Raw genomic sequence first — 72,089 nt, 5'->3', positions numbered from 1 at the left:
CAACTCCTTCTAAATTTCTGAAAGAATGATTGAAAAATGAGATTTGCTCAAGAAATAAAGTAAACCTGAATTTCTAGCTTAAAATAGGAAAAGAATAGAAATGTCAGCAATAATGAAATCAGAAAAATAGCTCCTGATCCTTATCCACTGAAAAGAAAAGAACACGTTGCTTTCCCCTCATCTCTTTCTTTGGAAGCTGCTGAAATCATAGACTTTATGACTTTTTATTGAATTTCCTTACTAAAAAAGACAACACAAAAAGGACATTTTAAAAAAGAAAGGCATAAAAAGTAGAGAAAAGATTGATATGGGAAAATGTCTTCTTCTGGTGTACTTAAAAAGCCTGAGATAGAATCATCTCTATCCCAGACTTTCACTGAAGTTAGTGTTCCAGATACAGTCAAACAGCATGAGAGTCACCTTTGCCACCCACCTTTGTGTGACAAAGGAGCTGCAGTATTCTGCAATACATCCAGCAATGACGCCCTAATTAAATATGGATGCAGGGATTTCATTTTAATGGGACCATCTGTCATAATCAACAGGTGTACTGGAGAGGTTTCTGTTGTAGGAAATGTGTTATTATACATATTATCCTTAAATAGACCAAACAAAAACAAATTAATAAAAATAAATCCCACGTTGTGGCTAAGAAAAGGTGAAAGCAGTTAGGATTGCTTTGTAGTTATGTCTTTCAGTCTGGTCTCATGTAAAGACAGAGGCCATATAGGCAACATTCTCCCTCTTTTGTTCTGAAAAGTACCAAAAATTTGTTTATGTCCTTGGCAACAACTGATGACTTGTGCCAAGAAGTCTCGCGTTAAGTCAGATGATGTCTTCCCCTGGAGGTCCCAGGAAAGGAAAGGTGCATGGTGTTGGCATGACTTGGCCTTTTCTCTCTGTCCTTTCCTTTATGTGTCAGTAGCATTTGTCCTAGATTCTGCTTCCCAAGCAAAGAGTCTCTTACATTGGTGTCAATTTAATTTTTATTAACTACCATTTTGAGTCTATGTAGGAGTTGTTCACAGAGATTATTAGTGGTATGTAAAGCGGTTTATTCCTTTTTTAAAAACTATTTTGTGCTGTCCCTCAACTAATTGTATCTTATTGGAGTCTCGGCTTGTGCATGGTTTGCCCTGTGAGTGTGTTTGGTGCAGAATCTCTATTCTGGTCTGTCTCTCGTAGCTGCCTGACTCTCCAAAAGTTCTGTCACCTTTAGCTTCTGTCTATGAACAATGGTGTTTGTTGACAACCATGTCAAAGAGAAGTTGCGGAAAATGTGCAAGGTATTTACAGAATACTTTGGTGTCTTGGAAGAGAGATGCAACGTAAATATAAGGGAGCATTAGTGTGAAACCAGCCTCTTAGCACTGCTAGGGTGTCACATATAATTTTATCTCTCCATCTGCGGATAGAGAGCGTGGCAGGCTGGTGAAAGATAGAGTTTCTGGATTGCATATTCCAGATCGTGTACGTGTGTGTGTCATTGTACAAAAGGGCGTGCCTTCAGTTATGGCCTCCTCATGCCTGAGTCATGGAAAACCTCATAGAGTAAGTGTAGTTTCAGGATGGCTTTTAAAGATGAGAAGGAGAAAGGTGTGCAGAGAATGCAAGACGGTAGAGAAACGCTGAGAATGTAAAGAGTGACTCTAACAACAGGGAGGGCAGAAATGGGAAGTATTATGCATTAAAGGAATATGAGTGAAATATATTAACTGAGAAAGATAAATTTTAAAATCTTTCCAGGAATCTGATCTGAGAGAAAGGCTTTTTTTTAACTTCCTAGCTGTAAAAATTAATGTTATTCTTCTGAATAACTCAGGTGGAAAACCTCAATTTAAAAATAAAGGAAGGTTTTATGGCAAGTTTATAATATATTCCAGACAGTTTTTTTTTTTTAACTTAGAAGATGATAATCAGTTACTACTTATGGGATATGAGTCATCATAAAATAAAAATGCAATTCTGACCTGTACAATCCTGAACATATTTAACTCTTAATAAGATTTTGATTAAACAAACAAATAAAAAACCTAACACGAAGGATGCTTATAGACTTGTTTTGTGAAAATGATTATGAAAAAAATTAAAGACAACAAAAACATCCAAAGTGGAATTGGCACTTTGCTTTAGGGCTGGTCCTGATGAATAAGTGATGAAAGAGAAAGGAGACAAAGAGGGATTAACAGAATATGACAAAGAGCCAACTTTGTCATGGATATGATGACGAATACCCTGACAGATAGCACAGTCTCCTCTCTGCTCTCATGCCAATTTGGTTAATTCTTGGACCCAAAGGTGTAGGTCTGTCCTAAGCAGGGAGTAGCCTGGCTCTGCACCATCTCCAGACCAGGAAAGCTAAGAAAAACTGAAGAATTTTCAATGAGAAGATGAAAATTGCTGTCTGGAATCAGAAGAGCTGTGTTTAAATTCCAAAGTCACCATTTATTTGCTAGGATAACTTTCTGTTTTTATTCCCGGTTAATTTTACACGCCTGCAGAAAGTAGTTTCTCGCCAAGGTTATAAGGATCAAACAACAAAATACATTTGAAAGGGCTTTAAAATCTATTCTTTTAAAAAAATAGAGAAACAAAACACAAATTTTTGTTTGACTTATTGGTTGGAGGAACAGGCCAATAGTATCATTGCTCTGAGTTTTTTAAGACAGGAAACCAGATGCTATGTGTTTAAGGTCTGGAAACTAGATATAATTATGAGTTCATAGAGAGAGGAATCTTAAAGAAGATAATACAACTATTTCATTGAATTTCTATAATTTTGGCAGAGTGTTGGGTTTTACTCCAGAAAGCCTCCTCCAGGTTTTCCCAAAGTCTTCTCAATTCCCAGCCATGGTGAAACTGGGCATAATCATTCCATTATGACACACGCTTCCCTATTACATTAAAGCAAAAATAAGTTTGCCAAGAAAAAGCAGCTTTTCACAGAGGGTGTAGCACATGTTGTGGGAAAACTAGTCCGGCTGGTTTCACCTCAGCTCAATCTTTTGAGTGTAATTTTTGCTGTCAGCCGTACCAACAAATATTATAGCAACCATCACCCTAATGCCAGTTCCTCATTTGGGAACACATACACACGCACATGCATACACACACACACACACACAGATGCAGAGTCACCGGAAAATTATAAATTGACATAACTTCCTAGATGGCCCGAGGACTTCAAAGAGTTAGAGAAGCATCAATCAGATAAAAACCTGTGTGTGTTGCCTATGTTTTAAAATGTTACAGTCATGTTTTAATAGCTGGCAGGTCAGTCTTTTTCTTTCTTTCTTTTTTTGAGTGTATAGAAAACAGGCTTCAACAGATTGAAAAATTTTAATTAATTTTTTTCATTTTTATTTATTTATTTATTTTTGGCTGCTTCTGTTCACCCTGGAGGTGGTCACAGTCTGGTTCCCACTGTATTCAGGGTGCTGGGCAGGAGAAGAAGCTGCAAGATGGAAGACTCCATCAATTCTGCCTAGGAAGGAAGAGCTGGGGCTGGAGGTAACGGCAGCAGGTTTTTCTCCCTGAACCCCTGCTCTGTGCCTGAATGCCGTGAACACGATCTTCAGCACACCTTGTCATCAGAGGAACTTTCTGGAAGCCAGCCAGCTGCAAGGCCCAAGGTCAAGCAACTACCATGACTATCAGCAACAAGGAGAACCTTGGGGAACCCAAGGAGGTGACGGCAGGTGGAGAGGCAGTTAGTAAATTCCACAGAGCTGCCTGCTCACTGCTGTGGCATCGTCGATGGCAGCGGCTGCTGTGACTGCTGGGAAGGTTTTATCTACTGATTAACACAGTGTGCCAGAGGGCTGATGGGATAGCCCGCTTTGGCAGAAGGTTCCAGTTGTAGCCTGCAACTAGACAGCAGAAAGAAAAGAAAAAAAAAAAATTCTAACAATAGACCAGCAGGATCAGTTCCGCAGAGCACAGACACCAGTTCCAGGCCTTGCTTGTTCCATCCCAGGCTCTCGCTGCCATGGCTGCTTGCTTACATTAATTACCTCTTGTTCCCAGCGCATTTTTCCAAACTACCTTTAGGGTTCAAAGTGCAGAAACAAAATGACTCAGGTTGAAGGCAATTAACAAACAGGTTACTTTAAATTAACAGACACTTTTACCAGCTGGTCCAAAAAGCTTGCTCATGTCATGGCAGAGTTAGCAATGACATATATCCAGTGAAAAGATGAATGGGTCACATTCTCGCCAGCGATGTACACTAAATTTTATCTTGAGATTTGAATATCTCATTGGGACACCTTTATCAGGGAGTTAAATCAAAAAAAGTAATAAAACTAAAACGTAAATTTTTCTCTAATATTTTTTTATCTTTTTTGTATATAAAATGAGTTAGAATTTCCGTAAATGCATTATCGATTAGTTGTCAGTTTTTTTCTATTTTGCATTCTCCTAATATCCCTATACTACTTTAGTTGTTATAGTTTTCAGAATATAGCTATTTCCCTTGTGTTACGTATGGCTTTTTTTCTCCTAGTTTGAAACTAAGCATTGTGTTCTATATTACCTTGTATATAGTGGGGATTTAACAATGCTGAATGCATAAATGAATTGTTTCACAGAATTAAAAATAGGTGACTACAGAAGAAAACCTGAAAATTTTAAACCAAATTTTTATAAGTTAATAATATTCTACCTATTGCTTCATAGAAGCATTCTGTATAGGATAGTGGGTTTCCTCACACCATTTAACATTATTTGGTTTATATGCAACTTTTCAGGAATACTTAACAACTTGAAGTGGGAGAATGCCCATTGTTTTATTGTGGGTGGTAATGACACCTGTGAAGTAGCTGTGTTTTAGTGTCATTTATAGCAGCAGTAAACACATATTGATTAAAATATATACGCACACATGCAACCTGTTCGTCAATCTATTATTTAGACAGTAGAGGTGGTGCTCTTTTGCTGTTTTGTGTAGTGACTAGAACACTGTTGACAGTCATTAAAAGTTAAAGTTAGTAATGTCTGGCTAACATGCAATGCAGATTTTCCATTTTATAAACCATTAAATAGAAACGGCAAAGCATAAAATGCCAGCTGACATGCACAGAGATATTTAAACTGACGAAGACAAGTTCAGTTTATTTGGTAGATTTTTTTATTGAACGTTTACCACTCAATACTGACCACTTATTATAGAGAACCAAGAAAAAAAGTTCACAAGGTCATATGTTAAAATAAATTAGACAAGCACCCATAAAAATATCCCAACAATTAAATTCAGGGGTCCAAATGGAAAAATTGAAATGTAGAAAATATGATGTGATAAGACATTAAGACTGGTTATAACCAAATTGTTAAATTGTCATATGAATTGACTATGAACCAATTTCACTGTTAATCAATTATAAATTGTGCTTTACCAGCTGGATTCTCACTGGGAGAAAGTTAGATTCTTTAGGAAATTCACTGATTCTTCCAGTACAAAAAATGGCATCCTGGAGGACAACCTTCTACGATCAAAGCTTGGAATAAGAAGATATAGGTTCTGGCTTGGCACTATTACTAATAACCTCTCTGACATTGAGAAAGTATTTTATTAGTTTGCTTTACTTTCTGTCCCTTTCTCTGTTGGTGAACAGCAATGAGACTCTCTCAGATCTAACAGTCTATGATTCTAAATAAACAACTTTCTATAGAGAAGTCATCTGTGTTCAACCAGCAGATTGCCACAATCACCAGGGAAATAGATGGACTGTCCAAAAATTAGCACAAAGAGCCTGGAGGATGAGTTAGTAGACCTGAGATGTGCTTCTGCCTTTACTTCTGCTTGCACTTTATTTTCCACTTTAAAATGCGAAGCAGACCATACCTTACCTGATTTTCCTAGTGCTGTGAAAAAATAATAGTTTCCTATAAAAAAAAACCCTTTAAGTTCTTTTGAGAAAATATAAAAATTAAATATATATAAATATATGCATATTTTTATATATACATACACACATTATACAAAAAAGATACCTAGGTTTTGGTCCTACAGGGCACTTGATGTTGTAGCTATTTGCTTCTAAAACACACCAAATCTTCTTTAGTTGTCCCATGTTTTCCAAAGCATAATATTTTTAAAACTTTAAATTTAGTAAAAAGAATGTCGCACAATCAGGCCTCGATTTTGATGTAACACGAATAAACTCCCAATCAGTAATACATGATTGTTTTTCCTTGTTTCAGATAAATAGAAAACAAGTACACTGATTGAAATACAGACAGAAATAAAATCCACTATTAATACAAAAACCTTTAATCAGATTTATTTCAATGTTCCCATTCATGTGGCAATGTTATTAAAAGGTGCCTCAATAACTTAAACATACAAGCTGGAATGGTTGCAATCCTATGACTTTTGAAAGGAAATTACATTCTTACAGGCAATTTTCTTTATCCCACATATGCAAGATACCAGCTAACTTCAGAGCTACCCTGTTTTACCTCTGCCAACAAAGTGGAAAGGAGAACAGAATCCACGGCAAGGAACAAAAGGAATAATTAAGTGAGCCAAGTATCCAGTATGATTAATGGAGAAACTGAGGCAGAAATTTTCACTTTCTCAAAGTCAAACAGCTAGTTCTGAGCTGAATCTTAGCTTACAAAGTCTGGACTCTTTCCACTGCACCTGCTGGTCTTGACGCAACAATGCTGACATTGGAAGAGAAAGATATGAATAGGGGAAAAGGTCAGTCAGCACTGGCTCTACCCTCCAGATAATCCATTTCCAGGCAGACTCTCTCACTGGGTCTCCGAGTTTTACCAGTTTGTTTTGCAAACTATGTGTTATTCCTTTTTGTTGTTCATCAGCTCCACTGTGACACACTTATCCTCACTCTCCAGGTACGATGTGACTTTGGGAAATCAAACAAATGACTTCATCCTGGGACACATTTGGAAATTTTTGCTCTACATATTTTCAGCCTTTCTTTCTATTCTGATCAAGCAGGAAACACAGCTTAATATCAGCAAAATCTATTCTAATTTTTACAAGTACCCCTTCCTCCTTCCAGACTCACCACTACTACTCACATCCGGGAAACCATTACTACAACTGGGCTTCCTCTCTTATTCAGTGCTTGTTCTTTAAACAACAATGTTCACTTTCTCTTGCTCTAAAGAGGTCACATGTATGGCAAGTTTCCTATGCTATCCACTGGACCAGATCCCTGGAGGGCTTCACATTCCAGTTTTTAGGGGACACCTGTCATGCTCCAGGACCCTGCATTTTCATAAAGACAACTTACTAGAAATCTACTCTGCTTAAGCAAATCAAGATTTGGAAAAGTAGAAATGCTGAGTTTCTCCCTCTACTACCTCAAGCAATAAGTTGTCCAATTCTATTTAGGATGTTTAACATGTATTTATTTACTTATCAATTAATTATTTGTTATACTTCAGAGGACTTTAAGAAGCAAAGAATTGTTAGAGCTTTAAAAGAATATAAAAAGAGGAAACCATGGAATAATTTTTTTAAAAAATTGAGTTACAAAGTTCTAGGTCATTGTTATTAGTATTTCTAAGCATTCTTCAGTATCAGTAGGTGGTGCTGGGATTAGAAACCACAGTACTTTGTTCTAGAAATGTCAACTATGAAATTAATTTAGATAGTATAAAAACTGTTGGTGCTAATTGTAGGTTCAGTAGGCATGATAAGTTTTATTAACACAGACTATTGTGTAATTATTATTTACTTGTAATCATGCTATCAATTTGCCAGAACTTTTTCCTCTGCAATTTTTTTTCTCTTACCCATCAATATCAGTATGGCAACCAAGTAGTAAGCAAATTAATATGTTTGAGAAGTATAAATGATTGATGAGGGGAAAATACATCTTAATTTTTAAATGTGGGAGTTTTGTGTTCTAGACTTAAAAAACTACTAGAAGCAGCAAAGTCCAAAGGCTACTAGCAGAAATTTAAAATTATAGAGTTTTGAAATTGATCTTGGAAAATAGTTGCTCTTAGGCCTTGACTAAAGGAGTCTGAGACTACAGCATATAAAATATAAAATGGCCTGAGCCATATTGTGTAGTGAACAACTTTCTAGGCTGGTTTCCCACCATCTGACAGGTTCAGACAGAGTGAGCTTCATAACTTTGTCCTCTAAACAAGCCTCTTATAGATTTGTCAGTATGGGTAGCAAGAAGCACTAAAATGAAGGAAGCCGCCAAGAGACAACGCAAAAGAGAATTGAATTCTAACTGGTACAAGGAGTTGGGTTAGAGATCTATTTCATAGGCTTGTTTTCAACAAAACACAGTGTTCAAGGATAGATAAGTTTAATAATCAATCTTGTTTGGTATTGCTGAGGACCCGATGGCATTTTATGAACCTCACCTGAAAGCAAATACCATGATGATTAGCACTAGAAGTATGGAGTCCCAGTATTTAGTCTGAGGACCCCTAATATCAAAAAGTGCCCGAGTGTTTGATTTCAGGACATAATAGAATTCAATGACATTGCTGATTTTGAACATTTTGTACCTCCTACAATGTGATAGGTTCTCTTGTTCAGGTGTGTATTGACTTGAAGACAAACAAAGAATGTTTTTCTAGAAGAGACTATAGTTTTAACTTTTAACCTGTGAGAGAGGCGGTTACTCTTTTCTGAGCTTGATAACTATGGGGAGGGGGGGTAAAATTGGAAGGAACCTTAAAAGTTGCTAATCTCTAATTCCTTTGTGTAATTAAGTGATGATGATTGTTCAATAAATGAATAATCTTTCAATAGTAGAGTTCTCAGAGTAAATAATTTTTATTTCGGTGACAAACAGATAAAAAGACAGACTATATACAACTATTTATATCATTTTTTATTTGCAAAGTTCTTCCTTTACCTTTCTCCCTCTCTTTCTTCCTTCATACCTATCTATGATTGGATATAAAGTCAGCTCTCATTTTTCCATGCAGAATGAATTGTTCATCTACTTTTAATTAACCATCCTTGTTCTCTTGCTTCTAACAAGTCAGCGAGAATATTAACTCCAACAGTAGGACTTAGAGATGAGGGTCAATGTTGGGCATAGAAAGGTTGCTTGCAGGCAAATATGGAACATGCCTCTGCAAGATGGAAAAGAAAAATATTCATTTGAAAAATGGACATCTATTATTTATACTTATTTCAAAGTTAATAGAATATTTCTTCATGTCTATCAGATATACATTTATATTATATGTTACATACACGCACACGCACACACACACACACACACACACACACACGAACCTAAGGCAACATTTCATTAAGGAGATTGGGAATTCCTTTTTTTTTTTTTTTTAATGCAGTAATATGTATATTGTCTAAATTGCTTAAATTCTACATTACTTTTACCAAGGCTAAAAATCAAGTCATGCCAACTTTATTTAGGTACTAAAATTTGCATTTTTCAATTTAGTTTTTTCTAGTGGGTCAAAGATCTTTTTTGGTTGAGAAAAAGGCATGGAAAGAGATAAGATACTCCTTATCAGATTGAACAAACTCTCTGAGTCAAGCTGGAAAATGCCTCAAGGTGCCGTCAGAATCAAATGGAAACATTTGTTACATAAAGCCTAAAAATATTTGAAAATTACTGCAACTTCCCCACTGCATTCTTAGATATAGATTGCTAAAACAGTCAAAATCCATAGATATGGGATAAAAGCTAAAACAGTCCATAAAATAAAATGGAATGTTTAAATATATAGGTAAAAATTTGAGGTACTAGTTGCACCCAGCTTTGGATAGTGACATCTAACCCATGAATTTCATGTTTAGAGGCTGGAAAAAAAGTTTTAAGTTTTTAAAATTTTAAAGGTTGAATTGTGTTTTTTTTTTTTTTGAAAATCTTTAAAAATCCATAATACTTTCAAGAGATACAAATGTATAATATCATGTTGGTTAATTTATATTTTGCAGTAGCTTAAATTTTAATGAGTGTATTTATTAAAATGCTCTATACTTCAATAAGGAAATTCTTTATATTCTAATTATTCCTTAAAAGTGGGAGTTTTGCGCGCACTCTCTCTCTTTTCCATCGTATTCCTTTGGTGAGTATATTTCTTAAACTAAGACAGTTATTGGTATATAATTTGAAAATTTTCTTTGCAAAACAAGTTGGGAAATTTTAAAACAGAACGATGTTACTTGCTAACCATTTTTTTTTTTTTAATTAAGACAAATGGAGGTGGAAATAGCCTAAAATACAGACACCCTACCTTTTGATGAACTGATATTTTTCACTATTATATGTTTTATATTCTCCCCAGCCAGGAATGTACATTGTAAGCTTACTTCATCAAGCCCATCCTTATTTAAATCCTCTCTTCTTTCTGAAATTACCTAACTCCATTGTGTGCTGGTGAAAATACCATGTACCAAAGGCCTCCTTCTTCAGGAGTAGGAGTGGAAGGTGTGGGTGGAAAGGAGGAGCCATGATTTCTTCATGAACTGTCTTCCTATATTCCCCTAGCATGTTCCTCTGTTACCACATTTGTCATTGCCTGTCTTGTACTGAGTTATTTATGTGTCTGTTTCTTCATCTGGGAAAGTTCTGTTGGACTGAAGTGAGATAAGTAGTCCTGGCTTAATCTTCTAACTTTTTTCTTTTTAATAGATGTCCCTGTGTTTATGAGCCTCATAGGCTCCTGTCTTCTCTAAAACAAGAATTTTCCTTGTCCAGGGTCACTTCCTAAAAGTTGATAAAAACATCCATTATCAAAATTTATTAGAGAGTCTTTGGGCCAATGGACCTGAGCTGAGAGTTAGAGAGATTTCTGATTTAGTTCAGAACAAATTTGCATCAGGACTAGGCCATACCCCTTTTCACATACAGGAACTCTATCCCTGTAGGCATCCTGATCTTACCTGGATTTCTCAAACTCAATTTAGATCAGGGTGTGAGTAGGTGAGAGTGTTCAAAAGAGAGGCCCCTGAGGCTTCTGGAAAATTTCTGTCTCTAGGATGTCAACTTGCTGTTTCCTGGTATCTTGAAGCTAGCCAGCCTTTAATCAGGAGCCAGTGTGGAATGGTGCAGAGTGGAGGCTCAAATCCCAGGTCTAGCAGTGACCAGTCATGTAACCTTGTTGTCTAACTTTGTGCCTCAGTTTTCTCATCTGATAAGTAGCTATAATAATAATTCCTGTCTCATAGGGTTGTCACAAAGATTCAATGAGTTAATACATGCCAAACATTTAAAACAATGACTGACATCTAGGAAGCATGTGATTTTAATCTAGTTGCATTTATTACATTATGGCTTATTTGTTTTCAAAGTTTTTTGACTTTTCTTCTAATTCCAAGACATTAATCAAATGCTGTAAATTATGCGCGCTTCTTTGTTTCTCAGGTGAAAGGATACTAACCAGTCACGAGGTACATATGAAGACAGAAAACAATAAGATCACTTTTTACAAAAGCATCTGTGGGTATCTCTGCTGTTGATGACATAAGGATACTGCAGTCTTTGCTTTTCTACTTTGAATTCCTACCAAAAGAAAACAAACAAACAAACAAACAAACAAACAAACAAACAGGCCTCCTCCCAAAAGCAAATTATCATGTGGCGTTATTTTGAATTCAGGCAGAAACTGAGTAGCTAGCTATAGAGGCAGCTCATGAAGTAAAACACCTCTTACATGGTCAGTTTAATGTCAATACTCAAAAATGTAAGAAAAGTAATATTTGTTTTTTACATACATCCACCTGAATTGGGTAGTTTAAACAGGAAAACAATATTTTATACACATAAATTGTGTATGTGTATACACATACCAATGCACACACACATACACACACACACACACAAACATACACACAGATAGTTTAGAATTGTAAAGCCATTGAGACAATTAGATGACAGAAGAAAACAAAGTTCCAAGGGCAAGTGAGTCACCAGAGTAGAGGAAGAAGCACATTTTGCTACTTTGATAAATGTCTCCGAATATATATCTTTCTTTTATAAAATCAAAAGAGGAATCACTATGAAAGACTCCAAGTACCTTTGTTTAACAGCCTAGCTTCCTAGGTGTTCTTTTACAGGCAGTGAGGTCACTGATTGTTCTCAGCAGGCTGGGGGTTACCTGCTGCAGGACTGGAGAACACAAGCAAGGTCTGCAGAAGGACAAGGACAACCAACATTGAACATGGAACCAGAGGACTAGAATCTATCCTCAACTGATTGTGTGATCTTGCGCCATCCAAACAGCCTCCCTCGGTGCCTCAGTTTACTCCCTGTAAAATCAAGGAATTGGGTTAAATAACCTTAAAATGTCCTTTCTGCCTCTGAGATAGAAATAGGAGAGGTAAGTTTTACCACGTAGACCTAGGCCAAATCCTACAGGCTGAGGTAATTGTACGTCCGATTCCGACTTTTACTTTTGCTAGTTTTTGCTTTTTTTAAAAAAATTATTTCATCCTCTGTTATTTCCTACTCTGCGAGATAGAACAGTCAAGCAGGAGAATAACTGAATATGTCAAGCTACCATTTTTATATTTATCCTTGAGCATATCTTTTGGATCATTCTTACAGGTGAGAGATTTTATCCCAGCGATTTGTTTATTTATGTATTTATTTCCTTTCCGATCCTTTCTCTATTAGCAATAATAAAGAATCACACACATTTCAAATTGTATGTGTGTTTTTATTACATAGATACACACATAATGAAAAGCATTAAAAATGCCAAGTTGTTTAAATGCATAATTTAAAAAGGGGACGGCATTTAGTATTTTCTTAAAGCGCCTTTTTTTTTTTTTTTCCTGTAGGGGAACATACAGTCCCCTCCCCTCATTTGCTAATGAATTGAAGCTGAAAAGCAAGTTGAAGGACGAAGTTGTCAGTAAATGATAAATAATTGACTCATGATGACACTCAGCTTCTCATCCTTAATGGCTATTATTGTTGCAGGAGGGGCTCATTAGTCCCTAGGTGTGGTTTTCACCAGGGCCAGATCAGTTTATCAGAGACCAAATAAGCACATGTGATATAATTAGAGATGTGTGAAGAGCATAGCACCTACTCTTCTCATTTAAAAGAAAAATACTCTCTTTTCCTTGGCAGCCACACCTTCTAATTACTTGCAAATGTTTAAGACTCATTATCTTCAAAGTTCGGAGAAAGGCAGAAAAAGAGGGAGGAGAAAGAACTGATAGTGGAAGCTCTGAGGATCAAAGGCCCTGGTTAACCAGTGGCTGGGCTTTATTTTGGCAATTCAGAAGCCCCACTGTAGGAAGGATGAGATGACAGCTATTTGGCAATCCAGGTGGTCTCAAGTGTTGTGTTCATTCTACTGCCTATTAGCTACCCTTTCCCTCATCTCCTTTGAAGCACTGTGTTGAGTAAGAGGTGGTGGTGGTGGTGGTAGTGGTGGAAAGAGAAAGGTGGTTTTCTCGAACTGCAGTGGTTAAATACTGCCACCTTCCTTTCCCTCCTCCATTCCTGGTCCAGCTCACCTCTCTGGAGGGTGAAACTATTTTCTTTACCTTCAGACCTTGGCATTCCTCTCTGTGAGTCCCTTTGGTTACTGAAGGTCTTTGTTACAGGATATCAAGTTCACCAAGGGAGGACTTACTGAGAAATTTTACTCCCACTTCTGGCAAGACCCAGGGCCTCATTATATATTTGTTTAGGCATTTCATGTAAATTCTGCAAGGGACATGAGCTACCTAGTTGCTCCCTTGTGAGTGCTCAGCAAATGACAGACAGATCGAGACTTAAAAAAGAGATAGTGTCCAAACAAGCATGATGAGAAATCACTGAAGCATGAGCTCAGTGAATTTCAGTGTGTCATCTCCGTGTGACATCAGAGTTTTGGTTTTAAAATGAGAGAGACATGATATATTGAGTCAAGTCTTTCTCAGCTGCACAATTGAGCCGCTGAGACATTAATATATATATATTTTTCTTATGCTTCCCATCATTCCTTCGTCTGGGAAGTTTATTTTCTTAAGAAGGAAAGCTTTTTACAGTCTTAGGGGTATGTGTACAAATAAACAAACATTCTTGTTGTTTATCTCTAAATGTTACTCTAAGTGTATATTATTAAATCTTAAAAGGATTTTGACCTTTGGACAAGGATACTAGAGAAGTTCCTTTGACTGTGGTGGCCCATTCAACTATGGAAATATCTTTGGAAATTTCACAAATGTATTAAACATACCAAAGATGAAGAAAGCATGTACTCTGGTCTGGAATTAATGCACAGATACAATGTTATTTTCTTTCCTTTTTGTTTCTTTGCTTCCCTCCCTCTCTCATTCCCTCCCTTCCTCCTTTCCTCCCTCTTTCCCTCCCTCCCTCCCTCCCTTCCTTCCTTCCTTCCTTCCTTCCTTCCTTCCTTCCTTCCTTCCTTCCTTCCTTCCTTCCTTCCTTCCTTCCTTCCTTCCTTCCTTCCTTCCTTCCTTCCTTCTTTCCTTCCTTCCGCTTAGTTCTACCCATAGCATGCACATTTTCCCACCTGTAAACTATTTAAGGAAATCTTTCTCAATGATTCAACTAAATTCTGGTGACTATCCTTTCCACCCTCTATTCTTTAGGAAGAATAATAAAGATTAGAGAATACTGCATAATTCTGAATTAACTTAAAAAGAAATATTTCCAAGTAGTTTCCTCTGTCTCAGGAATTTTCGTGTTTGGTATTCTCCTGTAAAAGCTGCCATTTTGCCACTTAACATTCAGTCAGCCATATCAAAGGTTTTACTAGAAGATGCTCTAATTAACCAAACAGTACCTCTATGCCTTTGAATTTTTATACTACTTTAAACCCTTTAAAATGGACTGGATTTTTAAACTTCTTCTCTCTTAAAGTTAAAAAACATTTTTAGTATCTGTTAAGTGTTCATGTTGTGCTCAGCACTTAACCAATGCTATAAATGTTGCACTATATGAGAACCATATGATACAGGCTCTGCTAGAGGTTTCGGCATTCTGAAGAAGAGCAAGGACCTCATTGTTTGTGTGTGTGCAACCCTATGTTTGAGTATATATAATATTTCACTTGTATATACATATATATGTATCTCAAGTTTATATACATATGTATATATACCTATGTGTTTTAAACCAACACTGTACACATGCATGCACACAACAATACACATACAGTAGTCCTACTAAATTCTGAAATCCTTAAGACCATAAGAAAAATATATGGTTGAGGAACTGAAGTCAAAAGCAACTATTAAAACTTTATGAATTTCATTAATATAAACAATAAATACCAACTGCAATGTTGTAATTTAAAATAAGAAATATATATCTATTTGGTCTTCATTCCTGTTCCTGGCACAGAGCTCCTAAAATCATTGGAATTTCCAAGTGAGGAGAGAGATAAAGTATATTTTTTATGTTAATGAGGTGACTTTTGGAAAGCACCTAAGGAAACCTAAGGGTGGAGGCTGATTGCCAGGGGAACCAACCTTGTGATTAGAAGGTTGGAACTTTTAATCCCAGTCCTGGCCTCCTGGAATTTATATAAAAGGACTAGTGTCTTACTAGGCATATTTGGTAAGTTATATATAAAACCGCATATATCATGTTGTTTTAGTGTCTATAAACATCTAAGAAAAATAATAGCTACCTTTTTTTTATTATTTAGTCATTTAAAAAATATATTCATTGAAGACCAGCTATGTGCCAGAAACACTGAGCAGAAGAAGAGAGAAAAAGAAAAAGAAAAGAAAAGAATGGTTCTTGCCCACATGGAGCTATGTGTCAGGCACTGTGTAGGTGCTTTAGATGCATCCTCCTTTCATCCTCATAGCAACTCTGTGAAAGAAGTCTGCTCATTTTACAAGGAAGGATGCTGAGGCAAGTGGCAGTGTTACGAGTTAAGCTGAATAAAGTCTGATGCCAAAGTCACTTATATTAAGCACTAAATGGTATTACTTTCCCCTTACTCTACTCCAGGCCTTTGGCTCCTGCCAATGGGTGAATGGAAGAGAGGTAGTATGACCCTGCAGATAACCACAGCAGAGCAGATGTTGGAATGATGATGTTAATGTGATAGGCATAACTCTAAGATGGCCTTCGAGACTTCTCTGGTGAATACACGTTGTGTGATCCCCTCCACTTGAGTAAGTGCAGAACCTGTGAATATGGTGGGATGTCATTCTTGTGATTAGGTTACATTATATAACATTATATGTCAAAAGTGAAGGGATTTTGTATTTCAGTTGAGTTGGAGTTAATGAATCAGGTCAGCCTCACCTTATCAGTGAAGCCCTTAAGGACAGAGGCTTTTTGATGTAAAAAGCCATGATGTGAGAGGGCCTGTGAGTGGAAGGCATCTCAGAGATGAGAGCAACCTCTAGCCAAAGTCAGCAAGGAATTGAAAACCTCAGTCTTACAACTGCGAGGCAATGAATTCTGCCCGCAATCAGTGAACCTGGAAGAGGACACTGAACTTCAGATGAAGTCAAGCCCCCACCAACAATTTGATTTCAACATGGTTCAGATTCCTGATCCACGAAAATTGTGAGGTAATAAATTTTTGGTGTTTTAAGCCACTTAGTTTATAGAAATTTGTTACACAGCAATAGAAAACTAATATGGCAGGCAAGAAATATCAAGATGACCTGAAAGTCAAAAGTTCCCCTCTTCCCAATAAAAATCAAGAAGACTGATTAAATACTTCAACTTCAATTTATCTATCTATCTATCTATCTATCTATCTATCTATCTATCTATCTATTATCTATCTATCTATCTATCTATCTATCTATCTATCATCTATCTATCTATCTATCTATCTATCTATCTATCTATCTATCTATCTATCTATCATCTATCTATCATCTAACTATCATCTATCTAATCATCTATCTCTGTGATTTATTTCTCCTGAAATATGTTCATTAACTTGGGGTTTATTTTTTGGATAACACTTGGTGAGTTCACTTATTCTGGACTTGGTCACAATTTAACTGTTCTTTAACTAGAATCTTGGATGGATTTTTCCAATGACGCTAGGCCCTTCAGAATGATGCCAAAATTCACTAGAATATATTTCATTGGGATGTAAACTACACAAAGATGTAGGCTTTATGATGGTAAGGACTTTTTTTCTGGCCCATAGTAGGCACTAAATAAATATTTGTTTGATCAAATGATTCCTGGAATCCCTTTCTTTCACCTTTGCCCTCTACTATACTTAGCTGAAGATTTATTTATTTCAACCTAGTTTCAAAGTCTGAACTCCTTACTGACCTGGCCACCAGCAACCATTCCTGTTAGAAACATCCCTCCAGTCCTACTTTCCAGGTTTTTCTAGGTGATGCATTCTAATATTTCTTGCAAAAGAACCCTCCAGAATCCCACCACTGTCAAGTAATAGTAATTGATATTTGATCACCTTCAAACAAAGAGTCATTACCTTTTAGTGAGAATTTCCGGTTTATGAAATCAAAAAGGAATTGGAAATATTGATAAATATATCCTAAATCTGAAAAGAAATACAGATACATTAAATAATAGTTAAATGAACATGGTAGATTTGATAATATTGGTAAAAGTAGATTATTTAAGCAGCTTTTTTTTTTTTTTTGATATTTTTAACACAAAGTACTCAGTATCATGGTTTCCAATGGAAGTTGCCCTTGTTACTACAAATGAGGGCATTGGCACAAACACTAATTTGACTATATGGAAGACTATATTCCCTGACTTCTGTTTTGTCCCCCAACTGTGCTTAGTAGCTGCTCTGATATACTGGTTCACAGATCTACAGCTGCTACCCCTAATGCCATCAATCTTGTTATTATAAGGGGATTTAGATGGATCCTAAGCAGGCTTAATGCAATCTCAGTTCTGGTACTATAATTCCCCCCCAAAAGCAACACCTTCATTGGTTTGTTTGTTTTGGATTTTGTAATTACGTGGTTGTTATGATTTCTTCCCACAACAATGGTATTAGTAATGATTCAGAAAAGGAATTTTTAAAAAACTTGTAGCTTCCTAAATATGTTACTGAAAATTCCAGCAAAGGACACATCAAATATATTTTCTCATAAATGTGTAGAAATCACAGCTTTTCTGCAAAATAAAAACCTCATGTATTTTGTTCTTTAGTGCATGTACATTTTCATTCATTGAAAAAATATGCATGCATCAAAAATGTGGTTAGAAAGTATATTAATAGTGAATATTTAACAATTATTGTGCATGTAAAGAAATTTGCTATTATCTGAACTCAAAACACTTTTGGGAATTTATTGAGCATTGAAGAATAAATTTTTTACTACAGATAAAACGGCAAAACAGAAAACTTCAAAAAAAAAAAAAGCTTTTCTACCTCTAATCACTATGCTTTTCTAGCAGCTATCTCTTGGGAGAAAACTATCTAATGACCTCTCTTTACCAATCAGATCATTATCATAATGGGTTCATGTCCTAAAGACATTACATTAAAGAAAGAGCAGTAGCTGAGCTCACAGATTTCATGGAATATGAATTTAAACATTTCTCTGCCTTATGCAGGAAGTTTTAAAATAAAAAAGCATCAAGGAATCAAGAAAAAGTGCTGTTTTATTCTTGTAGATCAAACTTCTCATTTTTCCTCTCATATAGTGTCCTTTTTCCCACAGTTCTATGGGTGCACGCACGCATGCGCCTGCACACACACACACATAAACACACACGTACTTTTCTTGATCATGTAGTATGTACATGAGACAAATGAATTTCTTGTTCGAAATCTCTGATTTACTATAATTTGTTGGCTCACAAATAATTCAACCTAAAGAAGAAAAGGAAAAATGTAGTATAAGAATCAAAGCTTTGTTTAAGCTGCTTCACAGACACCCAACCAATATAAAATGAGGAGATGAATAATGTTTGTCTGATCTGGGATGCAACAGGGATGAGGATTGGAAATGTTTAGAAGCCTTGCAGCCTTGTGAGAAAGAGGAAGAAAAAATAGGAGAAAGTAAACTTTCTCCTTAAGCATCTGCACTACTTCTGTCTAAAACATATTAAATCATGGACTTGAATTTATCTTATAACCAGCAACAGTTTTTAGGTAAATTTGGCCACCGGAAAGCTGAAACCTATGAGTCACAAGAGGAAATATGTTCAACGGTGGAGAGAAGAACCACTCTCTGAAAGACCACTTTCCATCTTTATTATTCACCAGTGAGCCATTCCAGTTCATAACTTCTCCTCACTATGACTAATAGACAAATTCAGAGTTCATTTGGCTGAATGAGAGAGCTGGAGCAGTCACGTTTTGCCATTTGGAAGCTGGTGTCTGCACTTGAGGTAACCAATTTGTTCCTTCATGGAATGAATACCAACTGTTGTTTTCATAGATCATGGAGATTAGAAAGCAAAATTAAATTAGATTGTACTACCAGTGAGAAAATACACATGCATACACATGTATGTGTATATATATATGTATATATATGCACATACCTCTACATGCATATATATGTATATACATATATGCACACACACACACATACAAACATCACAGTTGTTACCTTCTGATGATTTTGGTTTCAGCACTGACATAGATCACAAACAAAGAGACAAGCAAAAATATAGTCTCAGTGTAGAAACTTGACCAAAAAGGCTTTTCATTCAAGATAACTTTTATCATAAAAATAATTTCCCCATAGATGTAGTTTTCCTAAAGTGAAACTGAATATTTCAAACTTTTAAAATTTATAATATATATGGTCAGGTCCAATAATATCACTGTAGCTGTAGGTGCAAGCAAGTTTGTATATGAGATCACCATCATCTACAAAAAAAAAAAAAAATCGTTAAAAATACAGAAAGGTACACAGGACTAATGACCCAAGTTTCCCAAAACACCTGACTCATAGATAACAATGGTCTTGCAAATGAATTAAAAAAAAATTAGGAGGATCTAATATTTTTGACCCGAATATCTTCCTTTGCCTGGACACGTTACAAAATGATAATCTTAATATCCACAGGCAAAGAGGGAAGTTACTGAAGCATAGATACACTGAGAAATGCTGGGATAATTCAGGACACTTAGGCACAGTCCCCCAAAATGTCTCAATTATATAACTACTCGGTAATATCTCCATTCAGATTTGCCTTGTCCGTATTCAGACATTAATTTTTCTCCCCTCAGGTAAGAAACTTGAAAGGATATGACTTTGCCATAGCTAAAAATTAGAGTCAATTGGAGTTCAATGCTATCTCTGAATTGATCCTACAGAATTAAAAAAAAGTCTGCATTTTCGTAGCTCTTGTTATGGACTGAATTTTGCGCCCCCCTCCTTCAATCCATATGTTGCAGTCCTAAATCCCAATGTGACCTTATTTGAAATAAGGAGGTAATTAAGGTTAAATGACCTCATAAAGGTGGGACCCTGATCTTATTAGTGTTGGTGCCCTTATAAGAAGAGGAATAGACACCAGAGTTCTCTCTCTCTCTCTCTACTGTGTTAGGACACAGTGAGAAGGTAGCTGAATGCAAACCAGGATGAGAGCTCTCATCAGGAGCTGAATCATCTGACACACTGACCGTGGACTTCCAGCCTCCAGAACTGAGAAATAAATTTGTGTCATTTAAGCCACTCCATCTATGGTATTTTGTTATGGTAGCCCGAGCAGACTAAGGCAGTTCTTTTTTACTCTTCGACAGGCTTCCAAATGGATCATCAATTTTCTTTTATAATAATTTTGAGACTATCCCCATGTTGAAAGGACAATAGAGGCATATAACTGTTGAATGATTGTCTCAAGGTTACATAAAGGCCAGGCATCTGGAGGTCTTTTCAGAGTGCCCAGGATTCTGGAGTTTCTGGTGAAAAACTCTGGTGGTGGAGATGGGCAGACAACCCTGCCATTCCACCCCATTCTATAGTGGATTCATCCACTGTGCCTAAGGGGTGTCCGCCATGTCGTCGGGGAGCCTAGAGCAAGAAAAACCTTTAAGAAGCACTGAGGTATCCCTGGTAGTATTAGTTTTAGGGCATTGTCATGGAAAAGAAAGATTGATCTTCATTTTCTTACTGCTTTGAATCCAATGGTACACACTCAATTCTACCATGTCTTCTCCCTAGCTCCCTTTTCTCACCTTCTTAAACAGAGCAGATAGCCATGATCGAACCCTTTCTTGACACCTCAGGATTATCATCATGTAAACTATTTTTTATAGAGTTCTAAAATCCAGTGATTCCAGAGGAAGAGGTTTGTAGGGCTCTTTCTATATTGAATAGAACCAGATAGTTTTTTGTTTGTTTGTTTGTTTGTTTTTATTTTCACCCATCCCAGGAATGGGTTTGGAAATTTTAAAGCACTTTCTTTGTCTTAATTAGATGACATTATGATACTCATTATAAGCAGATAATAGTTGACGTTAATCAAAACAACCAACTTTCTAATTGAATTGATAAACCCATCAGTCCCCTAAGGCGTTTTATAGCATATTATGTAGAGAGAATAATTAGATGTATTTGTACAATATGGTAAAAATTAAAAGTAAAAAATATGATTTGTAACTGTAATTTAAAGTGTTGGATTTTTTCCCCCCCAATAATAATTATCATCAGTGATTCTCTGGGGAAATTGCTGATAAAATTCACTTGGACTTTTATAAACTGATGAACCTAAGCCCAAAATTAAACAAATGCATATCTATTTTTAAAAGAAGCATATACAGATTTGCTTATTTACTTAAACTGGATTGCCTTTATTCATCCAAGCAGTAGAAAGACAGTATTTAAGAAAGGCTTTGGCCTGCCCGCAAAAAAAATTCATCTCCCTTGAATGCCCAGATATTAACATGTTTGATCTTTTTAAACTTAGTCTTTTATATGTTGATGTGAACAGAGAATTCTAAGCAAGTTTTTAAGTGTGGGGGTGGGGGCTGGGGAGTGGGGGAGTGTAGTTAAGGGAAAGGGTTTGTCAGCTTTGGGAGGTTAAGGAGACTGGAGTGGTCTCTGCTAGGGTTGAGGTATACCTATGGGCTCAGGTTACTGTTAAAATATAGTTTCCTGTAGAAGGGGAAGCTTTGTAGTGTAGTAACTCCCAACCAGAATCCCCTGGAGGGCTTGCCGGGCCCCATCCCCAGAGTTTCTACAGGTCTTGGGTAGGGCTGAGAATTTTTATGGCTAATGAGTTCTTGTGAATTGCTGGCTGCTGGTCTGGGAGCTCATTTTGAGAATCATTGTTCTGGTGCTGTACAATACAGTTTGATAAAAATGTATAACTGGATCTTCTGTATTTTCCTAGGTCAAAGTAAAATCCTGGCATGGTCAGTCCTGTTGGTAAACACGAGAGGCCAGGTTGCCAAAATAGCTTCTAAGAGATCATACAAAATCTATGTAAGTATATCTTATAAGATCTTGGAAAAACCCCTTCAAATTTTAAAGCTTTACAAGGCAAATATCTTCTGCCTTAAAAAAATAAGTGTGTGTGTGCATGCGTATGAGTATATGTATATCTGTCTGTGTACCTACGTCGGTGCGTGCACTTGTGTATTTAGTCAGTCGGATCCTTTTTACTATTTTCTCCCTTTGTAAATTATCTGATGTAAAGATGTTCCGGGATAACCCCCCACTGACCTTGGTCCTATCAGGGATAGAAGTAGAAGACTGGTTAAGAGGGGGAAATCTAATTTTTTTATTCTGGATCTCATTTTTCATAGGTATTCCAGAAGAATATTTGAAAAAAATTATACTTACTAGAGTCCTCAAAATCAAGGGTCTTAAATTAGGCTTTTTATATGCCTAGAGGTCCATAGGTAGGAAAATAGGTCTTTTAACTTCTTGAAATCATATATAAGATTGACTATATATCTGTGAGTTGTACATTTTCCAGAAAAAAGAAAGATCTGTTACTTCCAAGAGCTTTCCAAAGCTATTCAGAATATATATTCAGAATAATATATACATATATTTAATTTTAGAAAGAAAATACATACCTACAATATAGAGAAATCTTTATATGCTAATACTGCATATCTTTAAAATCATCACATATTTATTAAAACTATTGATTTAAAATATCTACCTGGACATTACATCAGGCTATGCCACACAAATAAGCCAAAGAGTGATAGTTGCTACTTCACTTTCTAAAGTCAATTTGAAGAAAGCAAAAAAAAACCCCACAGAATATACAGGGGACAATATAAACAATGGCCTAGTTTGGAAACCAGGCAAATATCTAAGACCTGTACATTAGAGACAATGGCACCACTGTATTTTTTGCAATGGCAAAAAGGCAGGGATATTGCATGCTCAGACAGAGTTATATTGAGTAGAAATTAATACCCCACTTCCAGTTTGTCAAGATGGCTTCACGGAGATTGTGGGATTTCACTCTTCACTTCTCCTTCCTTTTTCACAACCAAGTTCTCAGTTTGTTTTTGAAAATGGTTCAGAGGGTGGTCATGTTAAAATAACAGACATTTAAATGTTAACATTTTATTCAATGACATCTTTGATTTAAAGGGTTTCAAATAAAAAATAGGTTGCTAGTAGTATTTAAATGATGCCAGAACGAAGTTTACCTTCATGTGGAAACAGACTGGGAATTGTGTTCTGGAAACTTGCTATTGTCACATTGTCATCTACGGAATGGAACTCAAAACCAGATGGTGGGGAGGTTGTTTATGACTAAAGATTCAAAAAATATAATAGTGTAAGAAAGGTGCCTATAAGGGAATGCCACATCATCATGTTCACCCAGAAAGGCTGGCGTTTACTAGATGGTGAGTTTGCTAGGCTTTTAGAATCCACATAAAATTCGGAAAGGGTCAATCCTACTGGTTGGCACAAGATGCTTGGTAGCCAATTCTATGCAACCATAGTAAATTCATCTAGTATGCCTTACAAGCTCTCAGAATAAGGTCTTTGAACTTTAAAGCTCTCTGACGCAATTACCTCCTGATAAAAAATAAATAATGCAATGCCTTCTCTCTCCTTTCTCTTTTGTAAACTACCAGTTGGTCAGACAAAAGTTGTGACTCATTCTACTCCTCCACGTATTAGCTCTATGAAAAGAAAAAATTACCCAATCTGAATTTCAACTTTCTCATATGTAAATTGAGGGGCAAAAGTAGAGTTTTGTTGTAAGAATTAATAACGGATGCAGAGCACTAATATTAAAAGCACTAAAAAATATTTCTTCCTCATTCTAAGGGATTTCAAAGATGGCACTCAAGTAAAACTCCTTTGTATTTTAGTCTGGATCACACTGTGGTAGTATCTGTGAGTGAAATGTTCAGTTACTTCAATTCAAATATCGTTTCTAACTTCAGGAAATCATCTACCTATCTATATTCTATGATATTATAAAGATATCCCCATTATAAAGGAGAGTATTAAAAATATATGTTCTTTACAAGTATTCAAATGTAATACATTTCAAAAAATAAACAGGAAATAGGTGTCATTGCTTAATGTTTTGTGTGCTGGGATGTTATTCCTAATTTGAAATCATTGGAGTGGGATGTTATTCTCTTGATTGGAGAGTAGCCTCCAGGGGATATTTGCACACTCTGATGTTTGGGGGAATATGTTATTTACCACCTGTAAGTTGCCTATCTTGTTATTTTTGCTGGGAGTAAAGCTGCAGCCTTTACCTCCATTAGGTAGTGTAGTTTGGTTAATGGATGGGTAACAGGAAAGAGTGTAAGGGGAAGCCAATGTTAATGTGAACTCCTGCCGTTTTTATTATAGTGGCACCCGCAATAGTTAAGGTTGAGCAGCTGTTTCCATTATGAACTCCTATTTCTGGGGTTTATAACTGAGCTGTAAAAATTTGCTCTAGGCTAAATCTCCGCTCATTGGGGCTTAGCCTGGGAGAATTTTTCCCCTACATTTTTTTTTTTTTTTGAAAAGAAGAAATCAATTTAGTCATTTAAAATAAATAATCTAAAAACACAGAAATTTCAAAAATGTTGAATTTTTATCCTGTTAATTCTAGGTGTTGGAATCAATGGTAATTACACTCCTACAACTCTGACAAGAAAAGTAAGTCTTGAAATCATACCTTTCAAATGTATATTTCCAATGTCTAATGCTGACCGATGTAACAATTTACTAAGACAAGCAATATCTTAGGCCATAAAACTAATCATGTGTCAAGAATATACCAATATGCTTCTTATCTTAATAATAATAGTTTACTTAATAATCAGATCTGGCTATAAAAATTGAGGTAAATCTTCCTAGAGCTTGTTAAATACTTTTGCATTTTAGCAGAGCAATAAATCGACATGTTAAACTGATGAGCGGTTATTGAAGACATTGATAGCATTTTTATCCATGTTTAGAGGCCCTTGACACATATAGGAGGGCTTACTTATCTGGCCATAGACACTTTATATACATGTGATGGCAATAGGAGTCTATATGATACAATAGAAGGACTACAGATATTGATATTACAACATGTTTTAAAATATAGGTTTTATTATTACTTGAGTATGGTAAAACCAACAGATCAGGAAACAACCGCCATTGAATAGATAGGTGATTATACTCATAGATCTCAAGATGAGGGCAGGCCACATAGTGGAGGGGCACAATGTGGAGGGCCCCACAAGGAAGCACCAGAGTAGTCAGGACATGGAGAAATTGTATGCAAGAGGTTTTCTTGTGGTTTCCATGAGAAGGAAGAGAAAAGGCAGAATAAGTAGCTTTAGGATTTTCTAGCTTGAATAACTCCAGCAGCTCTGGGACATAAGGGCTGTCCCTAGTTTTTTGGTTACTGGCCCTGTGGTGATTAAAACAGGTAGATAGTGGTCTAGAGTGAAGAGCATGATAAATGAGGTAGTTGGGGGTGTGGGCTCTGGATTGATTGGTTTGCACTGACTAGTAGTTGTTTACTGTCTCTAGGAATTGGCTAATCCTGGGAGAGGTAGTCCCTCTGGGTTCAGTAGAGATGTCAAAGTGTCAGAATATAGATCATAAAAAGCATGGTCAATACACAGTACTTGGTTCTAACTTCTGGGTCTGACACTTCCCAACGCTATACTGAATACTAAAGAAGAATTAACATTTGAATTTCAATATTCATCTCAGTGAAAATGGATAATCACCATGCCTCTATCCTCCTCTCAATTAGAATTGACTTTTCCTCCTACCAGCTGTCTGTCCTGGGATGAGATACTAAACCTCTCTGTGCTTCAGTTTTCTCATCTTTAAAATGGTGAGAATAAAATAGGATCTGTCATGGGTTGCTGTGAATATTAAATGAAATAATTTATGCAAAGCAATCAACACAGGCTGACACAAAGCAAGCACCAGTTTTTCCATAAATATAATTTCCTTGTAAGCCCAACTCTCCATTGCACAAGTCTATGGACTTTGAGTATGGTGTTTTTGAAAAACTGCTCTAAACCTGGTGGTGTAGGGAGAAAAAGCATTCCTATTCTTGTTGGAGTCATCCATCAGTTATACTTTAGCTTGGTTGTTACCATTCAGTTTAACTGTATACCAGGAAGAGAGCTCCAGTGAATTCCAAAGTATCCAAGGATGCTCAACACATTGGCGAGATATGCAGGTAACCCAAAGGGGTTGCTGAACAGGCCATCTTGCTTATGTTCTCCCACCCACACTACTTTCTGGTCTGTCTAGTTCTGCCTTTGACTGTAGAGGCCATTGACATGGACCAAATTACTCCTATTCATGGCTAACATGGCCACTCAAAGCCAATATAATGAACTCTTATCTGTGTAGGAGGAGTATTGAGTATTTTTTTTTTTAATTTTTATTTTACTTCATTTCAGGACAGCACAAGTTCACCTGCTACCCCTTTTATCCTCAAAATGCTCCAAGAGAGATAAGCATAACCTAGCCAAAAACAGAGTAAAGTACAATCCTACAAATATTCTCTTCAATCATTTTGGAAACAGTTACACACATTTTCCTAATAGAGAACACTAACGGTTGATACAAAATATTTGTTTTTCATGCAACATACAGCATACATGACGGTAACCCTATTCGGTATTTTCTATATTTATCTGGAGTTACGTGGTCCAATTATTATTATTTTTAAATAGTACATATTGGCTTTTATATGGATGTAGCTGTTTGAAGTTAATGGAAAAAAGGGGTACCTTTTTCTTCTGGCAAAAGCAAAGGATCTTGTAATGAAACAAAGACAAGCCACTTGTATTAAAGGAACTCGTTTATAAATTGTGTTCCTAGGGATCCATGAGATATCAATAGATTGGTATTTCTAGTATCTCACAGATATTAATAGATTGATCAGCAATCAGTAAAAGAGTTTTTGGTAAACAGGTTTGGAAACCGTTGGATGAAAACAAATCTCTTACCATAGGAGTAATACACTGAAGCACATTAAGAATCTCTAAGAAAAAGATTTAACATGCAACATTTTTCCTATTGTTTAACTTCTAACCACACTATTTTTAAAGGATGTTTTGTGTACAGAGTGAGGATCATTAGTATTCCACTGAACAAAGTTTGGGTAATACTAAAATCGAACTGAAGAGTCCTCATCCTTCACATGGAATTAGCTCATAATTTTGGTCTACTCTTATCCTTTAGGAGTGTGGGGCTTCGTTTAGGTTCCTGGGTGCTCTGGAGTCAGCTTACCAACAAAACTAACTTACTTTGCTAGTAATTTGTATTATTAAAGTATTTAATATCAAAATGTCATAAAAATAACACATTCTAATATTTTTTTCCTTTTCATTTGTTCATCCACACATCCACTTACTAAAGTTTTTGAGAGTACGTTAAGTCCTTGCTATTAGTTTATTTTCTCAGCTTTAGTTTCTTTCTCTAGTAATAGTTTAGCATCCATTTCAAAAGTTTTAAGAATAAAACAAATTACTTGAGAAGAATAAGAAACTAATAAGAGCAGAGTAAGGAATAATGGCTACTTTTCTAGAAAATAGAAAACAAAATGATCTCCAAAGATCAGTTCTGAGAATGGTCTTCAAAATCTCCTTTTAAATTGTATGGTAAAATATGCTCAAGGAGCATGAAGCAATCTTAAGCAATGCAATGCCACATCAATAGCAATAAATTACATGGGTTTTGTGTGGCTAAAAATAATAACTTTGTATGTACAAATGTAAATTATTATTTCAATGGCATTTATGTCATCGCATTTACTGCACAAATATCATAGCCACATAAATGGATTTCTAAAGAAAGAAAAGGAAAAAGGAAAAAAAATCTTAATCTTAGTATTCCAACCAAGTTTACTATGTAGTAGTCTGAGGTTTTTTCCAGACATTACCCTTAAGTACGCGTAATTTCTACATCACAGTAGAGCAGGCAGAATTATTGTGTGTGTGTGTGTGTGTGTGTGTGTGTGTGTGTGTGTGTGTGTTTTAAATTAAACTCAGAACAAAGGTTTTCTATGTTGCTACATAAATTTCACAGTTGTCATTCTAAAGTCTTATATTCCATAAAGTAGTTGTACCCTAATTCACTTAACTACTTCTCTATTGGATTATTTCCAGATATTTGTAAATAATTCTGCAATAAACATCTTCGAGTAGTAGTTTTCCCCCATCTTTTGGTTTAGGCAATATTTTCAGCCATGGAAATGAGTGTTTCAAAGGAGAAACATTTTTACAGTTCTCAAGCCATAGTTATATATTGCATCCTCAAATTACACCACGTTGCATGCATTGTCATCAATGATGCATAAATATTGCAATTTTCATTTTAGTCTAGACCAGCAATGAGTACTAAATGTAAATAAAATTTTCCTAATTTAATTGGTATAACATGATATTCTGGTGTTTGGTTTGTATTTCTTAAAACTCTGATGGTAAGCCTTTCTTTTTACGTTCTTTTATTAATTGTCTTTTCAAGTATTTAGAGCCTTTGGCAAATATCTATTGCAGTCTTAATATTTCTCTTACCAATTTTATTTGCTCTTTAGGTGTTTAGGTTTTAACTATTTACAGGCAACAACATTTTATCCCCAATCTATCTCTTTATATCAGTTATTTATACATTTCTTGTATAGAAGTTGATTTATTGTTTGTTTCCAAAGATATAGGTGAAGATTTGATTAAATTTTTGTTGTCAATTTCTAACTTGTGATCAGAGATTGTAATTTATAATGCTTCCAGTTTTTTAAAGATTGTTGAAGTTATTTTGAGGCCTCTACATGGTCAGTTTTACAAATGCTATATGTATACTTGAACATATACTTTTCTAATGTTAGCATAATGCTGTATATAAAACTTTTGTATTGTTTGTATCTATATTAAAAAACTTTGCTTTCTATTGGGAGAAGTGTGTTAAAACTCCCACTCTTATGATGTATTTTGTTTTACATATTTTGAGGCTATCTTACTGGGTGGGTGTATACATATTTAGAATTAGTTTTTTCTTTTAGATTAAATGCTCTTTTAGTAATTATATAGTAATCCTTTTTATACATAATATATTTTAACTAAATCTATTTCATTTGGTTTTAAAATTGGAATATCAGGTTTTTCCTGGTTAGTATTTTTTCTGGTTAGTATTTTTTCTAGTATTTTCTCCTATCTTTTCTTTTTCATTTTTCTATATTTTCATGTCTTAGTCATGTTTCTTAAAATCAGCATAAAATTAGATTCTAATTGTCTGTTATTAGAATTTATGTTTATTATAATTATCAGTTAATTTTGGCTTGTATCTTGTAACTTATTTTGTGCTTTATTTTAAACTTTGCTTTTTCTATTCTTTTATTACCCATTGGGGACCATTGTGTGTTTTTTTCTTCAGTAGCTCTAAAAATCTTCTCTTTGTCTTTGATATTCTGCGGTTTCACTATAATATGCCTTAGGGGATTTTTATTTAGTTTTCTACCTTAGAGATCACTTTAATTATAGAATCTGAAAGTTTGTGCTTTTATCTAATTCTGAAAAATTATTTACTATTGTCTCTTCAAATATTACCTTTTCTCCATTCTTTCTCTTGTCCAGTTTTGGAAATTTTATTGTACTTTATTGTGCCTTCTCATTCTATTCTCCATGTCTCTTAATGTCAATTTTATATGTTCGATTTCTTTATCTCTGCATTACATTCTGCATAATTACTTTAGCTCTATATTCTAATTCTCTAATATTTTTTTCAGTTTTGTATAATCTGCTTTTAGCAATCTACTAATTAAAAAATTTTGATCGTGGACATGGTTCCACAGTGTAGCGGTTGGCACATCTGCTTTACATGCAGAAGGTCCTGGGTTCATGTTCTGGTAGAGCCACAGTCCATGGTCTCTGGCCATACCACTCTGAGCAAGCCTGATGTCTGATCTCAGAAGCTAAGTAGGGTCAGGCCTGGTTAGTACTTGGATGGGAGACCACCTAGGAAGACCAGGTGGAGTAGGCATAAATAATAATAAAAAAGTATTTTTGATTGTTATATTATTTTTCTAGAAGTTTTATTTATTTGTTTTCTAACTTCACCTTGCTTTTTTATAGTATATTTTACTTTCTCATACTTTTATTTATTCTAGATGGTCTAGAAAATTTCTATAATCTGAGAATTTTAATTCTATAATTAAAATGATCTGAAATTTAATTCTATAATTAAAGTGATCTCTAAGTTAGAAAACTAAATAAAAATCCCCAAAGGCATATTATAGTGAAACCGCAGAATATCAAAAACAGAAGATTTTTAGAGCTACTGAAGAAAAAAAACACACAATGGTCCCCAATGGGTAATAAAAGAATAGAAAAAGCAAAGTTTAAAATAAAGCACAAAATAAGTTACAAGATACAAGCCAAAATTAATTGATAATTATAATAAACATAAATTCTAATCATTGGAGGTTTAATATTATACCACATTTTTCTGCAGTCTCTTACTCAGGGTAGATTTTTTTTAGCTGTTTTGTAATTTTTAGTTGTAAGATCATGTTTTGCTATGTGTTTTTTGTGCTAGCCAGTGCAGCCTGAACCGAGGGTGTATCTTTCCAGAGAGAATTTACTTTTGCCGTTGCCAAGTTCCCCCAGTACGTTGCCAGTCTGGGACAAATTTTTAGTTGATATCCCTGTTTGGGTGTTCCAGGACCATGCTATAAAATTTGATCTTAAGCTTGTGTAGGCCTGTAATTATAGATTTTAAGGAATGCCTTTACTTTTCACCCAGAGTCAAGGCAAAGACATTCAGCTTTTTTATCATCCTCTTTGACAGAGAATATATTTGTTTCCTTGTCAAACTTCCATTGAACTTGTAGACATTTGAGGACTTTGACTTTACTGTGAACCTCAGTTCCAACTCCGCCCCCCTCTTTTTGTGGACTCAAGGTTTTGTCTCCTGTCTACTCATGGTTATTAATACTAGAGCCTCTAGGTTGTCAAGTCAAACCCACCTCCACCACTCCCACTCCTCTGCCAGCCCCATAGGGTAACTGAATTGTTGGCCCATTTCTACCCCTTTGGTTGTCAATTTCCTGTTTGTTTCTATCCTTGAGGATTTGTCTTACTTTCTTGTGAGTTCTGACCTGCTTTTATTAGGATTTCTGGATGTTTTACAGAAGAAAGATTTTCAGATTATTTAACATACCACACTACATAACGGAAGACCTTTAGAAGTATTATCCCAAAGCATACATTGAAGTATGCTATATTTACTGTTGACGGATGCTATTTCAGAAACGACTGGCTGAATATTTTTTAAAGACCTTTAAAATGATATAAAGAATAGAGTAACTGCTATATGAGCATAGATTTTGATTATTCTTTCTGAAAAGATGACAGTTGAGAGTTGAATGAAGACTACGAAATTTTTAAGTTTGGGTCATGGAGATTTGGATGTTTTTACTAAATTTCACCATAAGAGATTCCTCTGTTTTTAAGAGAAATGAAAATATTTTGAGTTTCATTGCTAATCATTGGGACTGTCCTGAGGAGGAAGATTTTGATTCCACAGTAAGTTTTCCTTGTTGTCTTTATCAGAAACTGACTTCTGGTTGAATGAACCAGTATAAAAATTATTTTTTTTCTCTCACCTTCTAATAATGAAAAAATTCACATCCTCTTGGGAAACATGAAATTGCTGCCTCAGTTACCGCCAGTCCTGATTTCCCCATTTTCTTTCCTTCTCCTTATTACGGCTGCTCATTACAGGAGCTATTCTGTGCCAATCTGATTCATAACACTGCTGCTTTTCTGTTCCCACTTGTTTTTAATTTTTTTCTTTGTTTTATCATTTCTCTCCTCTTTTATTCATGTTATGCCCTGTATTTCAAAGTAAAATAAAGAAATTTGATTAATCGGAATTCCTCTTAGGGAGGGTCACTTTAGTTATTTGTAATGACAGTCTTGTCAGACATTTTGGGTCAAGACTTAGACTTGTTTTGAGTGAGGCTGTCACTCGGGTTTTGGAAGAAAGAGGAAGCTAATAACACTATTGTTTATTAGAAGCAAGAGATTTGGGAGCCGATTTGATTTTAGGAGTAGAAAAGAGTCAGGATTCTGATAGAGAAAGAAGGTTGCTAAATCTTTATTTTGACACCTCTCTATAACTTATGAAAATTTTATTAACATTCACTTTATTCTTGATGTGAAACTAAACAATGGAAGAATTTCGCTCCTAGGAACATGTGAAGCAAATAGAGACAGCTCATGTAGGTGAAGGAAAAAGTCAGTGGCCCTCTTGGTTATATCATTATTCAAAGAATTTTATAGTTACTTGCTTGACTTCCTATGTCAAGTCTTCTCAAACTTGCCCCATATAAAACTGACCAATCATACAATTGCCCTGAATTTTAAAGATATTTGTTTAAAATTTAGATGTCCAGCTCTTTTCATCTTCATGGTGACTTTCACCTTAAAAGTATAATGTAATGTTCTGATTAATTGGGAACTGATTAATAATTTGTGATTTTACTCTACTTTGATATTTGATATTTGTATGTCTACATACAAAATTCTATGTTTAAATAAAACTTTCAAGAGTTTTTATAGATCTTTAAAAATTTATCATTTATAGTAACACTATTCATAATAGCTAAAAGGTAGAAACAGCTCAAATGTCTAAGAGATGAATGATATAAAAATTGTGGTATAGCCATACACTGGAATATTATTCAGCCATAAAACGAAATGAAATACTGACACATACTACAACATGGATAACATAAAAAAATTATGCTAGGGGAAAGAAGTCAGACATAAAAAGTCATATATTATGTGACTCCAGAATGCTAACTACCTAATGGATATGAGGTTTTTTGGGGGGTGATAAAAATGTTTTAGAACTAGATAGTGGTGATGGTTGCACAACATTGTAAATGTACTAATGTTACTGAATCGTTCACTTTAAAATGGTTAATTTAATGTTTATGTTATATAAATTTCACCTCAATAAAACGAAGGAAAGTCAAAAAATCATTATGTTTAGGAGACGTGTAGACTTGGGTACTGATCCTAATTTTTCTATTCACTTGTTGCAGCGAACTGGTCGAGTCATTTCACCTCTCTGAAACTCAGATTCTTTATTATCTGTCAAATAAATAAAATAAAATAAAATAAAATATAAAATAAAATAAAATAAAATAAAATAAAATAAAATAAATAAAATAATAAAATAAAATAAAATAAAAATAAAATAAAATAAAATAAAATAAAATAAAATAAAATAAAATAAAATAAAATAAAATAAAATAAAATAAAATAAAATAAAATAAAATAAAATGCCTACCTTATATGACAGGTGACTAGTAATTAGTTCTTTGCCTCTAACACATTGCAATCTGAGTTCAGGTAGCAGCACAATTCCTTTGAAATCATTAAAATTGATTATTTAGAAAAAATTCCTTCTTTTGTTTTCTGATGGTAAAAGTAGGACATATGTCTCATAGAAAATTTAAGAACCAAATGAGTAGACAGAAGAAAATGAAAATAGCCTGTGACTACATCGTCCCCAAATAAACACTATAGATATATTTTAAAATATTTTCTTTATGTTTCCAACTCTACACGCCTCTAATCCCTACTCTGTCTGTTTCTTCTCCTGTCTCATCTTCATCTTCTTCTTTCTCATTTTTCCTCTTTTTTATTTAGATAATATTCATAATTTTTCCTGCTTTTCTCCTCATCATCATTATATCACAAGCATTTCTCCATTTTATTAATTTGCTTCAAAATATATTTTTATGATTGTATAATTTGTATGAATATACCATAATTTATTCTTCTATAGCTTCACATTTATATTATTTAATATTCCTGGTATTATAAATATTGTCATAAAGAATTCATATGTAATATTTTTAAGAGAATAAGCTGTAGGGTCAGAGTGATTTTAGATGTTATTTAACTTTCCTATCATCAGAATTCTTATTAACAAATGGCATAATTATAATATTTACTTCTTAAAGTTGCTGTATCAAATGAGATATTTAATATAAAACGATTAACTTAAAAATTAAGATGAATTTGAGAATCATTGTCATGTATGCACTACCAAAACAAAACAACAACTAACCTATGGCATTTGAATTGAATTTTATTAAAATCTTAAATCATTCAAAAGAATTAACATTTTTAAATCACTGACAATGCAGTGTTTGTTTAAAAACATGGTTATCAGTTTCCATTATTTAGATAGACTCCATTCTTTCTATTGTCACTGAGGTCATCTTTCTAAAATTCAAATAAAATCTTCTCACTTTATGCAAACTCTAATGGCTTTTCATCATTTACTTAGTAGTATATGTTCTTGCAGTTGACTTGCAAATCTACTTTTTTAGTACAAAGCCCTTTGGATTCTTTCTGAATTCCGGTCATCCATAATTACCTACAACTCCATACGCATATGAGGTCTTTCATCTGTCCCTTACTGGGACATATTGTACTCTTGAATTTATTATATGTCAAATTTTTGTTGGTTTTTCAAATTTGCATTCAAAATTTACATCACTATAAATCATCCCTGATCACTTTTCCAAGTCCTACTACTCTGCTTCTATAATGTGATTACTTCTTATGTTTATATGTTTTTCTCTCCCAATAGGTTTTTGGCCCTTGATTGCAGGGATTATTTATTTTTAAATCTTTGGATTCCCTGGATCTAGAGTAGAAACTAGATATGAAATGTGCTCAAAATATTTATTCAATTGCTGATTATATGGAACTGGTCTAAAGAATTGGTAAACTTTTATATTTCCAAACATGAGAAAATTTATCAAATAGCAAGTTTCTGATCCTAATCATTTTAGGCTAATATACACATTGAAATGAAGAAATATCATTCCTGGCATTGTGTAAGAAAATGTTATTTTACATTCAAATACATGTCATCCTTTCAAATGTTTATGCTTTCAACATAAACTTTATGTCAACAAGGAGACCTTCTGGAAATCCTATAGAAATCTTTTTAATGAGTTGAAAAAAATCTTTCTTATAATCCATTGCTGTACTTAATTGTTTTTGGTAATCTCACATAATTGTGATAGACATGTTAAAGACATAGTTAGTGTTCTAGGTTTTGCCACACAAAAAACTGAACCAGTAGCCAGTTAATAAATCTGTACTGATGGCATTTTCTTTAAAGTGACATCAAATTAAGCAATTAAATATTTGAATTGTTTTACAAGAAGTTTGCAAAAGATAATTCTACTTGTTCTTTTTATCTTGTTCTCAGTAGAAAAAATTAGCAAATGCTGCCTTCAAAATTTATTCTTTTGTATTTGAAAACGAAGGCATTATCTTCCTATCCAGTCCCCACATGTAGTCTGATCCCCACTTGAATTTACTCTCTATATCCTAGCCTGTGCGATTGAGTCGAAGTGCAAATATAATCACATACTACCCTTCTCCCAAAGCCTGTGAAGTAAACGTGTACACACATGCTTCCTTTCAAGAGTTTGTTTTCAACATAAACTTCCAACAAAATACACATATGTTCACTCACGCACATAAACTCACACGAAACCATTTGGTGGCTCTCAAATTCTTCTAAGATAAAGACTAAAATCCTCAATACACTAAGCGAGGCCCTGTGTACCCTGCCCGCCTACTTTGGACTCATTTTGTATCATTTTCTTTACAGCTTTGTGTACTCCTGCCAGGTAAATTTGAACACGCCATACACCTTTTGGCTTTGGCCTTCACAGATACTTCGTCTCCAACCATAGGGTCCCCATTGGTTCTCCTCCTAGTCTCTCCCTTGGTTAACCTTTGGTTAACTCCTACTCACCCTTTAGAGCCCAACTCAATATTGTTTTCTTAGCTAAGTCTTCCCTGACCCTCTAAATTGGTTTATTCTGAGCTGTATTCTCAGACACTATTCTCAGTTCACCTTGCACGATTAATAGGTATGCATTTTAATTAATATTTACCTCTTACACCAGATTGTAAGCTCTGTGTAGATGAGGACCTTGTATTTTTTACTCACCATTTTATGCCCTTGAGATCACACAGTTCAATGTCACCTGTCCATACTCACTCAGAAGTCTTCTGATTTCAAGAACTACATTTTTTACTCCATTTATTTAATTGAGATGTATTTAGTTTTAGAATGCTATAGACAACAATATCAAGGAGTTTTTATTTGGTATCTACTTTGCTCTCTTTTGTTGGAGAGAAACATCTTAAAACTATACTTGATACTGGCACGGACAAAAACACAGTTTTGGGGTACAAATGCAGTATTTAGAGATGACATGTTCTTTCCACTATTCAGGTAGGAGAAAATAGGACTCAACTCACCCCAATGAACAACTATAAACAATAATGGTGGCACTATTCTTTTGTCTCCTTCTTTGCAGCTGCTAATGTGCTTTGACAGTTAGCTTTGCTCTTTTATGAACTCTCCACCAGCTGTAATCAGTCATGGGGAAGTCAGGCAGCAAAATTTGCATGTGCCAATTCTCACCCTAGCTTTCTAAAAAAAATGAGCATTTAAAGATATAAAACATTTTTGAATGAGATTTTTCAGTGTTCCAAGTTGTAATTTCATCTTTAAACATACTATTATAGGCTTTGAATATAAAGTTAGTTTTAACCTCAGAATAAATTGACAATATGCAATTTCTGTAAGAGGAATAATGTAACATTTTAAGAAATAAAGATATTACAATACAATGTCAGGTGACTAATTACTTTTGTACACATAAAAAACATGCAGGCAGTCTTAATGTTGTAGAAATGTATGTGTTACTCTAACTGCTCAAGAATTTAGCCACCTTTATATTACCCACATTTAAAAAGAAATCATGTGGGGAAACCATGTTTTAGTAAATGTTGCTAGCATTCACTCAAGCTCACATTTATTTGCTCTGATATAAGGTATTAAAACTTGGGAAAATAGGGGGTTATTTAGAAGTTGATGATAAGAATGGAAGTTTCCTTGAAGAAAAAAGCCATAAGGGAGGTCAAGACCTCACTGTGACCTCAAATGTAACTATTACCCTACTGGTTAGTTGAAATTGGAGATCAAAGACCTCGTGTGCTAAATGTATTTGGCTGTGAATTGTTTCATGAAAAGGGTAAAAAGAAGTGTTTGTGTCATTTTTTTAGTAGGAAATGCATTTACTCACTTTAAAAAATAAAATTGTACATAGCATATGAAAGTAGTACTTCATAAATAGGACTACTCAATCTTTTTCATTCTTTATAAGTTAAATGATTTATACAGATTCTATTAAAATAGATTTTTAATGTAAATGAGAGATAGCTTATGTTTACCTGAGTTTTTGTTATATTTTTGTCTTTTACATATATTTTTAAAGAGTTCAGATTTGAAGGGGGAAAAAAATCCTTTTAACAAGTAAATTTGTTCTTTCATCTCTCTTTTTCCTTGACTAGGAAGAACATGTTTCCATGCGATTTTTTTTACTCTTACACTCTCAATACTTCTGACACCAGATATTTGGGTTTTCCACACATCCAGCAATTCTCTGTGACACCAAATGGGTGTCCTATAATACAATTCAGTTCAGACACTATCTACCTGGAGTTAGCATCAGATCCCACAGATTGTTAAGGGCTCAGTCCCACCAGAGTGCTCCCCTCACTTAAGATGCCAAACACAAGCCCCAGGTTGTCACCTGCCCAACTGGCTGTAAATTGAGGTTCTCAGGATTTCCTCCTTGGATTCGGTAATTTGCTAGAATTGCTTGCAGAAGTAAGGGAAAAATGTTTACCAGTTTATTATAAGGGATATAATAAAGGCTACAGAGGAATAGCAGATAAAGAGACACATGGGGCAAGGTATGTGGGAAGAGGCTTAGAGCATCCATAATCTTTCTGGTACAGCATTCTCTCAGCAGCTCCACATGCTCACCAACTGGAAGCTCCTGACCCCAGTACTTCTGGGATTTTTATGGAGCCTTCGTCATGTAGGCATGATTGATCATTGATGGTCTTCATCCCTCTCCCCTTCTGGAAGGTTGGGAGTGGGGTGGAAGTTTCCAAACTTTCAATTATGGCTTGATCTTTCTAGTGACCGGCCCCTATCCTGAAGTCATCTGGAACCCCACCAAGAGTCACCTCATTAGAACAAAAGATATTCCTGTCACCCAGAAAATTCCAAAGGATTTGGGAACTCTGTGTCAGGAACTAGGGTCAAAGACCAAATATTAGACAAAAAAGATGCTCCTAGTATTCTTATCACTTAGGAAATTACAAGGACTTTAGGAGCTCTGTGCCAAGAACAGCAGGCAGAGACCAATATATTTTCTATCATTTCACACTCTCCTTTTTATTTCCTTCCTTCCTTCCTTCCTTCCTTCCTTCCATCCTTCCAGCCCTTTCCAGAAATGGGTAGTTTTATTACAGAACATAACTTTAAAACTATGGTCATTAGATTACTTGGACCAGAATTATCACATAGGGGGCTTGTTAAAAATCCAGATACCTGAGCTTCATTGAAGACTTGTTGGATCAACTCTCTGGGGGAGACTTCTAAATCTGAATATTTTACCAGCTCCCCAGGTGATTCTTATACACACTCAATCTGTAGAACCACTCTTGCTAGGAAAAGAGTATAAAAGATATTATAATCTTGGTGATAAGCCCTAGTCCTGTGAAATTCCTGATATCTTTTAAAATAAATGATGACATCTTTCAAAAAAACAATTTGCCTTTCTGTCTCACCTGGCACCCATTTGCTCTATGTCCTATTCTTTATTCTGCTGACCATGACCTTGGCTACAGCAGAGGGGAAGAGATGGCTAGCAGACCAGTCTGGAAGGAACCCCATCCTTAGGTAGTGTCTCATTCTTTTTCTCACGTCACTTCTGCTGGCTCTTTGTTTTGCTTCATCTTTCTCCATTCAATTTTTGTTCTTGGATGTCTGAAGGAACTTTAGGAGCATAGTGTTTGGAGCTGGTTATTTGGAGCCAGTCACTTACACTCCTTCATGACTAAATACATAGAATAAAGCAAGGATTGAATAGTCAGGCAATGATACCAACAAGAAAGCTAATACTGCCTGGTTGCAGGTGCAGGTAGAGTTTTAATAGTGAACAAAAGGGCACGAACAAACAAAAAAAGGTTCTGAAGAAGAGAGGATAACTTTTCCTGGGTACCACTCAACTTAGGTGTATTTTTTTTTTTCTTGTTGAAAGCAAAGGAAGTTTATAAAAACCTCTCAGTGCAAGCAACACAGAAGACATTGTATTGCAGCCACTTGCAGAGCGCATTTGCAAGCAATTTCATTAATTATGCAGCTAGTAATTAAGATTAGAAATAGCAGAATTTCAATTAGTCACTAAGTCTGTGTATTTAAAAAAGAAAAATTTGAATAACTGCAATCTAAGAAACTAATCTGAGAATAGTGCATCAGTTCTGATACAAAAGAGATTTCAGATATGTAGTAGGATAGTTTGGGAAATAGAAGTGAATCAGAAGACAAAGAGGAAATTGATGAAAGAAGAGGAGGAATCAGAATCGATTAGAGATATTCCCATGACACCCCTTTCTAAAAGCTTCATCTACACTTTGACTAGGATGGAAGGGTCCTAGCTAGAATCACCACCATATTACCTGCCAAGGAAAAGTCTTTATAATTGTGTATTAACTTTCTAGTGGCCTGTATATATTCCAGATATGGTATAGTTTTTTCAATGTTATTTTTTTTTTTTGTAAAATTAAAAAAAAATTGCATATTGAAAGGACACTTTAGTCATTGTAAAGGCATGAGTGACATTGAAAATCCTCATCTTGATGCTCAGAATTGAAAAGCCAGGTAAGTAGTAGGCACTGTAAGACTGTGTCTGAGAGAGAAATATTCTGATTTAGGTTACTAGGTCCATCCATCTGCATTTTGTAAAATTTAATGTAGTCAGAAAATAATTAGATTAGCAGTCAAAAGGAGTGACCTTTGGTCTATCTGGCATGGAGAGAACCACTAACTTCCTGGAGCCTCAGTTTTTGTTATTTTGAGTTGATGGTGACGGGTGGCATGGAGAGGAATTGAACAATGATGTCGAACTAACAGAGAGGGTCTCAAAGGTCTATTCCAGTCTTAAATTTCTTTTAAACCCTTTCATTTCCTTAGGTCTTCTGTAAATAAAAAAATTTAAAGGTTAGTGCTCTTCGTTCTCTTTCCAGTTTTTTGCCATAAGAGTTTTGATAGAGTGCCACGGTTCGTACCTGGTTCTTTTAACTCTGTTTGTTTACACCTGGGCATGGCCAAGGAGGGGCTGGAATTCATTGTCTTAATACCAGCATGTTCCCCACCAGACTGTGGACTGCTATAAATCATTTTACTAGGTTCTATTTCCTGAATATTTCTTTTAGGTAGTGGGGGTAGTGTAGACTATAGAATTCAAAACAGATTTGTTGAAAGGCCTTTGAGAATAAACTGCAAGGGATGAGCCAGCTGTTGCTGCTCCTGCACAATGCAGTGAGAGACTCCCAGCAAAAAAGACTAGTAATTAGTTTCATTTGTAGGTGAAAGAAGGTCTTTGAAGATGTCTGGCATTAATTATAATGGTGGTCACTGTTGCCATTTCCAAATCCTGCTTTTTAAGATCATGCACTGTCAGTTTAGAGAGGGCTTTGCATCTCTTCTTTGGAGGAAGAGAGTACTTCATGGCATAAGTGGTAAAAATCTGAGACAGATAGCATGGGCAAGGTTAAATTACATCTCATGTTTCATTCTTAGAAAACTCATTTCTGAAAATTTGTTTTTGTGTAATAGGGACTTTGCTCTTTGTCCTAAGACATGGCCACCATTACAAATGGGAGCAACAGTATGATTGTGCTTCTACTAGCTCTTGGTCATTGGCCCAACATATCTCTTGCTTCTTACGTCTTTGTGGATGCCACATGTCCCTGCCCAAACCTCACAAAATCCTAGTTTCCATTCTTCTCAGGATACCATTTGAATCACTGCTAAATTTACACTTTGTATAATAAGCAATTCCAGATGCTCCGCTGGGTAACTTCTCTGGCCAACAGATATCTGCACCAGGAAATTCCCAGGTCCTACATGTCTCAAGGTCTAGAGTCTCTGGGCTCTTAATGACTCCGTAGGCTCCTCTTGGTCCTGTGACTTTAATATAGTGTGGATCCCAGGGCCCAAAAGCCCTCAAAGTGCTCCTTTCACAAAGCCTAACTCTACTCTTATTCTGCTCTCCTACAGTTCATTGCTGCTACTGCAATAATTAGCATTTATTGAGCCTTTACTATATACTAGGAACTAAATTAAGTACTTTTTATGCAGGATCACTTTTAATCATCACAAGAAATTTGTGAAGTTCTTTAATATTTCCATTTTACACATGAGGAAACTGAGGCATATGGATGCAAAGTAATCTGTACATATTGCACAGTAAACATTAGAGTTGAATTTTTAACCGGATGTTCTGATTCCAAGGCTCAAATTTAACCACAAGTATTGCTAGATAAATGGGGCCCCAAGAGCCCATGATCTAGGGATTTCTTTGCCTTCGAGGTTTTAAAAAATTTCTGCCTCTCTTTGTACAATCCAAGGCCCTAATTTTTGGACCCTGGGTCTCAGCCTCTACTTCTTTCTAATCTGTTTGCTCTATCTCTAAGAACCACAGGCTCTGGCAAGAACATCATATTAGTTATCTATTGCTGCACGAAGAATTTATTGGCTTAAAAAGACAAGCACTTATTATCTCATAGTTTTAGAGACTCAGGAATTCAAGAGTGGCTTGGTTGGATGCTTCTGGTTCAGAGTCTCTCATGAGGTTGTAGGCAGGGTGTTGGCTGAGGCTGAACTATCTATCTGACTCTGGCTAGAGCATCTGAGAAGGTTCATTCACTCACATGGCTCTTGGCTGGAGTCCTCAGTTCCTTACCACTAGAGCCTCTCCATAAGGTTGCCTGGATTTCCTCAAGACAAGGCAGTTAGTTTCCCCAAGAATGAGTGAGCAAAGAGAGGGTTCCTAAGAAAGAAGCAGCAGTCTTTTTATAACATAATTTCAGAAGTGACACGCTTTTATTTCTTCTGTATTCCACTTGTTGGAAGCAAGTAACCAAATCCAGCACACTTTCCAGAAGAAGGAAATTAAACTCTACCTCTTGAAGTGAGAATTATCAGAGAATTTATGGATATATTTTTAAAACCACCACATATACTTTATGCAAGGCCCTCATTGATTGAGAAAGAAAGAACATTCTGTTTTCAGTCCAGTAAGACAATTCCAATCCAGGCCTTGCCAATTATTAGTTGTGGGAGCTAGTGCTTCAGTTTCCTAATGTGGGAAATGAAGATAATAGTCTTTACTTCATTTTTATATAAGAATTCATAACAGAATTTCTGTGAAAGTTCTGTGGAAAAAGCTATACAAATAGACAATGTCTTTGAATAATGTTGAATATTAGAAGGCTCAACATTGTGTTTATAGCTTCTGGATAATATAGAAATAATAATTTTAGAGCCAGGAATATATCTAAAATTCTCATATTCTTATTCATTTAGCAGAATATTTATTGAGTCACCAGAGCAACTTTCTAATAAACCTATGTCATGGGACCTACTGAATGGAAGAGAAAGAATATTATTGAGTGTATAGCAATGCACATATTTTGATCAAGATAAAAACAAATAAACAGTTGTTAGACAATAAAAATAAGCAAGCTTACAGAAAGTGTAGCTGAATATTTCAGTCTTTAGAGCAAAGACATTAGTGCTAATTAACGAATTATGAAACTCACACCATTTTAAAGATAATTTTATGATGCCTATTTCTTATTATAAGAATATTGCTATCAAGAGTTTCTGTCACCAACTACTAATTAAAACTTTCTTCATCCCCCTCTACAAAGTAAAGTCAATAGCAACAAAAAAAAGTTGGGTTTGTAAGGATTTTATTTGAATCTCAACATGGCAAAATTTGCATAAATTCTAATAAAGCAAAATTAAAATCCATTAACACTTGTCTCTGGTAATTAACATCAGCTTGCTGTTTTAAATGACTGTGTTTTAGACAGATGGAGGGAAGGAAGGATTGGAGAATGTGGAGCCATGGAAAAATATGAAGATTATAAACTAAGAATGATGTTTTTCAGAAAGTCCCCAATTTTAGGAAGGAAATAAAAGTTATTTAGGCTTTTAGGAAACATTGAAAAATGCTTTCCATTTGATAATGTATAGATACACTCGAGAATTTCACCAGATGTTTATTTTACAAGCTACATATGATAGTTACATTTATGTACATTAATTATAATTTACTACTCAATTCTAATTACTACCCTCTGGAGAGAACAGAAATGTCGACAAATATTGATTATTTAAGACAAACTACAGAAAACTCATATTTTTAAATTTAAAAACATAAGAGGATTTAAATTCTCTTTTTCGTGGATTCCTAAATATTTAAAGAGAATTAAGCCATTATGCATTGAAAATTAATGTTTCGAACTTGTTGGTGTATTACTTTATATTTTGGGGTATTTATTCTGGACAAAATACATTCTGCTAAAATAAAAAAATAAATTTCTCTTATAATAAGATAAAATATGAAATTGCCTTTAAAACATCTTGTCTAGGATCACTGATTGTGATTGGACCTAAACTGGAAGAAAAAAATGGTAAAAAAAAAGACAGAAAGGGGAAAAAAAGAGGCATCTTAGTATTTTGATGGTGGTTGGTTGGGATGAAGATACGATGATGATGATGACAATGATGACAATGATGGTGATGAGTTAATATTTATTGAGCACTTACTAGATACCATGCACTATGTTAATGTAGATTATCTTATTCTCTAATTATAATAATTTAATTATGCTAATAGTAAAATAATGATAGCTACAATTAGGATTAATGTGTAGATCTGTTCTTCTGACTGCTCATATCTGGTTTTGAATCCCTTCTATGAAATTTGCATTTTAGTTATAGCACTTCTCAGGTCCAGATTTTTAAAAAACATTTTCTTTTATCTATTTATTGATATTTTTATTTTGTTCATATGACATTTTCTTGACTTTTCTCACATCTTGCTTTAGTTTTTGTGTGTATCTTTAAAATGTTCTTTCAAAATGTGTGTTTGGTAAGTTTGCTATTTAGTCTTTTTTATGGACAGTTTCATGAATTTATATTTTTCCTCTGAATTAATCATATTTTCCTATTTATATGCCTTGTGACTACTTTCCTTGTTGTGGAAAACTGCACTTTTGAATCTTATTACATGGTAAATCTGGAAATCAGATTATTTTTTCCTCTTCCCTAGGGCTTGCTGCTTTTTTTTAAAAAAAATTATTTTCCTTTTTCTCTCTCTTTAAAAAATTGTTTAGACCGTCTCTGTGTTGGTGATGAGCTTAATATATAAACTTGTTCTCTCAGGTCTTCTCTGAGCCTGTATCTTTCCCTGAGCAGTGACTTTCTGAAGTCCCCTGTTTACGTGGTTGCTTTTAAATGTTCTAGTCTTTAAATGTCTGGCTCCCAACAGGAGAAAAAGAGAAAAATAAAGTGGGAAATGTGCCAGTTCTTTATATATTCTGGAAGACAATTTGTCTGGAGGGAGAGGGGCTTGACACATGGCTTTCCACCTTTGTGTTTGCACCCTTGTAATCAAGCAGAAATCATAGATATTTGGAGGACAAGGTCCTTATTGCCCACGTTGGTACCTGCAAGCTGTATGTAAGCTGCTCCAAGAACATATGCACCGCAGCCTGTCACTAGGCCAGAGGGTGGGGCCTAGGTAGATGCTACTGTGCTAAGAGCTTAAATTGATCAAAAACTTTGTATAGACTTCAGAGTTCTCAAATAGTTACATCAGACAGATTCTGCCAATGCAACTGTTGTCCAGTTGGAGAGATGGATTGCTGGTGCTTCCTACTCTGCCAACTTCCCAGAATCCACCTCCTTCCACTTTTGAGTGGAAGCTGATTTATAAGCACAGGAATTTTCTATGTAATATTGTATGAAATCATCGTTTACATGGGTATTTATGCAATTTAATGCCCCATACACTCTAGGATAAAATAAGAGGCCTATATTACCTTTTCGCGTGATAAAGAAAAGAATCATTTATTAATCAGATGTGGATACTGTCAGGCCTGAGACAGAAAATACCTACGGAGAAGAGTTTCTAGTGGCTAATTGGGTTCAAATATAAAAACAAAACCTAGCAGCCATTGCTGAACAGGAGCTTCTCATATAACCTTTGCTTCAAGGAGAAGCCTGCACTAAATTGCCTAGCCCCCTGACTGAACTGCCCGCCGGAGCTGTCTTTCTGCCATCTGAGCCAACCCTTATAAAGGAGTTCCTGGAATCATATTTCAACCAGTAGGACTGAGACTTTCCTTGTCCAATTGGAGCTATGCAGCTACATCTTCATTAGCATCTCGCTGACCAAAGAGTGGGTCCTTTCTAACCAATTAGGACAGCGCTTTTTGGACCAATTGAACTATGAGGATTAGGAGTCTTCATTTGCATGAGAATGGACCAATCAGGGACCAAGAGTGGGAATTTCTCTCTATATAAGTCAGCTCCCTTGCTGATCAGCGTGTGCACTTTCGGTTTCTACTGGAGTTTGCATTCCTCCAGCTAGAGCTGTAACACTGAAGCTGTGCTGTATCCAGGGCTGGACCAGAGCGGAGTGGGAGGTACCTCTAGAGAGGGGCCAAGCTGCAACGCTGGGGCGACCTGGCCCCAAGACTGCCTCAGAGTCATGCTGTACAGTAATTGAGCTGTTTGCACTGAATAAAGTCTCCCCTTCACAGCAGTCCAAAGTGGGGACTCCTGTTGGTGTTGAATTGACACCAACTACCATTGTCTAATAATTTGAAGTTTAGAGGATCTAGAAGAAGATGAAATTTGAGTCCTGATTGTCACTAATCTCTCTCTCTCTCTCTCTCTCTCTCTCTCTCTCCTGTCTCTCTCTCTCTGTCTCTCTGTCTCTCTGTCTCTGTCTCTGTCTCTCTGTCTCTCTCTGTCTCTCTCTGTCTCTCTCTGTCTCTCTCTCTGTCTCCTCTCATCTCTCTCCCTTCTCTTTCCTCTCTCTCTCTGGAAATGGGGAGAGAAAAAAGAAATATCTTAAGTCCTGAACCTAATTTTTAACAACAGTTGTACTTCTGGTTAAAGTTTTTGTGACTGTTATTATAGATCTGAACTTGTTTATCTAATAATGGCTGGTTTGTGGCTTTGCGCTTCAGCATCTCTTGGTCTTCATTCTACACCTGTGGCCAGTTTAAGATTATTCTGTCTTGTGGATGCCTTAATAATTGGCTTCAAAAGTCACAACAGGCACTGAAGTAATTTCCTTTCTAGAAAATTACTGGAAATTATTTACACTGGAAATAGCATTATATGAAATCATGTTTTTCTTATTGCTGAAATACCAGAATCCTCAAAGAATCATATAAATACAGAGGAGCATCTCAGACAATATTTAATAAATGTTCATATTTTTAAAAATGTGATTCATATATGTAAATATAAAGCATATTTAGGGCATTATAATATTTAAGAAAAAATGTGCATACTGTGGTTTTGAAACCTGCAATTATGCCATTGATACAATGCCAAACAAGAATTTTTTTAAATTTCAAATAAACACTACTCAATAATATGTCATCCATATAATGAACTGAGAAAATAAAGACATAACAGGATTGTATTTATGTCGATACATGAGTTGATTGAATTATTTCAAGTTTTAGGATTTGCAGTATTTGCCAGTTTGACTTTCTTTCCATCCAACTGTCTTTAATTATGAAATAAGATTCTACTTCAAGGGAATGAATATGGAACAGAAAGACACAAACTTGTGGATTCTTCCTTTGGATAATCAAACCCCAAAATTGATGATAGTAACTATACAGATGAAGAGTTTCAGGATGGGAGGGAATGGGTTTTAAGTGACTTAAACAATCATTTCCGAAGAGCATCTTTATTCACTCATTCTTTCTAAAAGAACATATTGGGTACTTGCTATATGCCAGGCACTTGCTATTTCCTTTGGGTACAACTCTGAATAAAATACCTGCCACTAAGAAACTAGGTGTACAGTGTAGGTAACAGACTATTATAAAATAGTGTGGTAAGTGCTATGTCAGGAGTAAGTGGTGGGGACTTATTGGGACACACGGCATAGCATCTAAATCACTCTTAGGGGGTGTGTGGCCAGCAAAGGCCTATTTGGGGAAATATTGCCTAGGTTAAGAATGAAGATAGGCATTTTCCAAATAAGATGACTGGGAAGAGCATCCCAAGAATAGAGAGCCAGAAGATTCCTGAAGATCATATCAACAAGTGGCTTAGCTGGCATGAGATGTTGAATAGGTCTGTGTGTGTGAGTGTGAGTGTATGTAAGTGTGTGTGTGGGTGCATGTGTATATAGTGTTGCATTATATGGTGAGAAGCCTACTGGACATAAACAGAACTAATTCATGAAGGTTTCTGATAATCATGTAAAGGTTTATGCTTTTATGTAAGGTTCATATTTCAAAATTTAAGCTTGGATGAATGTTAATCTTAGTTATTTTTTATTTGACCCAATGATGAAAAGTTACTACACTGAAATTATGCACATTATTATAAATTAATATATTTTACTCACAGAAAATTGGAAAAGCATAAATAAAAATTTAAAAAATAATTCATAAGTAACATTAACTTTATTTTTTTCTTATGCTTTATATATGGTATTATTTTTACTTATTTTATATGGTACTATTTTTATTTAACATTATATAATGAATATTTTTCTTTGTAGATGAATTTATTTTTCTTAGAAGTGGTATGGGCCATAGAATTGTATGATGTAAAGGATGCTAAATGTCACCTACATTTAATTTTTAGGTGCTAGCACCTGAGGGATGCTGGCATCGGTAAGTAATTTCAAATGGGGAAGGGTGGAAAATACATTTTGGAGAGGAAGAATTTTAGACTCTTAGGAGGCTATAGTTTGAAATAATCTCACTCTCCTTCTGCAAACAAATTGCCACCTTCCCTCCTTGCCCCCAACCACCAATAGGAACTTGAGAGACCCCAAGTTAGTGCAAACCCAGAAGAAACTGGGGCTCAGGTAGCTTAAATAACAGAAGGGCAGAGCAAGTGTGGAACCAAGATATAGCTTTTTCCATCAACACTAGTTCTCCAATAAAACTATAAGAATGGCAATAATTTCCTTTTTCATCACCCATGTAAGCCTTAATTTTTACCTTAATTTTGTTCAGCTAACATGGAAAATCAAATTGTCTCTGAAATATAAATAAGATATGACTATTTTTTTCTATATTTCTTTCCTAGTTTCAGTGAGTTTCATTAATTGCAGTTTTTTTTGAAGAAGTTCATTTGTTCTGTATCATTTATAGAACTGACCTAAATGCCATTTTCAAATATCTATCTGAATTTTTGAACAGTTGAACAAATACTTTTTTAAAAAAACCTTTTAATCTTTGAAGCTGGACTTTCCTTCAAATACATTATAAAAGCAAATAATCTTTAATATTTTTAATGGTTTTATTGGACCTTGATTTGTTACCAAAATGTATAATTTTCCTGTCTTTTCTCAGTCTCTTAATTTTCTGTGAGTGGTTATTATAGCAAAGTGCTACGTCAGGCAATTAGGGAATACAGAAGATATAAACCAAAATATTTAGGTTGAAATTACTTTGTAATAATAAAATAAAACATTTGTTATAAATCTCAACCTTTTTGTTGCTATGATTGGAAGTGGCTAGGAAAGTTTTCATTTTGTTTGTTTGTTTTTGGCATGTAGTGAGGTTAAAATATAAATTCTTATTTATTAAACCAAGAATCCATTTCTCAAAATGAGATAAATTATTTCCATAGATTTAGATTTTCTCAATAGTAGGCAAATCTTGATCATAAACTTTTTTTTTTAAACCTCAGTAAAAGACTAAAATCCATTTTAAGGACCAGTTGAATAACTAGAGAGTTCAACATGCTTAGAAATAAAAAGTATTTTGTGAAATACTAATCTGTAGTCACTATCTTAGCAGTTACTTACTGCCCAGATTCCCTTCTCCCAGAGCTCATAGAAAGTTGAGCAAGAAGCATTTAGCCAACAGAAAACAAAGATAGACATCACAAAAATATATTCATAGGGTCTAGTAAAGACATTACTGCATCAAAAATTAATTACTATTTTGACAGTTCAGGTTTTGACATAGGATCTTTAGTTACGTATAGTTAATATACCAAACATTGCCAAGCAGGGATGCTTCACACGGCCTCTCAGGTTGTGTGTTACACACCTCCAGGAGGCTCCATCAGAAAGACTGTCTTTTGAAGGGAACCGACACCAAGTTTTTAAGAAATACTGCTTTAAATAAATTCGTGTGCACTCTTACTGTTGTTTTTCTTTTTTTAGTAATTTTTTAATTTTTCAATTATAGTTGACATATGATATTATATTAGTTTCAGGTATACAGCACAGTGATTAGACATTTATAAAACTTATAAAGTGATCACACCAATAAATTCAGTATCCATCTGACACCATATATAGTTATTATGATGTTATTGGCTATATTCCATATGCTATACTTTACATCCCCATGACTATTTTGTGACTATCAATTTGTACCTCTTAATCCTTTCTCCCTTCACTCACCCCCCACCCCTCAAACCCTCTGCCATCTGGCAACCATTAAAATGTTCCCTGTGCGTATGTTTGTTTCTGTTTTGTTTATTTATTTTGCTTTTTTAGATTCTACATATAAGTGAATTCATATGGTGTCTGTCTTTTTCTGTATGACTTATTTCACTCAGTATAATACCTTCTAGGTCCATCCATGTTGTTGCAGATGGCAAGATTTCATTCATTTTTATGGCTGAGTAATGTTCCACTGTATATATGTACCACTTATTTATGCATTCATCTATTGATGAACACTTAGGTAATTTCCATATCTTGGATATTACAAATAATACTGCAATAAGCATTAGTGTTTTGAATTTCTTCAGATAAAAACCCAGAAGTTGAATTATGGGCCCTTCTTTTTCTCTTGTTATAGACTTTGTTTTAAAATCTATTTTGTCTGGCATAAGTATTGCTACTCAGCTTTTTTGTTTGTTTCAATTTTCATGAAATATCTTTTTTCATCCCTTTACTTTCATTCTACATATATCTTTTGATCTGAAGTGAGTCTCTTGTAGGCAGCATAAGTAAGGATTTTTTTTATCCATTCAGCAACCGTATCTTTCGATTGGAGCATTTACTCCATTTAAATTTAAAGGGTTGGAAGATAGGTAGTTGTTGCCATTTTATTATTCATATTTTTGATCTTTTTCTTCTTTTTCTTCTTTAAGAAGTCCTTTTAACATTTCTTGTAATACTGGTTTGGTGGTGATGAACTCCTTTAGCTTTTACTTGTCTGGGAAATTCTTTCTCTGTCCTTTGATTCTAAATAATAGCTTTGCTGGGTAAAGTAATTTTGCTTATAGGTCCTTTCTTTTCATCATTTTGAATATTTCATGCCGGTCCTTACTGGTCTTCAAAGTTTCTGTTGAGAAATCAGCTGACAGTCTTATAAGAGTTCCCTTGTAGGTAACTAACTGCTTCTCTCTTGCTGCTTTTAAGATTCTCTCTTTGTCTTTCACATTTGGCATTTTAATTATATGTCTGGGTGTGGGCCTCTTTGAGTTCATCTTATTTGGGACTCTCCACACTTCCTGGGCTTATATGTCTATTTTCTTCATCAGGTCAGGCCCCTTAAACTATCCTACTTTTTTTTTTTTTTTTGCTGTTTCAATTGGTGTTCTCTGCTATCTTCCAAATTGCTGATTTGATTCTCTCCTTCATCTAATCTGATTTTGATTCCTTCTAATGTATTCTTTATTTTAGTTATATTCTCCATTTCTGACTAGTACTTTTTAATGTTTTCTATGTCCATTTTTATGTTTCTTATCTCTTTATTGAAGTTCTCACTGAGATCATTGAGCATCCTTATAACCAATGTTTTAAACTTGGCGTCTAGTAGATTGCTTATCTCTGTTTTTAGTTCTTTTTCTGCGAACTCTGTTCTGTTGGTTCATATGGAAGGTGTTCCTTTGTCTCCCCATTTTGGCTGCCTCATCATGTTTGTTTTTATGTATTAGGTAGAACTGTTATATCTCCTGGTCTTAGTAGAGCGGCCTTATGTAGTAGGTGTCCTATGGGGCCCAGTGGCACAATCTCCCCAGTTACCTGAGCCAGGTGCTCCAGGTATGTCCCTTGTGTGGGTTGTGTGTGACCTCCTCTTATAGTTGAGACTTGGTTGCTGTTTGCACATCAATGGGAGGGATTGACCCTCATGCTGATAGGTTGTGAGGACTATTCATGACTACAGTGGAGCTGTAGTGCAGGGGCTTACCCTAAACTCTGGCCTCTGCCTATTCTGTCCTTTGTGTTGTGTGGTGCTCTGGTGTGGTCTGGTGTGGTCAATGGACGTGTTGATTTTAGAGGTGATTGAGTGGTGCTCTGGTGTGGTCTGGTGTGGCCAATGGACGTGTTGATTTTGGGGCCCCTTGGGAGGGACTCTGTTGCAGGCCAAGGTCAATCACTGCTTGTGACCTGCCTAGAGACACTTGGTATGAGCTACAAAGTGATCTGCAAATTGTTGCCACTTGTGCGGAACTTGGAGGTGCCTGGGAGAGGCTAAGCTGTGAACTGAGGTTGGCTGCTGTTAGTGCAAGACTTGGAGTTGCTTAGCAAGAGGTATGGGACATGCCGAGGCCAGATGTTACTTGTTTGAGGTTTATGCACATTTGAGAGATTTTAGGAAAGTCCACAGCATGAGCCAAGACAGGGCATTTGTATGGAAGAGCCACTGGAAGAGGGTTGGATGGACCTGCAAATTGAGTGAGGTGGGTTCTCAGGAAATCAGCAGGGCAGGGTGAATGGTGTTAGCCAGATTGATGGAAACTTAGATGTGGCACATGCCTGCATGTGCACGCTGGGTGGGAGGAAGACTCAGCAAAGGAGCAATGGCTTCTGTCAGCACTTCTGTTTGGGAGAAAGCTGCCCCTCCAGCCCTTGCCCTCAAGCCAGACAATTCAGTTCCTTCCTGTCTGTTCTTGGCATCTTTGAGGCACTAGAGCTCAGAGTGAGTGAGTCTGTCAGCGAGTAAGTCTGTGCATGGGCCCTTTAAGAGAAATGCCTGGGACTCCAGCAGGCCTTCATCTGAATAAGGCTCTCTCGATTTTCATAGCCACAAATTGTGGAGACTTCTCTCCCTGACATTGAAACCCTACTCTGGGGAGTCTGGTGTGGAGCTGGAACCCCTCTCTCCTCGGGGGAGACCTCTACAGCCAAGATATCTTTCCTGATTTTTAACCACCATTTTCTGTCTGCCCCTTCTACTAGTCTCCATTTGGATTCTTCTGTATGTCCTTAGTTATAGGACTTCTGTTAAGCTAAACTTCAGGTGATTTTCTATGATGGTTGTTCTCTAGTTTACTTGTAATTTTCAGGTGGTTGTGGGAGTAGATGAACACAGCATTTATGTACTCCACCATTTTCACTGGAAGCCCCTACTTGCTGTTGTTTTAAGGGTGCTTTTATTTATTATAATTCTAATGTTTAAACATGTTCCCTGGGGCAGGTTTGTAAAGGAAATTTTCAAAAATTATAAAAGTGAATAAACATCAGGAGATATGATTCCTGTTTCAAACCCTTCCACAGATTTGCCAGTAGATGTTAGCAAGTTGTTAAGATACTCTTTAGCTCAACTTCTCCTTCAAGAAGCTATGGGTGATTATGTTTGTTTTATACTTCAAAGAAAAATCTTGACAAAGTATACCATACATTTTGCTACTCTCAGATGAACTGGGCATTATGAATATCTTTATTGAGCCTTTAATATTTATAAAATTAACACCAGCACGTGTCTGCTGAGAATGACAGGAAGCATATGAAGGTGCATTATTGCCATGTGACACTTTTTTAGTCAGCTGTGCCACTTAATGAAGTCACTGATTTCTTTAAAGGCAGGGGCATGAGAAGGACAAGGATTGGAGCTGGAAATGATTTAATCCAAGTGTTTACCTGTCCTACTACAAGGGTTCGACATTACTATGGGTCCTGTCTTCCTTACTTTCTATCCCTTTACAACATGTAGGGGCCTTTGATAGCAAAACGGATTCCTGACATCCCAAAGTGAGAGGGTGAGCATGGTCTGAGGAAAATTAAGCAAGCAAACACAATCCGAAAATTAGGGATAATGGATTGCACGTCTTTGTACAATTCACCTTGCCGCTCCCCAGGCCTTGTACCTACTCTGAGTGCAAAGGTACTTTAAAATTTAAAGTGCCAGTGAAACCTATGTTTTACTATTCTACTAAATATCGTAGGTTCTTAATAAAGGCTAATAAATTTCATTACGCTTATTACTTAAGATCCTTTGCCATAAAGGTGAAAGGCAAAATGCTATTCGGGATGAATTCTTGTGATTTTCTGATTTCCTAAAGAATGTTTATTCTTTCAGAGTAAATTATATTTGCAGAATTCTGTTACATAATTAAATGTATATGTATAGATATGTATGTATACATATGTTACAATTCGTAAGATCTTTTTTAAAACTCATGATGAAATTCTAGACACAGGGAAAAAAGTGTCCAAAAGACGATCCGTGTTTAATTTTCCTACAAAGTTCCCAAAAGTTTTAAGGATTTAACATTTTCTCAGGGGTTGTGTGTATGTGTGTGTGGTTGAGTGTAGCAAGATGTTCCTGCCTGCTATTCTGAGATCTATGGAAAACTTACTTGTAGAGACAGGTCTTCTTTCCACACAAAGTTAACATCTTGTTAAGTCGAATACAAAGGCAATGACTTAGAATATAATGACAAATCAATCCAAAGCTTCAAATGAGGGCTTTTTAAGGACTTTACTCTGTCAAAAAAATATCCGGCTTTGCATTAAAGTCTGACTGAAAGAAATTGCTGTAAATGCCACATACCTTTACTGCTAAAATTAACACAGAATGCAACCTTTGTCACACACACCTAACATTTGTCTTTTTCTTTTCAACTAGGCTATTATTTAGTGTTTGTTGAACCAGATCTGTGCAGTGCATGAACTTCTGTCCATGATAAGTGAAGCACTTTTGTTTATGAAATTAATGGGCACCCACAAGAAGTTCTCCTTTAGTTAGCAAATTGAAAAACTTGGGCACTGTGGGAATTGCAGCAGATGCTGCTTTATTTAAAACAAAAACGCAAAAATGAAATCGCTTTACATAGAGACTTCTCACCTGCTGCTTCAAATCATTTTCTTCCCCTTGGTATCTTCCCACCCTATTAACTTCCTTGAAAACTTCATTTTTTCCCCCAACTCTTTGTTTAAAATTCAGAAAACCAGCAGTTTTGCATGGATTTTTTTTATTGCCAGTAATCCATTGAATATATAGAGTTGATTATAAGCTGTTTTCTAAAGCAGTGATTCTCAAGCTTTTATTTCAGCAGCAGTCATACTTGACAAGTAAAGTTTACTATGTGTAATAATCCTTAATTCTTTCAGTTTTCTTAGTATTATTTATAACACAGAAGACAAGAAGGGGAGGAGATAGAAGATTTTTTTTTTTTGGTGTTCCTTATTATTTATTCAACAAAATAGTAGCACATACAAATATAGGATTTTTCCTTTAGAGACTTTATACAACATCCAAAAGTGTTCATTTCAATGAGTCAACTGAGATAGAAATGCTAATTTATTTGTTAGACATGACTGGAGTTTCTTCTTTCTTTTTTGCCATAAATCACACCATTAAAGCTTCATTTATGATTTTCAACTTATGCTTCTTTAAAAAGGAGCAAGAGAGGTGCATAAATCGTCTAGATTTTATTTTATTTTCCTGATTTTCTTATTTTTCTCACAGTTTTTATGAATTTTGTATTCATATCTGACTTCACAACAATTTTTTCCTAATGGATTGCCTTTATTGAAATAAAGTATTCGTCTCAGTTTTCATTGAAAGTACTTTCTTTTCTTGCACCCATACTTGGTTTAGTAAATATGTAAATCATATAACATCATTATAAATATAGTACATGTGACATAAATGAGAACAGACATGATTCTTGATAAGCTAGCCATTAGCCTGGTGGAAGCAGAACATTGTGGGTGACTAGAGAGGGACCATGGACATCTGGACTATCTAGTATGAAGATCAGTGAATAGAGAATTTGTATAATATTCTTAGGAACAACTGCCATAGGGAAAGCATTGCTGTTATAATTAGGTGAGATGTTGGGACAGATTGGTGATAGATGCAGGGAGAGGAAAAATAGCAACATGAAAAACAAACAAAAAAATACGACTAACTTTAGTGCAGTGGTTCCCAAATCTGGATGCATTTAAAATAATCAGGGATGCTTTTAAAAGTACCAATGTCCAGGCCCTACCCAGACAATTAATTGGAATCTCTGGGTCTGGGACCTGGACACCAATATTTTTAAGAAGCTCTATAAGAGAGACTGACATACATACAGGATTGAGTCCTCAGGCTTAATGTGATGACTCATTTAAGTTAAAAAGATAAAAATTATTTCTTTTGCACAATTACCTTAAGATATTTTCTCACAGCAGAGGAAGGGTAGAAGGACATTTTTGTTCTGCCTTCAAAGTAGTAGGATCACTGTTGACTAAACTTGATGAGGAAAAACTGCTTGTCAGAAATGGGGTAATCTCATCATGGCTAGGTAGAGAAGCCAAACCATTCTAGGCAGAAAGCAGATGGTCTCGCCTGTGTGTTAGTCTGGGCAGACTTTGGCTCTTTTACTACTTTTAGGAAGAAAGAAATCTGCCACCCAACAACAACAAAAATTTGTAAGTATCTGTGGTGAGTACTTTTACTTAGTGCATGGTTTATAAGAAATGCATTTTTGCATTTGCATTTGGATATAGATTTCCTTGGATTTATTCATTCCATTTTAATGTTAAATGATTTATGCTATTTTTCTAAGTGTGTTAAATTCGATATATATACAATGAAAAATTCAGAAAAGATTTTCCTCCTTGAGATGTTTTCTTTTGTGAATTTTTATGTCCTTCGCCCAAATCATTTTTAATGAGTATTATCTATCTCCTGTCTCCATTCTCTATATGTTTTTGGATTGTCTACTGCAAAGAACTTATAACTATTTTAGAATTTATAAAAAGAAGTAGGTGAAAGTTTATCTAACTGTATGTAAAAAGATAGAATTAAGATACAAATTCATTTCTGGCCTTTTAGTTCGACATTTATAGATGTACGGGTATCATATATTCAGATATGTGTATGTATGTGATACGTATTTGTGAAGTAAACAGATAAAACAATACAAAGAAAAATTCTAAACTCAGTCTGTAGTTGATACCAAGAATGGTCACTATTGGAAGATTTTTGTCATGTTTATATATTTAATTCCCTTTGCTCCTCTGTGAGAAGAGTAGATGTAAATATAACAATTCTAGAGGAGAGTCTGGCCTCTGCAGGGCTGGAGCTGAAGACTCCCTGTAAAAGACATGAAGACTGTCTCACATGGTACATAAGTAATTCTTCAAGTGGAGCCAGAAAGGCTGCTGTGTTTAATCTCTAGAGTCAAAACCGTGCTTATATTAAGTCATCTTCCTTGGCATTTGTGTATTTGTGTTTGTGCATGCACATATGTGTGCGTTTACTAGTTCAGTTTATTGTTTTGACCCAATTTTTTCATTGGCAATTTTATTTTTGGTTGTCACCTACAGTTTTTCATTATGTAGTAAGTGGTAGAGATGGAGTTTCAGTTTTGGATTTTCTTACTCAAAAACCTGCTACAACATGGATAGACATTATGCTAAGCAAAATAAGCCAGCCACAAAACAACAAATACTGCATTATTCTACTTATATGAGGTACCTAAAGTAGTCAAATTTAGTGAGACAGGAAGTAAAATGGTGGTTGCCAGGGGCTGGGAAAGTGAAAAATGGAGAGTTATTTTTTAAAGATCACAGAATTTATTTGGGGAAGATGAAGAAGGTCTGGAGATGAATGGTGGTGTTTTTCAGTTTAGCAGTCTGATTCCTCTTGAGCCTTTTACTTTGTTTTATTTATTATGTTTTTAATAATATTTTAGTAATTTTTATTTTATTATAATCAATTTTAAAGATCTCAGAAAATAAATCAGTAGTTTAATTCATGAGAAAATAAAATATGTGGCCCAAATGAAATAATTCCTGAAAAGAGGTTAAAATGATGATTGTCTCTTGATTTGAAACTACCTAGATCATATACATGTTCAAATTAAAATCTCTTAATGTTTCCTTACATCTGAATAGTGTTTTACAGTTTATAAAATGCCTTTAGTTACACATTTATTATTAAAATTCTCACAATATACTTATTAATATTACCCACACTTTATAGATTAGAAAATTGAGTCTAAGAGATAAAATATCCCGTAGAGATGAATTTCTGATCTTACAACTAGGAGTTCACATTAAACTGAAGAAAAAGAGAGAGAGAATATGGACCAACTAGGGAAGCTTTACAATACAAGCATCAAACCCAGACTATTACTTCTCTTGAGGAAATATGACTCCATGCATTAAAACATATTGAAGATATTTGCTGGGTAAGGGGCCAAGGTGTAGGAGAACAGAAAATACACAGAGATGGGGAGTGAGAGGAGATATATACAAGGTCACTCTATATTAATTTTGATATTTGATGTTTCTACTTTGTAAAACCTTCATATTTGTTGTGTTAGGCACAGCCACACCTGTGGGAGAGTTCATTAAACTTAATATTGAAGTCTTAAATTAGTAACCAACAGACTCTGCTTTCTTCCACTAGTTTATTAAACTTTTAATGCTTATAATCTTGCCTCTCATTCTTTTTTTCCCCTGACACACACACACACACACACACACACACACACACACACACACACACTCGCTCACAACAAAAGCCAAACACAGTCAACATAAAACAAACCTTCCCTTTAGTATTTGGATGGAATGTCTCCCATTATGTGGGGGTCTGTTGTCTTTTGTATCAAATTGTAAGTGCCCTGTGGGTGGAGACTATGTCATTCTGGATTAACCCTCCCACAGGTTTAGTGAATCACCACAAGCAGGGGAATGCTTATTAAACATTACTTGAGTGACTGATAAGACAAGTAATTGTACCAGAAGAAATGCTAATTTTAAAATGTCTGTAGATTCCTGAATTTCACATGTGGGAAGTCCAATGACCTGGGGTAGCTCTTGAGAATTAGTAATCTGATACAGAATCTTTCCCCTTTGTGTCACCTGTTACAATTTGGCCTCCCTTTGCCATGACTGAAAATCATTACCAGCTGACAGCTCTCCCAAGCCTTGTGTCTGCAACCAAAGCAAAATGTACAGTGCTGCTGACATTGAGTAAGTAACAACCTCAATCCATAAATTTGCCTAGATTGCTTAGATAATTCAGATCACTCTATGGAGACCTGGAGGTCCATTTTGATGAGTACTTGTTTTGGTAGGTTACAAACTGAGTCTGAGGACAACAAATCTTTCTTTTATGTTAGGCAAGGTGTAAATTGTTAGTTACGGCATTTATTAATGTTATAGAAAGATCAAGTCTCTATTTTGATTGGATGGTCTTATAGTAGAAAAAAATCAATTTGAGGAGACAGGCAGCTGACTAGTGCCCAGAATGAGGATCTAGTATGTCCTAAGTAAACTAGCGTCTCCCAGATCATGTGATACACCTTAAAGTAAGTTTGGGAAACCACATTGACCCTTTTGACTACATTCAAGTGGTATTAGCTAAAAGGTATTTTAGTTGTCAAACGAAAACAAGTCAAAGATTGAAGTGCATGTTGCTGGTCTCCCACTAAAACACATTACAAACAATTTTATATAAACGGAGATGCTATGGTGTGATGGAAGAATGAATAGATTTATTATTAGAACAGCTGGTTTTGCAAACTAGCTCTTCCATGTCCTAGGGTATAATTCGGTCAGTCTGATCCCAGTGTTCATTCATACAGACGAAAACAGTAGTTTGTGCTGTAAAAGGTGGTTGTTTGCTGAAGAATTCCAAATATTATATGTAGACACACACCCCCTGAAGGAGTTAGAACTTAATTCTCCCTTTGAATGTGGACCGTACTTAATGACTTGCTTCCAATGAACAGAGTAAGGAGAGGAAAAAGTATAACTTCAGTGGGGGAAAACTGACAAATACAAACTTAACCAAGTGAGAGAGGTCAACATCACCACTGATGATAGTTCTTCCTTATCCTTAGTTTCACTTTCCTGATTCATTTACTTGAGGTCAACCATGTCTGAAAATACTAAATGAAATATTCTAGAAATAAATAATTTATAAGTTTGAAATTGCACACTGTTTTGAGAAGCATGATGAAATCTGCTGCCATCCTTGCTGTATTCCTCTTGGGATTTGAATCATCCCTTGTCCAGCATATCTACGTTGTATACACTCCTGCCCTTTAGTCATTTAGTAGCTGCCTCAGTAATCAGGTCCACTGCTGCTGTATGGCAGTGCTTCTGTTTAGGAAACTCTTATTTTATTGTTATAATTGCTCTCTTTTATCATTAGTTATTTTTTTTTAACCACTTTCTGTGCCTGATTTAGAAATTAAACTTTATCCTAGGTATGTATGTATAGGAAAAACATAGTATATATAGGGTTTGGAACTATCCACGGTTCTGGGCATCCACTGGGGGTTTAAGAATGTGTCCCCAGAAGATAAAAGGGGACTACTATAATGTTAATTTTACATACAAATGAGATTATTTAATAAATTGGGCAGTTTGCCTCTTTGGTACTCTTCCTCCCCAAAACATAACCACAGCCTAATCATGAATAAACTTCAAACACAATTGAGGACCATTCTATAGACCAACTGATCCATACTCTTCAAAAGTGCCAAGTTGTGAAAAACAAGGAAAGTCTGAGAAATTGTCATAGATCAAAGCAGACTAAGGAGATGTGATGAATAAATGTAATGTGGGGTACTGAACTGAATCCTAGATCAATAAAAGGGCATTAGCAAAAAATCTGCTGAAATCTTAGAAAAGTTTGTAATTTAGTTAATAGTATTGTACCAATGCTAATTTCTTAGTTTTGACAAAGATATTGTAGTTATATAAAATATTAACATTAGGGGTAACTGGGTGATGGGTCAATAGGGACTCCTTGTGCTGCTATCTTGGTGACTTTTCTGTAAATCTAAATTTATTTCAAAATAAAAATAAAAAGAAAAGGCAGTTGTGATAATTGAGATTGCGTAAATGACAGGAATTAGAATTATAAAAATATATAGATTTTTATAGATACATAGGACTATAAAAATGTAGGTCACATATTATCATCAGAATAACTAACTTTTATCAGAATAACTATACTTAAAGTTTAATGATCCCCCAACACCTTCTGTATTATATTAATAGTGAAGTCCTGGGCTGATAGTATGTAGTTTCTCTTTCTCCCTAGGTTTAGCCTGCCATATAAATTAGTTTTGGGTTAAAGATGACCAATAACCCTAAAGTGATGAGAATTTTGAGGAAGAATTCAATTACTATCCATATACTCTATTTGAAGCCTGCTCAGCTCATGACTTGTGCATTAATAATTAAATAATTTATAGAGTGCATAAATATGTAAATTTCATTTATACAGACAAATAAATTGACTGGTAAATTATAAATTCAAAATCTAGAAGATGCTTATAAAGATTAAGGTGATTTTCCATTTTCTTCAGAATTGGCAACACTAGCTAAAGCAAGATCAATATTAATTAAGAAACCTAGAGAGAAGAATAATAAATTACTGAAATTAGTTGGTTAACAGTATTTGTTATGTAATTCAGAAGTTAGAATTATAGAATTAGAGTTGAAAGTAATTTTAGAGATCATATGCTGCAATCCTCTTATTTTAACATGGGAGTAAGAATATTTAATTTAGAGATGCCGAAAAACTTTCTCAAGGTCCTTCTACTGGTTAGCAATGGCACAATTAGAACATGGGTTTTCTGTCTCAGTCATATTCCTCTGAGGCAGAGATTCTTTATGGGGGTTCATGAACTTCAGGGATTTCTGAACCTCTGAAATTAAATGCAAAAGCTTTCTTGTGGGTGCATATTTGAATTTCTCTGAAGACTCATAGTAACTTTCATCAGATTCTTAAAGGAGCCTTGACCCCAAAAAGGATGAGAACTATTGCTTTAGAATTCAAAAAATTGCTCATTATAATTGTTCTTAGGACAGTGCTAGGATAATTTAATGCTTCTACAACTTCCATCAATCAAATTTTAAATAGAAAAATGGTAGCTGGGGCCTAATTAGTTTCCAGAAGCTACCACATTCTTTCAGAAAATCAGACGATATGATTTTATCTAGACATGTTATCCTTCCTTTTGGGAACAAAATAGGCTTCTGTCTACTATATAAAAGATAAATGCTATATTGAGCATCTACTATGTGCTGACCCCTAACTAATTTAATCTAATATTAATACCAATATTCCATTTTACACATGAAGAAACTAAGGCATGAAGAGGTTTGATAACTTATCTGAAAGTCTCAAAGCCAACTTCTAGGGCCTGTGATTATAACAGCACACTGTGCTTCTTTCCCTCTGATCTAATATTTATTTATACTGTGCATTGGATAAGCAAATTTGTCACTGACTTTTGTAAAGCCTCTTAATTTGTAATTGTAGAGGCAACAGAATGTGGGATAAGAAGGTATGGGCTTGGTAGGTGGAATTATATAAATGTGGGTAATTCTGTTTCTATCTCCTTCTAGCTCACCTTGGACAAGCAACTATTTAAAATCTTGGTTCTCTTATCTATAAAATGGGGCTAATAATAATATTTATCTCATATGGTTGTTCTGATGATGAAAAGAGATAATGTATGTAAAGCACTTAACATTGTATATGCCAAACAGTCTCTTCTCCACAATGCTAGTAATTGTTAATATAACTGGATATTGTAATTTTCTTTCAGTTCATTCTGTGCTTTTCATCAAAATATAAGAGGAGCAAAAAAGTTGGCATGTATAGTTAAACCTTCACATAGGTTAAATGAATTCACTAAGATTTCAATTTATACTGATATCAAACTTCAAAAATTTTGAAAATAACAATATAAAGAGTTTTCAAGGCTGTGCGTAGCTCTGTGGATATTCTAAATTTACTGAATTGTACACTTTAAAAAGGTGATATATATGATATGTGAATTCTATCTCAATAAAGCTGATATATTAAAAAAAGTTACCATGGCTGGTACAAAACAAACAGAAAACCCACTAAATCCAACCAAGAATTTAATGAAGGATAGACATTTTATTTTTAGAATCTGATGATGTCAAATGCCAGCAACTGCTGCTTGTTTGTCCCTTAGGTTCTTTTAGAAGTTGCAGAACTTGTTTTCAGTATACTATCATACTTCATTGCATTCATCCAATGGTCTGAAACACAACTGCAAAAATGGCACGTAATACATAATCAAGGAGTAGCTTAAATGAAGGAAGTATCTGCCTCAGTATGTCCAAATGGGTAAGAGATATCAATATGTTACATTTAGATAAATGATTTGTGTAGCACATTTTAGATATAAACATAATAAGTTATGGTACTTTTGTTGTGCATTCACATTCTAACATGGTACCAAGTGAACTCATCTATAAATTGCATAGAAATTCTGATTTATAAAACACTGCTCCTCCGGGCTTCCTTCTATTCATTTTTTTCTTTTGCTTTCTTGTTACTATAACATTTTTCAAGGGATCAAAGAAGCATCCATACAGCGTATCAATGCATGTCAGTGATTTACATTTGTAGACATACGGAATACCGGCATCTTGTTAAAAAAAAATAGCGTGTCCTCAGGAAAGTTGTTGAAAAGACAGTGAAATCAGCTGTATCAGTCTTTTTATGGATCCAATTGTATTTTGAACAGACAAATGCCCTACAACTTTAGAGTTGTGATAGCTGTGTTAATGCTGGGTGATTCCAACTTCAGAAATCAAAGGATGAAAAGGAGCTATTTTATGATTTATATAAATTCTTTCTCATTCATTTAACTCCAATATAATTCTTTGAGGTGAGATGATGTCTCTAAGTTGAAAAGCTGAAAGCTAGAGGGGTATGGGCTTTCAGTCTGGGATCTGCCATTTGATCAAATGTAAAATTTTTGATCTGGATTAGCTGTCATAGTCTCTTCATTTGTAAAATATAAGTAAGAAGTTCATATTCTGGGAGAGAATGAAACTCCATATTTTCATATAAAACTAATCTCTACTGCCCTAGACCTCCCCATTTAAAAAAAAAAAAAACAAATTAATGGCATTTGACAATGTTACTAAGAAGGTCAACTCTCAATTCTGCCTTATCAACAGTAGTATCAGATGAGAATATTAAAAGTAGTTCATTTTAAAATCTATTTCTATTTTTGAATAATTGACTCTAGGTGAACTTGAGCCAAAGAAGGAATTTGCAATCTGAATTTTTTTTACATCTCATTTTCATTTAAAGCATTTAATAAGAACTTATTTGTCCAGGGAAAAAGTTAAGATACTGTACAAAGTTTTTTATCTTCTTGGAACTTATCTTTTCAGACAAAAGACTCCATGTAAAGCGATAGTCTTCAGAGCAACGAGTCAGTGCCCAGAGGGATCCAGGCCCTTGGTATGGCGTCAGGTGGAGAGAGGGTGGTGGGAGCTGACCTTCAAGGGGAAATTACTTCCTCTTTTCCAATTAGTCAGAAACTTAATGGAGGAAATAGGATTTCAGAAGTTTGAATGATGGGAACAAGAGAACTTAACTAAAGTGAAGCCTGCGGAATATGTCAGCTGTGAAGTACAACGTGGGAGAAAACTTTTGGGGAATGGAGGCATGATAAAACATTTAAATGTAATAAGAAACGCAAAGAATGCACAAAAAAATGGTTAGAGAATTATATACGTGTTCTTTGTCACCAGTTTAAGAGACTCTGCTCTAACCCAAAATGCAATTTTAGTGTAAACCATTACATTCAGGCACAGTTAGTTAGCAGATTCTTCCTGCTTCTAAATTTCTCTAACTACATTACTCTCAAAGCTACTTCCATAGTAATTTTTCAAAATGCTTGAGAACTAGTTATTATATTAAGGTTCTCCAAGAGAAGGGCTGGCAATTTTTTTTTTCATTCATTCAGTCATTCAGCAACTTAATGCAAAACTAACAAACATTTATTGAGAAGCAATTACTGTGCTAGGTATTTGAGAACAAATAAAACAAAGTCCTCTCCCTTTAACTCTGAGACGTACTGATAACAAACCTGGCAATGGGCTCCATCTGCACGGGAGAGTAAGTAAACCCAGAGAAGAGACACCCAGTGAAGGTGGAAGGTAGTATTTCAGCAGATCCTTGGAAGAAGAGTGCCAATTAGCTACAAATGAAAGAAACAATAAAGAAGGGATAAATATAGGAGGGTTGAGAATTTTTTTAAATTAGGATTTGATGCACATAGAACTGTCAAAAGAAGAGACAGCAGTGAATCCTCAAACATTGTGGTTTTATGGAAGAAAAGGTAAAACTAGCAACATTATATATAAGTTCGGTGAAGCTGAGCAGAGTGGTAGGATACTGAATGAAGATGAAAAGCAATTTTTGATTACTAGTAAGCTAGAGGGCTAATCGCTATGTCTTAGATATTGTTAAAGTAATAGTTAATGGTTAATATTGTATTACAGCATTTGAATCTAGCTTAAAAGAGAGGAGTGCTTGAAGCTAAATATGAAAGTTCATCATAACCACATGAGATGAAAACAGAAATTTCTGTGACTATTGATAGCTGTACATGACAGAAATGATATTTATTACCATGGACAGCTAAATTTCTATGTATACCAGAGAGAAAAAAAAATAGACACTTTTGAGAAGCAAATGTACTGACATGAAATGCCCAAGTAGAAAGACACGCTGGTCAGGAGAAGCGACCTTTACTTTTCACTCTTGAAATTAAATGTAAGCGGCTTCTTTTGGGCCAGGTTTGTGAATGTCCCCTCACTCCCATTTTTAATTTTCACTGTTGTGTTATTTTTAATGAGTCTATCTATTACTTATGGAGATTTCCCATAATCAGAAATCTTAATATTTCTTTTAAAATTCTTAATCTTTTCTTTAAATGTGGAAACTAGTTTAGAAATATCAGCCATAGATAATTCAGGTAACTTTAAAGTGAGACAAAATGCTCAATTGGAAAAAAATTAATCAGGCATGACTAAATTTTATGATAATACAAAATATCAATACTGGGTATTCAACATTAGGTGGCAGAAAAGAAATTAGAACTTACTATGATTAATTCTACCATGATCCACCTGCAGAAATTCTAGAACACCTATCTAAGCATGGCTAACCCTGGGGTCAGGGACCATGTCATTGACTGTCTTTCTAACCTTCCTCAATAATCTCTGATAAAGGAAATCTTCAGCACTCTTGAGGAAAACATTTGTAGAGAAATCCACAAAGAGCATGTGGTATCAAAATATGTTAGTAATTAAAGGATAACCGTTGAAAAAGGTTGCATGAAATTAGAAGCATTTATTCATTTCATTTCTCTATTGGTAAGAGGTACATGTATATGTGATGGTATACTCAGACAGATAGCACAGCACTTATAGAGACTTTTGGCTGTCCAAAATCCCTCTCCTCACCATTTTTTTTTACAAGGTTACTACTCGAGACCTGAGGCTTTCTTGCAAACTCTTCTTTTATTTCTTGAAAAATGTTGTCAACTGAATACCTTGATTTCAGCTAGTTCTTGATCCGTCACATTAAATAATTCACACTTACCTATGAATGACTAATACAGAATATCTGCCAATGGATATTTGCTCCTTGAAAGGTGATTTTGTTAACCAGATCAAATCTTTAACTGGTAGAATGTGTTTGGAATTTTTTTTTTTTCATTGTCAGGAAAGTTGATTGGGGTGTTTCCCATGCTCCATGTTCTCTTAAGCATTATTATCTCTAAGGCTGTTTATTTCCCTCACCCCCACCCCTTAGTTAGTCTATCAGAGAATAAAATTCATATTGTATATTGTAAGCATGGTTTAGCGATAAGAATTGCTTATATGTTTTTGCCTCCCTTTTGCAAACAATATAATAAGGGAAAGGATTTTACTTTTTTGGAAAAGAGGGGAAAAAAACAATCATTGTCTCACAGTTTAACCTCGACTTTTTAATTATGAGAATTTTCATCTAGTTCACAGCCACACACATATTTTGACATAGTTGTAACCATCATGTAGCTTGAAGTATGCTTGAGAATCCAGTGAGGTTATGCTTGCAAAGTGTACCAACAGTGTTAATAGATATAATGGCTGATGTGTGTCGAATGGCAGGCACTGGCTAAATACTTTACTTGCATTTTTAAAATTTAATCTTCATAATGGCACAGTGAAGCAGATAGAATCATTGTGTTCATTTTACGTTGAGGATGCTGAGGTGCTGTGAGGTTAAGTAACTTGCCCAAGGTTACTCAGCCGGTAATATGTGAAATCAGGCAGCTTGAGATCAGATCCTTCTAATGTTTATTATGGTTATTAATAAGACATACCTATTTTTCCATGACAGTATGGGTACTAGGCATAATCATCAAATGTTTTAAAGTTATTAGGTGAAAAATGTATCTGTGTCTTAATTTGCGGTTGTTACTAATAAAGTTAACATTTTTCTTGTTTGTTTATGAATTCTGCTTTTTTACTTGTATAAATTGTAGGTTTACAAACATTTTAAGTAACAAAATCTCTGGAATGATTGGTATGGTTTTATGCAAAGTAATCTCATGGTTTGATTCCAAGGATAGAAATAAAAAGATTCTACCTGAGAAAATTCCAGTCATATGGATGAAATGTTCACAGTGGTTTAAATAGCTCTATGCTTAGCATGGAGAGAGATAGAAACAAAATTTGTTATTTAATTACAATTGCTGCAATGAATTCTGAGTTGATCTTGATTCTCCTACATGAGCTGACCACAATTTTAAGTTTGACATCGCCTGAAAGCTTGAGGAATGTATTTCCAGTAATTGCCAGTCCACTTCATTGTTCCTCTGTATCCATAAACACTAGGCTGTGATCAGAGTGGTCATGCTTGAGCTGTTATCTGAAATTCACTTTTACTATAAGGATTGACTAATCTGGTTCCGACTGACAGCAGTTTCCATTTACTGTATTAGCTTTCTCTCACTTCAGTGCCACACAGCTCCAGTTAGAAGAGGAAAGCAAAAACTGTTAAAAGTAGTAGACGTGTTAGTCATCACATATCAAATTGCTTAAACATCCGATGCCATTACAATCAGTGTCTTTTTTTTTCTCTGCAAGTATAAAAAAAAGTTAAACAATATCCAGTTCTTGGAGACACAACACTGCTCTGGACTGCACAGGTTAAACAGCGAGGCTGCAATTTAATGATTCAATGGAAAATAGTGAATGCAACAGAACTCTTGCAACAGCTTTCCTCGTTTCCCCATGCTTCATCACTCTTCCATGGCTTGGCCTTTCTACCCTTCACCCCTGCCCTGTCATTATCTGCAGATGTTATCTGCCCAGCATATGTTGTAACCTAAAAGATTCTGAGACTTGTTCCCACCCTGCTCCACTCACCCTCCCCCAACCCCCTCTGCAGTGGAGCTCGAGGTCCTTCCAAGGGGAGCACTGAGTACAGAAGGGTGAATTGAAATGCAAAAGAGAATGGAAAAGTAGAACTTTTATGCTAACATGAGATATATACTGTAATTTATCGCAACCCCTATTTGGTGATAGTTGTTTCGACAGTTTAAAAAGTAAATATTTGTCTTATGGGCTTTAAGGAATTTGATTGTATACAATGAACTGCAAGATAAATTTTCTTTTTCTACCTTCAACACACTCATATTTTATAAAGTGAGACATTTCTATGAAAGATGGAACCTACAGAATAATAATTTTTCCAAACCCTTAGTTGATATCACAATCAAACCATTATGACAGGTAAAAGTTTTTCTTAATTATTATTTTTGTGGAAGAATGAAGTCTTGTAGGTGATAAAATTATGTAATATTGTACCACATCTACCTATTGCATGATGATAGAGTAACTATAAACATGTTTACTTCCTTATATGAATTAATGGCATAAAGCAAAGACGCTAGCCAATAGCAAACAAAAAGCGGTTATTTTATCCCAAACCTAAAGATGAAAGTTGAGGTACATAATTTGTTCAAATGAAACTTGGCACTGAAAAAGTAAAATCTATTCAAATGACTTTGAAAGACAAAAGAGAAAATCAGTTTTCTCGTCTGTGAAACATATGGATGTACCTTTGAGAGGAAAATAATTTAATGTAGTATTTTAGTGAGAATATTAATTTAAAAACTACTTAATTTGCCTTACCACTTTTATTTATTTCTCCATCTAACTAATTTTGATTATTTTATAACTTCCTAAATATAGATAAAATAAACGAAGAAAAAAATGTAAAATGTAAAAAGTAAGGTATACTTTAAAAAAATCAATGTAAAGTAGCCTTTTTATGCCTGACTCAATCTTCTCTGTTTAAAATTGTTTCTGTCTATAGGAGGACAAGCATTTTTAAACTCTCAGGAAGGAAGATGGCTCTATCATTACATATCAGTGATGATGGGTTTGTAGGCCATTCACCACCTCTCACCTTCTTTCTATTTTCATAACATCTGTTCATAAAACAGCTGGCACTGAGGCAGCTTCACTAGCCAGAAACAATCCACCACAGTCACTATAGAGACTGTAATTTGTTCAGAGGAAATCTAAAATTAGATTAATCTAAAATGTCATTTTTAGGTTTTCTATTTCTTCTAGGCAGCAGCAAGAGTTTTGCTAAAGGCCTACCAAGTACAGAGAATTGTTAAATAATATTCCCTTTGATAAAACAAAATTGTCCTGAGAAATCTTTGGAAATATTTCTGCCATATGTCTCTTAGATAAGATCACAAGTGTTAAGTAATGTGGTAACTTTTAGCAGGTTAACAATCACAGTTTAAATTTCACAAGATCTCTGGGTAACCTTCATGACCCAGAATCAAAGTCTTGGGTATTTGCTTTCATATACTTCTAAACAATAAGCCCCATTAGCAATCTTCTCAGATATTCTTGAGTAGTTTCATATTTGCGAGTGGTGATCAATTTTATAAAAACATACATTAGCCATTAAATTGATATTCCCCTTTGGGAAGCATTTTCATAAACATTTACATTTTCTCAAATAAAAGACCTCAGCTCTTTTGTGATAATATTTTGGAGGGCCACTTCTTGTGAAGCAAGAAAAAAAATGAATTCTGGGATTTGGGCATAAATATATATAACTCATTGGACTATTATGCTCGGTGGAAATAGGGTTCCATATGATATTTTGCAGTGTTATTCTCAAGTATTCATTTTTTAATACTTACAGTTCATCCCAGTTTATTATTTCTGAATCTAGTTTCTTCTGTATTTTCTCGACTCTGTCACTAACTAGTTGTGTGATTTTGGCCATTTAGTTTAATCTCCTCAGGCCTTAGTTCCCTCAGCTATAGGATGCTATAGGTAACTTGGTTGCTAAGATCTTTTCTAGTCTTCAAAGCCTTTGCCACTATGGTCTCTCTCTTGCAACAGTCCATTTGTTCTTAGGCACAATCAAAGAACACTTCAAAAGGAAGTAGTACAAGTGTCGCCACCTATAGATAGAAAATATATTACAAAAAAAGAAGAAAATGACCATGTTCAGGTAAAGAACACCATAAAAAAAAATAAGAATTCATTTTAACCCCTACAAATTCCAAACTCCACCCCCAATCATATATCTGAATGTTTCTCTTTTCTTTCTCTTTTTCCGGTATTACTGCAGGCTTTTATCTATATTACAGCTACAAAATTAACTTTGTTTTTCTTAGTCGTATTTTAAAAACTTGAATGGTCAAAATTTGAGATTTTATAGTATATGAAAAATTTCATGACTTCAATGTTATTCAAGGCTTCTCTTAGCTAATGACTGCTCTTAATGTTGAATAAAATCTCAAGTTAGGTACCCCCCACAAAAGATAAGTACAAACTACCTGGAGGAAAGTTTGAATCATTTTCTAATTGAATATGTTGTTTTGGTTCGATGGATTCCATTTTTAATGAAAATAAAACAAAATTATTGTAGTGTTGCTAGCATTAAGATACAGTAGATAAATTGAAGCTCCCTTCAGCTTTTCTCCCAGTTACAGCTAAGGAGAAATCCTCCTTCAAAGAGAAATAAACAATTAGAAGAAGAAGAAGAAAAAAAAAACCTTGATAAATTAAGAAACCATCTTCCAGTTAAACTGACACTTCATATGCAGAGGAAACAATTTCCATGCATGTTATAAAAAAATGTGTTAAATCAACTAACATTGATATAACTTCAAGCAATTAGGAGAACGCTAATAATGATATGAGTCTTCAGCTGTAAATAATTATGCTGCCCCAAGGCTATGCTTTAATTCTTGGCTTGCTGTATCTATAAACAATAATCAAACTGCAAAGCAAGTTGTGTTGTTTTTGTTCACAGTTTGTAAAATGATTTTTATACCCTACAGTGATGCTGATGGCTATTTTGACCTTCAAGAACTCCGGCCTGTGAGGCTAAGAGCTAATGTGTACTTTCATCGATCTGAGTTGGAGACACACAGCGGGTTATAGAGCCTGTTCTCCATGAGTACAAAAGCTGCTATCGTCAATCAGTGTGTGTTGTGAAAAGGGGACTTGCTGCTGTGACTCAATAAATGGGGACATTAGGAGGAAATGTTATAATTGCTGCTACCCACATCTTGTTAATGAGTAATGTACAGTTAGGCACCATGCAATTGCAGCTAAACTGTTTATACAATTTATTCTTATGTTGCAACTAACATTTAACATAATGAAGTATCATAATTGCAACCATTAAAGTCAAGATTAAGATTTGTTTAATTAGAATTAAGAAAATGTAAAATAGAAAACCATTTTCAAATGTTGGATATACAGGATGGATTTTGTGATATGCAGGGGGGAAAAACTCGTAGGGCGCCGGTAACAGACATTGTATACATAAAATTGTTCGTTGGAGGTCTCTTCTTTGGATTAAAAAAAAACAAAACAAAACGCTGTAGTCAAAAGTGTAGAGAAAACAAAATATAAAGGACATTAACTTGGCCACGTATAAATATAGAGTGTTATTATTCAGATCGTTAGAGTTGTAGCTTTTACTTTTCAGAATTTACATTACCCCTAGGCTAAACAAATAATATTTTAAAACACACAACTCATATTACCATCAGCACAAGTTATCAAATGAATTAGGGAGGAAATAAGCCCCTGACTTTGTATAGGAAATGTCATAACTTTGTAAAGCTAAGTGGACATTAAACCTCTATTTTAATTATCTACATGTCCAAACACAGGCACTTATATAATGTGATATTTTTACATAAGCGAAAGGACAAAACATGGTTAATGGAACACTTTGAGGAAATATGGCTTGTCCAAATTCATTAAGTGAAATCCTTCATTTAGGTCATGTCCTGTTTTCCTTCTTCTTCCTATGTTGTTAAATGCATAAAAGTTCCAAGGTGCTACCAGCCACCACATTATTTTGAGTTTTCTCTTTCTGAGAACTGCTTTTTTTACCCTCTAACACTCTATAGCTAAGCAACTCAAAACTCCAGTTTTTTCTCCCTAGATCTGCATTTTGTCTTCAACTTTCTTTACTTTGGACAAGAATTTCTCCTTTTGTCCCCATAAAATCTGTCATTGTTAAACTATATTGTAAAT

This window comes from Pteropus vampyrus, unplaced genomic scaffold (genome assembly GCF_000151845.1).
Source record: "Pteropus vampyrus isolate Shadow unplaced genomic scaffold, Pvam_2.0 Scaffold221, whole genome shotgun sequence".
Taxonomy (NCBI): Eukaryota; Metazoa; Chordata; class Mammalia; order Chiroptera; family Pteropodidae; genus Pteropus; species Pteropus vampyrus.
Note: the sequence above shows the minus strand (reverse complement) of the source record.